Source organism: Quercus suber, unplaced genomic scaffold (assembly GCF_002906115.3).
Source record: "Quercus suber isolate HL8 unplaced genomic scaffold, Cork oak 2.0 scaffold_998, whole genome shotgun sequence".
NCBI lineage: Eukaryota > Viridiplantae > Streptophyta > Magnoliopsida > Fagales > Fagaceae > Quercus > Quercus suber.
The window spans coordinates 67,588-139,158 of NW_027070413.1; the positions used below are offsets into that span (position 1 = coordinate 67,588).

The 71,571-nt window shown below is 35.1% G+C and overlaps 5 protein-coding genes across 6 annotated transcripts; 2 read left to right on the top strand and 3 right to left on the bottom strand.

Annotated features, from left to right (window-relative positions):
- Positions 1–5,337: 5,337 nt before the first annotated feature.
- On the bottom strand, positions 5,338–11,979 carry LOC136065508 (uncharacterized). Its single transcript, XM_065768803.1, has 10 exons — positions 11,793–11,979; positions 10,539–10,631; positions 10,289–10,396; positions 9,832–9,867; positions 9,467–9,577; positions 9,187–9,270; positions 8,995–9,113; positions 8,474–8,575; positions 7,677–7,793; positions 5,338–7,542 (listed from the first exon to the last, which is right to left on the bottom strand). Exons 2-10 carry the CDS (start codon positions 10,596–10,598, stop codon positions 7,473–7,475), a joined length of 807 nt encoding a protein of 268 aa, XP_065624875.1. The 5' UTR covers positions 10,599–10,631; positions 11,793–11,979; the 3' UTR covers positions 5,338–7,472.
- An 8,376-nt stretch (positions 11,980–20,355) lies between these two features.
- Positions 20,356–40,449, top strand: LOC112036164 (uncharacterized). Of its 2 annotated transcripts, none has more exons than XM_065768805.1 (15): positions 20,356–20,376; positions 20,824–20,916; positions 21,059–21,166; positions 21,588–21,623; positions 21,878–21,988; positions 22,185–22,268; positions 22,342–22,460; positions 22,880–22,981; positions 23,662–23,778; positions 23,913–23,978; positions 30,867–30,933; positions 38,863–38,958; positions 39,365–39,391; positions 39,494–39,529; positions 40,058–40,449. In XM_065768805.1, exons 2-15 carry the CDS (start codon positions 20,857–20,859, stop codon positions 40,202–40,204), a joined length of 1,176 nt encoding a protein of 391 aa, XP_065624877.1. In that variant the 5' UTR covers positions 20,356–20,376; positions 20,824–20,856; the 3' UTR covers positions 40,205–40,449. The 2 variants fall into 2 exon arrangements, with proteins under 2 accessions (XP_065624877.1, XP_065624876.1); XM_065768804.1 differs by lacking the exon at positions 20,356–20,376 and adding an exon at positions 38,101–38,154.
- Positions 40,450–41,351: 902 nt separating this feature from the next.
- LOC136065510 (uncharacterized) lies at positions 41,352–45,346 on the bottom strand. Its single transcript, XM_065768806.1, has 4 exons — positions 45,241–45,346; positions 45,094–45,149; positions 42,276–42,626; positions 41,352–42,111 (listed from the first exon to the last, which is right to left on the bottom strand). The coding sequence occupies exons 3-4, from the start codon at positions 42,426–42,428 to the stop codon at positions 41,590–41,592; spliced, it is 675 nt and encodes a 224-aa protein (XP_065624878.1). The 5' UTR covers positions 42,429–42,626; positions 45,094–45,149; positions 45,241–45,346; the 3' UTR covers positions 41,352–41,589.
- Positions 45,347–48,674: 3,328 nt separating this feature from the next.
- LOC112024997 (uncharacterized) lies at positions 48,675–53,645 on the top strand. Its single transcript, XM_024057658.2, has 7 exons — positions 48,675–48,821; positions 48,913–48,974; positions 50,088–50,369; positions 51,734–51,870; positions 52,022–52,118; positions 52,297–52,842; positions 53,221–53,645. Exons 3-7 carry the CDS (start codon positions 50,213–50,215, stop codon positions 53,628–53,630), a joined length of 1,347 nt encoding a protein of 448 aa, XP_023913426.1. The 5' UTR covers positions 48,675–48,821; positions 48,913–48,974; positions 50,088–50,212; the 3' UTR covers positions 53,631–53,645.
- A 10,146-nt stretch (positions 53,646–63,791) lies between these two features.
- Positions 63,792–66,680, bottom strand: LOC112020915 ((-)-germacrene D synthase). The gene is made up of 7 exons (XM_024053487.2): positions 66,477–66,680; positions 65,945–66,224; positions 65,375–65,747; positions 65,048–65,266; positions 64,776–64,911; positions 64,347–64,595; positions 63,792–64,245 (listed from the first exon to the last, which is right to left on the bottom strand). The coding sequence occupies exons 1-7, from the start codon at positions 66,603–66,605 to the stop codon at positions 63,952–63,954; spliced, it is 1,680 nt and encodes a 559-aa protein (XP_023909255.1). The 5' UTR covers positions 66,606–66,680; the 3' UTR covers positions 63,792–63,951.
- Positions 66,681–71,571: the final 4,891 nt, after the last annotated feature.

Sequence of the window (71,571 nt, forward strand, 5' to 3'; positions counted from 1 at the left end):
CTTGAAACATATGAACAAGTATCTCCTAAAACACAACAACACAATAATATCATTGTATGCAGAAAAAACTTGAAAAGCATATGGAGCAATATTAGCATGATCAATCAAAATGGAATAAAAACAATAGACCATGGCAAGATCAAACAAGCAATCACTATACAAAAGTGATCACTATGCTCATTCACATAAGGAATGAACATCCGGACATGCAAGATGATAAGCTCATTTAAAGAGTATCATTTGCAAATGCAACACTCAACCAATGCGAAATACATGAAGTATTTGCATCTAGGAACAATCCTACATGGGCACAAGAGTGTTGTACTTAAGTAAAATGTATGACATTAAACTTCAAGTACACAAGCATAAAGGCTGCATAAACAAGGTACTGCATATGCATGGCTCAAACCATAAAAACCTACAAACATGCATGGAAACAAACCCTAAAAGTTTACAAAAGCAACATAGGTACAAACAAGATATGCTACAAAGCATAGAGAATAACAAAAAATAAACTACTAAAATTATACTAAAATAAAACAGAAGCTTTAAACCAAAAACAGTAGCAGTAAATACTGTAATCATAAAGCAGATAACAAAACAAAAATATAGTAAAATCGTCTTTAACAATCAATAACCAATGAGACTAAGTCTAAGGTTATGCTCCCCCTAACACTGTGCAGGTTCTTCTCTAGCTCCCCCTCAAAATTTTCTCCCCCTTTTTGACTGGAATGGCCAAAGGGCTAGAACTAGTCGGATTCAGAGTCTAATCCATGAGCGGAGGACAAGTCCTGAATTTGTGATGATAATGCGGTGATCTGTCCTTGGAGGTACGTGAACTGATCTGATGTGTGCTGCACATAGGAGTTAAGCACTATAGACATCTTATCCATTTTAGCTAGTAACTAATCAAATTTGCTTAAACCTTGTGGTGGAGCCGAAGATAATGGCTGTGCAGAGTGCTTTGGAGCAGAGGTTTCAATCTATCAATCTCCTTCTCTGTATCTTCCCCTTCATCCTACTGAACCCTTGGTTGTGGAATGGTATGCACACCGGTCTTGGAACCTTTGATGTTGGATGTGCTCCTAGTCAATGTAGTAGCACCAATGGAATAGTCCCTCTGAACCACCGTAAGACCACTTGGGAATTTCAGCTTCGTCTTTGCAATGAATCCCATGATCAGTGAGGGAAAAGGCATTATGGTTCTTGAATTCTGCTTCGTAATGCTTTTCTTTAGAATGTGGAAGATATGGCTGCAGATATCAATCTCCCTATGAGTGAAAAGGTCGTATAGAAACCTCGTCCTTGGAGCTGATAGTGTGGTGAGGTTGGTGACTGGATAAAGGTTATGGATCATCACATAACTTAATGTTCTCATCTCTGGAGAAAACCTGATTGTATCCAGTGATGACTTCTTTGGTGATCCTCCAAGAGTCGTTATCATTTCTTCAGTCGAACCCAACCTTTCATCATATTGAACTGACATAGGCTGAGAAGGAGGACGTATCTCCAACAAGTCTTGAATACTGTTCCTTGTGATCACGAATTCCTTGTGCCTTACCCAGCAAAGTATCTTGTCATCTTCCACTTCAGCATTTGAGAAAAATTCTCTAATAATTTCTGAGTACACAGTCCCAACTGGATTCAACAACTTGGTCCAAGTTCTCTCTTTGAGCGCATTCGGAATGAAGGTGTGCTCAAGAGCCTCTAATTGAACTACCTGTTCCATGACAATGGTTGCACTCTTGTAGCAGTCATTGAACTTCATATCAGTTTCAGCAGACTTGAAGTGATCAAAATCAGTACGTGCTCGCTTTGAGGACGATTTCTTCTTAACTACATGCTTGGTGGATTTCTTCTTAGCTACATGCTTGGTGGGAGACATCTGCAAAATTACACAGGACAGATGGGAAACAAGTGCACAAAACACAAAACATAACACAAAACTTAATTAGATTCAAGTTAGTCCCTAAAAAAAAAAAAAAAAAATTTAAAACAGAGCAAAGTTAACTCTGAGCAACATGCTAAAAACCACAAAGTCAATAAAACACAAACACAATGCATGAAAAATAGTGACTGTGCATGTGTGTGTCTGTGTGCATGTGCTGATGCATGTGTGTGCAGCATGAGATGCATGGGGGTGTGCCTAGAAGGTGCCTAGGTATGTGCATAGAGTGTGCAACATGAGCAAAGTGTATGAAACACAAGATCAACGACCAAACTAAGTGAAACATGGTCAGACAAGTGAAAACTCATAGATTGAAATCACTTGATTCCAATTTGGCACAAAAATGTCACTCGAACATTTTGACAAACACTTAGCATGCACAAATGTACTCTAAGCATGAACATGTGAAAATCTACCCTTAATACATGTTAAAATGCCATAAGGGGCCAACACAGATGCAGAAACAACAAATGGGACACAGCCCAATCAAAAGATTTGACAAATTTTCACCCAATATAGAAAACCAACCCAAAAAATCGAAAATCCCCAATTATCAAAACCCTAACAAGAAAACTGCATAGTCTAAGCAAAAACTTGAAAAGAATTGATTAGAAAACATACCTTGATGATGACAATGCAGAAAATATGCTCGAAATTTGATGAGTTTTGAAAGAAATTGATTTTGGGTTGAAAAAGGTTCGAAGGAGTTTGAGCGAGGGAAGTGTTTGTGATTTGAAAAACTGTCACATCAACAATATAAACTGAAAACACGTGTTTTTTGCGAGTTAGGGAGTAGCGAAACAGTCATGAGACAGTCGCGAGAATGGCCACTGAAGCACAAAACTTTCGCGAGAAGCACTAGGTCGCGAGACAGTCGCGAGACAGCCACGGTAACTTCTGTCTGAATTTGGAAAAATCCAATTTTTTGCCAAACAGCATTTCGTGAGAAGTTGTTTGTCGCGAGACAGTCGCGAGAGTTTCTGTGTGACATGATGAAACAAATTTTTCCCTCAAGCCCTTTTCGCGGGAAGCTCTAAGTCGCGAGCTTCTCACGAAACAACCCCTGAACCAGTTTTTGAAGAAAAACACAAAAAATGCATTTTGAACAAAAACAAAAGACACGAAAGTATAAAATCACTTTCAAAAACAAATAAAACACTCAAAAATATTTTTTGATTAACAAGAACTTGAGCATACACATCACATTTGAACATATACAATCACACAAATGAGATAGGCATTGATTGAATCAAAGTCTTGTGTGTTGTGTGTGAGTATCAAATGTAGAATAGTCTTTAGACCAAAGTGAAGCTTCAATGATCAATTCAATCGAGTCATACACAACTGATATGAAATCAAGTGGACTATCTTTGTAAAGTTGTGATTTACAACTATGTTTTATATTGGCTTTATTCCATGACAAAATGTGTTGTAATTACTTTATTTCATTTCCTTGTATTTTGTGGGATTTAATTGTATTGGGTTTAGTATCAAGTTGGTGAAGACTCAAGCTTTATTGAAGATCAGTGGATCTCGCGGGTGTGTCGCTGGAAGCTAAGCCGCAATGAGGTCTAAGATGACCAAGGGCACCACAATGGTGACAAACAATGTATTTAGGTCCATTATGCTTTTTGGGAATGGATCTAGCAACTTGGGTTTGTTCTCTCTTCAACTTAGAACATTGAGGCCTTATATGACCAATCACACCGCAATGGTGGCAAGTTGGAACAAACTTAGATCCACTCAATTCCCTAGGATTGGACCTAAACAGAGGCTTAGGCTTAAGAGCCTTTCTCTCCACTTTTTGATTTCTTTTATGTGGAGGAATGTACACCGATATGTCCTTTGAGGCAAAACACACATTAGGCACAAAATCGGGTACCACAACATGATTGCAACATATATTTTCATCATTTTTGACAATAGGTTCAGCAATCAAACACTTGGCATGCATCTTAAGAGATTCATTTTCAGATTTAAGATCATCAACAAGTTTGTTAGACAAAACAAGTTTAGCATCCAAGTCCATATTCAAACACTCAAACTCTTTCAACTTTTCAAGAGAATTTTCAGCAAGCTTTTTATATTTTTCAACCAATTTATTGGATTCATTGAGCTTAGCAATCAAATCATCCTTTTCACAAATGAACTTGCTCAAATTCTTTTGAAACTTCTTAGCTTCTTTCTTCAAGAGTTTGTCAACAACACCCATGGATTCATATAACATGGCATCACAATCATGAGGATAAACACTCATAGAGGCATTTTCACAAACACATGGCATGTTACAATCAACAACATCCATACAAGCATGTAAAGCATTATCCATGGCAAAACACACAAGGGGTCAAGGATCACACTTAGGTATTAAAACCACAGCAAGTGTACCCGCTCTGATACCAATTGAAAGCTCGAAAATGTGTTGAAAACACAAGAGCTATTTAGACCCCAATTAAAATTACGGCTCGATAGATTTTACACAAACTTAATAATAAGCGCGGAATAGTGTAAACACAAGCATATAAGCAAAACAACTACTCTAATCCATAATTAAAGCAACACAGCAGTAATAATGAAATGAACAAGAGTAGGGAAGAAGGATGCAAACACAGAAAACACCGAGACGTGTTTTCGAAGAGGAAACCGAAGAACTCGGTGAAAAACCTTTCCGCCGCCCTCCAAGCGGAAATCGATCCACTAGACAATCAGTTAGGATACATGAGTAAGCAAGAGACCCTCCAAGCCTAATCTACCCGATGTACCTAAGCTCTCCAAGCTCCTACTCCAACAAGGCTTCTCGGAACCGTGTCTTGTCTTAGTTCTCCGGATCCCGCAACAAGCTCCATGTTGCATCTGCCATCCTTGGCTTCTTCCAATGCTTCCCAACAACTCCAAAGCACTCTCTACACTCTGAATAGGTGTGGGTTGTGTTTGGGTACGAATCTCCTCTCAAGGTATGATAATGGGAGAGGGATGAAGAAGAGGCTACAATGATTTCTCACTAAGGAGGAGTAGCTCTCTCTCAAAAGAGGGTGTGTGTGTTGTAGAAAACCTATCTAGGGTTTTTCTCTCTGAATAGCCTATCCTACATTTGTGGGTAATGAGGGTATATATAGTATGGGTGAAGGGTAAGAAAGTCACTCTTAAAAAAAACTTCAGGCAGAATGTTTCGCGACTGTCTCGCGGGAAGGCCTTACCCGCGAGACACTCGCGAAAACGACAGCCTGGCATGACTCTTCAGCTTCCAGTCATGTGCTTCTCACATGACTCTTTCGCGGCTTAGCTTCCAGCGACACACCCGCGAGATCCACTGATCTTCAATAAAGCTTGAGTCTTCACCAACTTGATACTAAACCCAATACAATTAAATCCCACAAAANCACAGGCTTGAAAGTTAATATTGGTAAGAGCGAGATTGTTCCAGTGGGGGTGGTAGGGCGTTTGGATACTCTGGCTGGTGTCTTAGGTTGCAATGTTGGTAGGCTACCCATGATTTACTTGGGTATGCCTCTTGGAGCTCATTTTAAGGATCTATCAATTTGGAATCCTATTATAGAAAAAATAGAGAAGAAGCTTTCTAGTTTGAAACATTTATATTTGTCAAAAGGGGGTAGATTAACTTTATTAAAAGGACCCTTTCAAGCCTTCCCACCTATTTCTTATCCTTGTTTACTATCCCTCCAATTGTGGCAGATAAATTAGAAAGGATATAGAGAAATTTCCTGTGGGGGGGAGTTCTGAGGAAGCTTTCAAATATCCATTTGTTGCTTGGAATAAGGTGTGTTGGCCAGTTGAAACAGGAGATTTGGGGATAAGGAGGTTTGGGTTGTTTAATCAAGCCCTGCATGGAAAATGGTTATGGCATTTTGGAAGTGAAACCAATCATTTATGGCATTAGGTTATAGCTACCAAGTATGGAGAGTCGAGTGGAGGTTGGTACACTAGAGTTAGTAGAGGTGCTCAGGGATGTGGAATGTGAAAGAATATTAGGAAAGGTGCTAAGAATTTCTTTGGTCATGTGTTGTATGTGGCAAAAGAGGGTCTTCGTATTCGATTGTAGTATGATCTTTGGTATGGGCACATTCCCTTAAAGGATCTTTACCCTAATCTTTTCTCTCGTGCTATAGGTAAAGAAGCTTGGATTTCTGAGTTGATTAGTATTTCACCAAATGGTGGTAGTAGGAGTTGGAATATTCAATTCCACAAGGCTCCTAATGATTGGGAGGAGGAGAGAGTGTTTGCTTTTTACAAGCTTATTTATTCCAAAATGCCTAGGGGTGAGGGGACTGATAGTTTGTTTTGGAAGTTGACCCCTAATGGTGTTTTTGATGTGTGCTCTTTTTACAATTCATTATCTGCTCCTACCATTCCTTTCCCGTGGAAATGTATCTGGAGTAGTAAGGTACCTAAAAGAGTGTCTTTCTTTTTATGGACTGCAGGTCGAGATAGTATTCTTACTATTGACAACCTTGTAAAAAGGAACTTTTCTTTGGTTAATTGCTGTTACTTGTGCCGTTGCAATGGAGAAACAGTGGATCATCTTTTACTTCATTGCAAGTTCACACACGCCTTATGGAGTGAAGTGTTTTTGATGTTTGGTTTGCAGTGGGTGATGCCAAGGACGGTTGTTTCTCTTCTTTTTGCATGGGAGAATTATTTGGGGTTACACAATTCTTCAGTTTGGAATATGGTTCCAGCCTGTTTGATGTGGCTAATTTGGAGGGAACGAAATACCCACACTTATGAGGACATTGAGAAATCTGTGGATTTTTTGAAGTCTTTGCTAGTTGAGACTTTGTTTGGGTGGTCTCGTACATATTTCCATTTTTGATTTCATGCATTCTATCTCTGTTTGATTTGTTTGTATTTGTTTCTATCACATTCTGTTCATCATCGTGAACATGACGTACTTTTTTTAATGAAGATATCTATTACCTATCAAAAAAAAAAAAAAAACTAAGTGCCTTAATACTGCCTCCAATGACCTCTAAAACATAACTGTAAACTAGGATTGAAAAGTGTTATAATTCTAGTGTCCCACATGGATTCAGTGTACGCTTATCCATGAGTATATAAGCTCCTAAGCACCCTCTCCTTGCAAGCCATTTTTCAAGGGTTAGTTCTACCCATGGGTTTGTATCAATAAGCCCCATTCATTGAACAAGTACTAACCAAATTAATCAATTATTGCATTTCATTTCAACCCAAATTTATCGAACAAGGAGATGTTCAATGTAATCTGAAGTTCCTTTTTTCTGATATAAAAATATAATTACGAGGTACTATGGATATCAACCCTATTTATTACTTCTTTGGTGATGGAAAGGAAAATTAAAATAAATTAACAAATTTCAGATTAAGCAACATGTAGAAAAGATAAATGTACCAGTATGATAACTTACCCAGTGTTCCTAGATTCTTGCAATTTCTGTATTTGATTTGTTGACCCCTTGTACACTCCCTGTGTACTAGGGTGTTCCTTTTTTATATCAATAAAACTTATTACTTACCAAACAAAAAAAACTTACCCTGTGCATGGTGGCCCCTCACTGGCATCTGAACATTTCACACTGCCTCTGCTGTCATAGACTCTCCTGTTACATTACAAGGATTAGGATGTAGATCCCTTTTCTTTATACAGGTTAATTCATTAAAAAAGCTCAGAGGCATAACAATGGATTAGAATGTAGATTCCTATGGATAATTCTTAAAAGATCACACCATTTACCTATGAAACTTCTTTGTCCTAGCACGAATCGTAATTCTATGATGTATATCTGTTGAATTTGGGTCCAAAGCTGGCTGAGATATCTCCAGTCCTTCTCTTTTCACAATATCCAGGTACCTGGAAAATAAAAGCCAAAATCAAATTGTTCTCTATGAAGAGAATATGAGCCTGCCAATAAGTAATAGATAAAGCCTAATTGATTACAACTAGAGACCAAGAATACACACACACACACACACACACAAAACCCTTCTGTGCCACTGCCCAAAGAAAAAATGGTTTACTAAGCAACATTACTTAAACTAATCAACTAGCCCAAGTTATTAACTTATTATCATATGTTTATAGGGTTTAGTAGGAGCAAAATAACTGCAATGAACTGAAAATCATACAGTTGATTTCCTTCCTTGTAGAGTAAAGAGAACTAGAGAAATCGGATGGAAAACAATCAGATACTAAAATTTTTAATTGAAGAAGGTATCTTTCATGGGTTGCAAAAATATATGAGAGAAATTTGGAAGAGGATATAACCAAATATATACTAAACAAGCCTTAGTGTAGTTTTAACTATACATAAGATCAGATCAACTACTGTTGAAAATACCCTTCAGAAAATACCCTCAAACTAAAAGTCCTACCCACCAAGATCTTTACTTTTAACTTGAACCATAATTATGCAGGTCATATACTATCACAATAATAACCATTACACTTAATTTGACTTAATTATCTAAACAACACTTGAATTACAGAGGCATACAACTTCAAAAAATGCCCTACAAGCCCATGTAATGTACCTTTCTGGGTTAAAATGATCAACCCCCAAATCTTCATCCCAAAGAAATATGTAATCATAAATTGACACAACATCTGGATGTAGAAAACGCTTTGCAAACCACCTGAAAGGAGGAGAAAAATAAGAAAAACCAACAAATAAGGCAGGAATAACATTAACACACATTAACTAACGGCAATAGTAGTAGTAGGACTTGCAAATTGATAAGTTCACTTAAGAACCAATTTTTTTTCCTTTTTTTTATAAGTTCACCTAGGAACCAATTTAACCAGTCCCAACTGTTGAGTTGAGGGTTGCATCATCTAGACAGCCAACTGTACAAAACCTGTTGTTTAAACTCCTGCATTGCTCACATGACCTAAAGGATTTATTTTCCCAGAGAAATTATGCGTTAAATTGAATCCTGGCTCGTTAGAAGATCTATAATTAAAATATTTTGTTACAAAATCTCATCCAACAGAAGATAAAAATATCCAATAACTAACAATTAAAGCCACAATATATGTTACAATTCCAGCTTACCACTTTGTTTGATTCTGAGCAACTATGTGTATCGCCTTATTATTCCAGTCAAGATCCCACCACCCATCCAATTTGCCATCATAATGGAATAGAATAATAGTAAAATTCTCTGGAAGAAACTGAATTTAATGAAATTAGGTATAGAATTTCACTGCATAGCAGCATTAATATCAAAAAGAGAAAATGTATTACCTTCTGCACAATAGCATTGACATTACGCTTTTGCTTAATACCAACTGGCATTGCCAGCAAGCTACGACTTCTATAACCATTTTCCTGTCATTCCATGGCCACCACATGTCACTAGAAATAATTATCCGATTCTTTTGCATTAGTAACACATCCTGCAACAAGACTAACAAGTCTACTGATATTCTAATATCATCCAACAGTTTTTCTACAGCCAGAAAAGTACACGCACATTTTAGAAAGAAGTTTGGAAACCAATGTTATCATAGGATAAGAATCTAACCTTTGACCGTGAACTACTTGTTGACCATAGAGGCCTTAACTCCAAATCTGACCTAGCTTGAATTATACCATGAGGCAAGCCACCCAAACTTCTGGATCCCAAATGAGATTCCTAGAAAAGAACATCAAAACACGGTAGAATGATCATCAAGATGCAGAACACATATCCATTTTCCAATATAACTCATCCAACCTATGCAGGTACCAAATCAACTTGGCAATTCCAATAATTTATAAATCAAGGTTGACAAATTAAATGTAATTAACAATAACTACTAAGGTTCCAACTAAAAAGGTTTATGAGCAAACAAGCAAATAAATGAATAACAAACTTGACAAGGTAAATGCTAATACTATAGTACTTACCTTAATGGTGTCAAAAGGAATAAATTTTCCTTCCATCTGATAATGAGAGGAAAAATGTCAGCAGACAAATAATTAGGACAATAACAAAAGATTAACTTTAGAATCACCATAAAGTAAAAAGGGAATGGAGAAATCAAATATAAGAATGAAGATTTTGCAAGCCCTATGTTGATCTACCAACAAAAAGAAGTTATGGACAGCCAACTAGCAACAGATGATAGCTAAACATTAGCACAGTTTGCAAATTGAATATTATGGGTAAAATTCAAACTCAAATTAATAAGTATATAGTTTTGGTTTGTTTATTTCCTCTGCACCACTAGGCATTTTTTCATTGAAGCACTCAAATGCAAGAATGTTATCATGTGAATTAGTGAATAAAAAAAAGTACTAGACAAGCTGAATTTGACCAGGAGAAGGTCAGCGACTAGACATCTAATTGACGGGTTCACAGTACCTCTGTCTGCTGATACTGATAATTTGTGATTCTATACACAATGAACAACGTAACTGTACACACAACTCCCATAAACGGCAGCTGCTTCATCTTGAACCCACATTTTCCCTACACAAGCATCATAACTTTAGGAGCTCTAAAAACATCAATCTTATTCCTAAAACATGAGACAAGTTCTTATAAACCCCTGTCTTCCAAACTACTATCAATTTTTTAATTATAAGAAGCAAAGACAAGAAGAAAGCCATACCCCATCAGACAAGGCATTCCGTTTCTTAAACAGCAATTTCCATGACTTCAATGACTTCATAGACGACCAAGCTTCTACTTAGTTCTCATAAAACTGCAATGAAAGCATGTAACGGAGAGACTAGTATCAGAAATGATCCCAAGAAAATGCCAAAAATAACTCCAGCAAACTCCCATATTTGAAGGAGATAAAACAGATAGAAGAATAAAATAGTCAAATGCCAAACAATCAAACAAAATTCCCACTTGACGATGGCCTTAACCATTCAGCTTGTTGATTTTCCCTCCTTTTTCTTTCTAACCCCAAAACCAAACAACAAAATTAAATAAATAAATAAAAATTCATAATATTATTCCTTACTTTTAGTTTAAGTTTAGTTTTATCAGAAGCCAAACATGACCCAGAAAACTCCACTAAAATCTTACAGAGTGCATGCATAAAATGCAATTGTTGTATCTGTGCACCAACGCGAGTGCAAGAATGTAGAAAAGAGATTCTGTGTTAGTATGAAAACTAGTAAAAGATAAAAACAAAACATACCCAGAATGCTGTTACGCTTCTGATGTGAAATCTAAACCCCATTAATTCCAAAACCAACCAAATTACCAAAGCTTCATATTCTATTAAAAACCCCAAAAAAAAAAAAAAAAAAAAAAACAACACAACAAATAATCTGCACCTAAACCATCCAAAAAACACACACACACAAATAGAAGCCAATCTGGAAAAGAAAATGACGCGAACTACCCCCTGGAATAAAAAAAAAAAATTCCCGCAAAATTTTCTTTTCCCCAGAAAAATGCCAAAAAAAAAAAAAACCTAAAACAAAGAGAAATTTACTCTCTCCTGGAAAAAAGGGGCTGTAACAAATCAGCAGAAAGTGGAAAAAAAAAAAAAAAACAAAACAAAACAAAAAAAAAAAAAAACGAATTTTTTGAGCAATTCCATTAGATCTAATAACTGAAAGTCTGACACTTTCTTTGTCCCGATTTATTAGAAGAAGCAAAATCTATCTAAACAAAACCCAAACCCCACGAAATAACAGCATGGTTGGTATATAATAATAATAATAAAAATAATAAAAATTAAAAGGTTTGAGAGTCCCAGCTACAACATTTCGAATAAATAAAAAAAGGCACGCCCTCTTTAATTTGATTAAACAGGTTCTTGTGGATCTTGTTGCTAATTGTGAGTGAGGCCCAGAACAGAAACAGCTAGAAAATGAGTAGAGAAGATTGACATTAGATCACAAACCTTGAAGATGCTGGCCGTCTGATTAAACAACAAAGAGAGAGAGATAGAGAGATTGAAATTGGAATTGGAAAGGGGGTACGTATAACTGTGTTTTATTTTTTTGCATCGCCGACCACTGTAAAGTTGTAAACAGAGAACCAAAAACGACACACCTCTCTCTATAGGCAATAGGCAAAATGAATATGAATGGCATTATACAAAGACAAACACAGTGCACGTTGTTATTTTATTTTATTTTTTTAAAACAAAAAGAGGGATTAGTTACCTTACACCAGTCCAGGCAGGATGCTCTAGTTAAAACTCATCCTTTTTTTACGCAGCCAATCCTTTTGAACGCCCGTTAACAGATTCTTGTTAGTATCGAGCCTCAAATTAGATGAAGTGTCCGAACTTTACCAACTAAACTAAACCCATTGAAAGTATTGAGAGAAAATAGGTAATTAATTTTTTTTTTCCTAACTATCTAGTTAATTATTAAGGTTTTGAAACTATATCTTTTACTAGCATTTCGAGTCTAAGAAACTCAATTTAGGGTCTATAAATCGAGTTTTTGGACTCGATTTTTATCAGTTGTTCACGTTTGATGTGGCAATTTTTCCACGTGGCATCTACATGGAAATCGAGTTTTTAAGACTCGATTTACAAACCAAAACAAAAAACAAATTAAGTCTCACAGCCATTCCCAAAAATACCAAAAAAAAAAAAAAAAAAAAATCCATGAACAGCACAATCAGATCAGCCAATACAAAACATCCAACCAAATCTACCCAACAACCACCTAAAATCCAGATTTAAAAAAAAAAAAAAACCAAAAACCATCAGATCAGGGAGAGAGAAGACCCAGATCTGCCTGGGTCTGGGCACCGCGGCCTGGGCCGGCGCGGCCTGGGGCGGCTGGCAGCGCTGATCTGCACTCTTCTTCTTCTCTTCTTCTCTCCTCTCTCTCTCTCTCTCTCTCTCTCTCTCTCTCTCTCTCTCTCTTCTCTTCTTTTTCCGCGTTTCTGTATTTTGGGTCTATATTTTGTAATTATTTTTGTTATAAATCGAGTCTTAAAAACTCGATTTCCAGGTAGACGCCACGTGAAAAAAATGCCACATCAGACGTGAACAACTGATAAAAATCGAGTCCTAAAAACTCGATTTATAGGCCCTAAATCGAGTTTCTTAGACTCGGAATGTTAGTAAAAGATATAGTTTCAAAACCTTAACAATTAACTAGATAGTTAGGAAAAAAAAATTAATTACCTATTTTCTCCAAAGTATTGTTATACAGAGTTATTAAAGAGAAAAGTGGGATTCCAATCCTATGTTGTTTTATATGGAGTTATGTTTTATTAGGTGAAACTATCTTATTAGTCTCTCAAGTTTACTCTGTGTACACAATTAGTCCCTTAAGTTTCAAGTGAGTGCAATTAATCTCTTAAGTTTTCAAAATAAGTCCTTCTGTTAACTTCTATTAATAATGTTGCTTATGTGTCTATCAGAATAATAACATGTCTTTTTTTTAATGACATTGTAATTTTTTATTAAAAATTACAAAAATGTATCTACAAGCAAAAAAAATTGACCCGTTCTAATTCAAGTAAAACCCATGATAGCGATATTGAACTGTTCCAAGCCGGTCATTATTTTTCAAAGCAAAGACAAAGAGCTCGATATTGATCATGGAGGAGATGAAGAAGAAGAAGATGAGAACGACTACAGTGTTTGCAACAACCAAACGATACAATTGTTTTTGGTGGCCGGAGACGGAGGAGTTTTCGATGTGGCGGGGTGGTTGGATCTCACTTCGACTTTCGGCAAAGCCGTGAAGCAGAGGTGTGGTGTGGTGGCGCGGCAGTGACTAGATTCTATGGATAGGAATATGGTTCTTGTGCTGTTATGCTGTTATGCTTTTCAGAGACTTTTTGAAGATTGTTAGTGTCAAAAGGCATATGTATGTGTAAGAGAGAAAGTAAGAGTTCAGATATGGAGGCTCGGACACAAAGAAAATGAAGAGAATAAAAGTTGCAGAGAGAAAGAATGTGTTATGTCAAAAGCTATATGTGTTCGTGGCAAAGATCAATGGAAACTCTTGTGTCTTTGAGAAGTTGAGAAGTCAAGGTCTTTGGGATAACGATTGTTGAGTTTGATAGGTTCTTTTGAATGGTATAGGAATATGTTAATTTCTAGTATTGGTTAGATATCTGATTAACTAAGCTGTTTAGATTCAGTTGTTTTGGCAATTTCTACCAATGGTATTGGGGCCATTTTTGCATCTAAACTTTAGTAATACCTTGTCTTGTTCTAATTGTATTTAGACGAAGAGAGTGTAATTATAGGATTGATTGGAATGGGTCAGATTTCTTTTACGTGTAAATTTATTTTTTTAATTTTTTAATAAAAAGAAATGTAATGTCATTAAAAAAATAATAGATCATTATTCCATTAGTCATGTAAGCAACATTACTAACGAAAGTTAACAGAAGGACTTATATAGCTCTTTTTGAAAACTTAAGGAACCAATTGCACTCATTTGAAACTTGAGAGACCAATTGCGCACATAGAATAAACTTGAAAGACCAACAGTGTAGTTTTGCCAAAATTATGCACAGCGGTAAATAACAATAGCCGTGTCGTGTTCAAAAAAAAAAAAAAAAAAAAAACAACAACAACAACAATTGTGCCTATGTCAGTGTCAGTGTGTGCCTCTATGACTATCTGCGTCTCTCTCCAAACTCCAAACTCAGACTTTTTTTTTTTTGCCACATGGCGCTGTCCTTGTGCTGACGCTTTGTTTCTTTCTTCACTTCATTTTTTTTTTTCATATATAATTATTATTGGGTTCGGCTCTCCTCCCTTTGGAATCCTCAAGTTTTCTCCCATTTTATCTAGATGAGTATCACGTGGCAAATGACACATCCAAAAATTAAAAACCACCAATGTCAACTATGATTTTCTCTCAATTTTTTGGTCTCTCTTTCTTAGTTTCTCTTGTTCTTTCTATCTCTCTCTTGGCCCTTTCTCTTAAGTTTTTGCCCTTATCTCTCTAACATCGTCACACTCGCCTGAGAATCAAAGGCACCAAGATCATTACTTTCTGGAATAAAAAAATGACAATAGATGAGAAAATCAACGAAGAATAAATATCTTTCTGCCAAAAGCCAAGGAAGCTCTATTGTGCAAGGTGGGTGTGCAGATTATTGTCCTTTGTTTGTAAAGCCATTTTCATTCTGCGTGTAAAACCATCATCTGTTCTATCTCCATCTTGTTTTAAATTTCTTTAATTTGTTTTATCATTTTTTTCCCTATTGTTTTGAGCAATTGTTTGACCGCATAATTTACTGTATATTTCTTGTTGATTTGGGCTATTGAATACCCAACACGTTATCACCGAATGGCTAAATCTATTCAACATCAAATACATCAATTGATTTTTATTCCTCCGCACTTTGCTTTTCTCAAGTTTAGTTGTATATTGAGATTGAAAAAGAAGTAGACTTGGGTTTTGTCAAAAAAATTCTTGGGTTTTCTCTTAGCATTCAAAATTCACTTTTACTCAAGTTCTGATCTTGATGCCTTGATTTTTAGGTGTTAATGATAATGTTGGAGAGATAGCTAGAAAGAGGCAGACAGAGAGTCGGAAAGAAAGACCAAAAAATTGAGAGAAAAACCATAGTTGACGTGGGTGGTTTTTCACCTTTGGACGTGCCATTTGCCACATGTCACTCATCTAGACAAAAACAGGAGAAAACCTGAGGATTCCAAATGAGAGGGAAGCCGGACCCATTATTATTGACCCTTTTACGATTTTGAAATTTAAGCATGTCACAGGTCACAACTTACAATTCAAAATATTTCTTGTCCTACAGTTTACTCATCTTTGTTATCTTCATCTTTGATTTTTTCCATTGAGAATTAAATTGACTCTTTTCCTCTCCCTTGTGTTTGTTTGTTTTTATAAAAATAAATAAATAAATTATATATAATTTAAATAACCTAAAAGAAAAGTTAAACTAAACAATATGTATAAAGTGGATAATTTTTAAACCTTTTAAGTAACATACTAAAATTGCTTGAATTTTACGCATTGAAATTTAAATTTTACACCATTAAGTTTCTTTGTTAGCAAACACTATTAAGTTCCTTTGAATTTTACACATTAAAATTTGAAAATTTAAATTTTACACTATTAAGTTTCTTTGTTAGCAAACACTATCAAGTTACTTTGTTAGCAAAGTAACCTCGCTGTTAGTAGATTTGCCTATGTGACATGTCAAACATCAATGTGTCACTTAATAGCCACATAGGCTAGGGCACTAATGAAGGGACTGCATTTGCTAATAGAGATAAACGACTAGTCCACTGACAGAGGGGCTACTTTTGCTAATGGAGATAAATTTTAAGGTACAAAATCTAAACAACTCTAAATTTTAGGAGTGTACTTAACAATTTGTCCAACTTTTTTTTTAAGTATATTTCACACTTTCAATACCATAAATTGGAAATATAGAATCCAACCTTTTAATTTTTATTTTATTTAAGATACCAGCTGATTGTATTGTCCTTGAAAATAAATCCATTGAAGAACTTAAAATAATGGATAGAGGATTGCTAAGAGGATAGAAATTTGCTAAACTCGTTTTAGTAAAGAGTACATCACCACACCAAGAGTAATGCTACAGTACAACAATTTCACAATAAAGATTAGGCTTAGGCAGTAAATTATTACTGGTTTTCGTTTGGGCCTACCAATGACATCATTTTTCATCTACTATTAAAAATTTACCGCTTAAACTTTGTTGTAAAAATTGTGTTCTTAACTTTATTCCCACATCAAAATACCAAGTTGTAAAATAAAAATAAATCATAAGGAGATTTTTGTCGGTGTATGTGGCAAACCTTTGGGTTTTTTTTTTTCTTTTTTTATTTTATACTTTTTTTAATAATATAATTGTTATTATCACACTTCGAACCCAACCATAAGATAGGCACGTGACAACAACCACACATTTATGAAGTTTTCACCTTACAAGTGTGCAAGGTCTTCTTAGCAACTAAACATTTATCCTCAAAGAAAATTTTCATCAATAAATCAAATCCTCTCTCTTTTTTTGATAAGTAAGAAGAAATATTATAAATAAAGGAATTGCAAGAAAAATACAAAGAATTCACAGTACCGTGAACAAAGAAAAATAAGGAAACAAAAGACACAAGCAGCCACTAAGCAATTCTAATAGACAAAAGAAAATCCATAAGGTAGAATAATCAGAGAACCCCAACACCGAGACCAATCAAAGAGTGTTCGTTGGCATAAATCTAATAATTGAACACAGTTTTCCCCTCATCCTCAAAAGATTGCCGATTCCTTTCAGTCCAAATAGTCCACATTAAAAAGCCTGGAACCAAATTCCAAATATTAGAACTATGCTTCCCAAGCCAATGATACCAACAAAATAATAAGTCCACAACTAAACCTGGCATGACCCAATTGATCACAAACAACTGAAGCATATACGTCCACAAAGAATGAGCTATCAGACAAAAAGTAACAGGTGATCCATAAATTTTGCATTACAACAACGATTCGCCAAAGACGACCATGAAGCATAAGGTTGTCCAAAGTTAGAATCTGACCATGGGCTGCTGTACACATAAAGAATGCCACCCTTTAGGAACCTTAACTTTCCAAATGCCCTTCCAAGGGAAAGTAGAAGGAGCTGCATTTCGAATCTTATGATAAAAAGATTGAATATCAAACTCCCTACTTCCATTAAGACTCCAACAAAGCCTGTCGCACCCTTCACCCCTAGGAATTCAAGTTTGGATGAAATGAAATAAGGAGTAGGAAGCCGCTAACTTCAAATCATTGAATTCCCTATAAATCTTAAACTCCACACTCTATCATTAACACTCACTGGAGGGCTTAACACTTCAAAAATAAAAGCTTCCTTATTAGCTAAACACAAATAATTGAGGATAGAAAATTTTAAGAGGAACATCCCAGTCCACTTATCATTCCAAAAAGAATACGAGCACCATCCCCACCATAAAAGACAAATGCTTAGCAAAGCTCTCCCACCCTTCACTAATATCCCCATAACTACAACAAGAGCCCTTCTACAAATTTTAGTGAACCAACCCCCTTTTCCCTCCCATATTTCATGGCTATAACCTCTGCCACAGATGAGTGGTTCATGGCCATACCTCCAAAGCCATTTCCCTAATAGGGGCCTGATTAAAGATGCAAAATTCTAAATTCCCAAACCACCCAACCACGTTGTAAGCAAACATTTTCCCAAGCCACCAAGGATATTTGAAACACTCAATTGATGAACCTCACAAGAAATTTCTCTGAATACATTCCAATCTAGTTGCGACAACTTTAGGGATGGTAAAAAGGGAAAGGTAATAAGTCGAAAGGCTTGAAAGGGTACTTTTCAACAAAGTGAGCCTGCCACCCTTTGACAAATAAAGCCACTTCCAACCTGAAAGCTTCTTTTCCATCCTCTCAAGGATCGGATTCCAAATAGAGGCTATTTTATACAAAGTTCTCAATGGCATACCCAAGTAAATCATAGGCAAACTACCCACCCTGCATTGAAGAATATTAGCCAAGGTCTGAATGTTGCTCACCTCCCCAATTGGGACAATTTCACTTTTCCCCACATTCACCTTCAAACCAATAAAAGCTTGAAAACAAGTCAACAAAACTAGCCTATAGAAAAGATCTGCTCTTTAGAAGCATCACAGAAAAGAATGGTATCATCAGTAAATAATAGGTGAGAAATACGGATACCAATATAATTAATAAGACCCACATGAAAACCCTGAATGAGACCACCTTCCTCAGTTTTCTTCAGGATATGACTTAAAACCTCCATGATCAAAATAAAGAGAAGGGGAGACAATAGATCACCTTGTCTTAGACTCTAGAGCTACCAAAGAGCCAGTAAGAGATCCATTAACCAAGACTGAGAAGCGAATGGTAGTGACACAAGTCTTTAGCCATCTCCTTGTAAAGTTTTATTTACAACTATGTATTTTGTTGGCTTTTATTCTCGTGCAAATTTGATTGTAATTATTATCAATCGTTTATACCCTTATCTATTGTGGGATTTGTTGTAAGGGTTGTGTGATAGAGAGGAAGTGTGAAGATCAAGCATTTGAAGATTGAGAATTCTCGGGGTATGTCGCGACCTACTTCCGGAAGTGAAACATGTGCCCCACATACTGGAATGCGAAAGTCAAGCTAGGTGGAGACCTGTGTCTCGCGAGTATCTCGGGGTAAGGCCTTCCGCGAGACACCCGCGAGGCTATCTGTTACTCCAGCCTTACTAATGACTCACACTTTGTGCCTATCCTATATATACCCTTATTACCCACAAATTTGAGGAATCTTCAGAGAGAAAACCCTAGCCAAACAACATTGAAATTAGAATTGTCATCCCCACCTTTCTCTATACACTTGCTTGTGGTATTTCCTCAACTTCTCCTCTCATTTCTATACATTGGAGAGGTTGATAGCCGAAACACTTACCACACCTTTGAGAGTGTTGAGATGACGTTTTGGTGCATTGGGAAGCATTGGAAGAAGCCAAGAATGGCAGATGCAACATGGAGCTTGTTGCGGGATCCGGAGAGCTAAACAAGACACGGTTCCGAGAAGCCTTGTTGAGTAGGAGCTTGAGAGGCTTAGGTACATCGGGTAGATTAGGCTTGGAGGGTCTCTTGCTAACCCATGTATCCCAACTGATTGTCTAGTGGATCGATTTTCGCTTGGAGGGCGGCGGAGAGGTTTTTCCGAGTTCTTCGTTTCCTCTTCGAAAACATGTCTCGGTGTTTTCTGTGTTTGATCTCTTCTTCCCTACTCTTTTATATCATTATACTGCTGTGTTGTTTAGTTTATGGATTAGAGTAGCTTATTTGTTCATCCACTCGCATTTACACTATTCCCATCTTAGTATTAAGTTAGTGTAAAATCTATCGAGCCGTAATTTTAATTGGGGGTCTAAATTGCTCTTGTGTTTTCAACACATTTTCGAGCTTTCAATTGGTATCAGAGCGGGTACACTTGCTGTGGTTTTAATACCTAAGTGTGATCCTTGACCCCTTGTGTGTTTTGCCATGGATAATGCTTTACATGCTGATGGAGGTTGATTGTAACATGCCATGTGTTTGTGAAAATGACTCAATGAGCATATATGAAGACACATTTTAGTAATGCACTCTTAGAGTATTTAAATCAAAGAAACATGCTAGAATTTTTAGACACATGCTGAAATCCTTAGTTCATAGGAACCATGATATACATAACAACCTTCGTGAGACAAAGTCCTTAGTCTATGAATATGAGAAGAAGAAATAGACAGTTATGTGATAAACTTGATCGTTAAAAAGGAAATTTCACCCATCCTTGAATGAAATAAGGAAAAATGATTCTTGCTTTGATGGTCAAGAACGTCTCTCTCATGCATGTCTTTGTTGTTTTTTTTTTTTTTTTTTTTTTTTGGGATTATTAATAGAATATGAAGCTTTGGTAATTTGGTTGGTTTTGGAATTAATGGGGTTTAGATTTCACATCAGAAGCGTAACAGCATTCTGGGTATGTTTTGTTTTTATCTTTTACTAGTTTTCATACTAACACAGAATCTCTTTTCTACATTCTTGCACTCGCGTTGGTGCACAGATACAACAATTGCATTTTATGCATGCACTCTGTAAGATTTTAGTGGAGTTTTCTGGGTCATGTTTGGCTTCTGATAAAACTAAACTTAAACTAAAAGTAAGGAATAATATTATGAATTTTTATTTATTTATTTAATTTTGTTGTTTGGTTTTGGGGTTAGAAAGAAAAAGGAGGGAAAATCAACAAGCTGAATGGTTAAGGCCATCGTCAAGTGGGAATTTTGTTTGATTGTTTGGCATTTGACTATTTTATTCTTCTATCTGTTTTATCTCCTTCAAATATGGGAGTTTGCTGGAGTTATTTTTGGCATTTTCTTGGGATCATTTCTGATACTAGTCTCTCCGTTACATGCTTTCATTGCAGTTTTATGAGAACTAAGTAGAAGCTTGGTCGTCTATGAAGTCATTGAAGTCATGGAAATTGCTGTTTAAGAAACGGAATGCCTTGTCTGATGGGGTATGGCTTTCTTCTTGTCTTTGCTTCTTATAATTAAAAAATTGATAGTAGTTTGGAAGACAGGGGTTTATAAGAACTTGTCTCATGTTTTAGGAATAAGATTGATGTTTTTAGAGCTCCTAAAGTTATGATGCTTGTGTAGGGAAAATGTGGGTTCAAGATGAAGCAGCTGCCGTTTATGGGAGTTGTGTGTACAGTTACGTTGTTCATTGTGTATAGAATCACAAATTATCAGTATCAGCAGACAGAGGTACTGTGAACCCGTCAATTAGATGTCTAGTCGCTGACCTTCTCCTGGTCAAATTCAGCTTGTCTAGTACTTTTTTTTATTCACTAATTCACATGATAACATTCTTGCATTTGAGTGCTTCAATGAAAAAATGCCTAGTGGTGCAGAGGAAATAAACAAACCAAAACTATATACTTATTAATTTGAGTTTGAATTTTACCCATAATATTCAATTTGCAAACTGTGCTAATGTTTAGCTATCATCTGTTGCTAGTTGGCTGTCCATAACTTCTTTTTGTTGGTAGATCAACATAGGGCTTGCAAAATCTTCATTCTTATATTTGATTTCTCCATTCCCTTTTTACTTTATGGTGATTCTAAAGTTAATCTTTTGTTATTGTCCTAATTATTTGTCTGCTGACATTTTTCCTCTCATTATCAGATGGAAGGAAAATTTATTCCTTTTGACACCATTAAGGTAAGTACTATAGTATTAGCATTTACCTTGTCAAGTTTGTTATTCATTTATTTGCTTGTTTGCTCATAAACCTTTTTAGTTGGAACCTTAGTAGTTATTGTTAATTACATTTAATTTGTCAACCTTGATTTATAAATTATTGGAATTGCCAAGTTGATTTGGTACCTGCATAGGTTGGATGAGTTATATTGGAAAATGGATATGTGTTCTGCATCTTGATGATCATTCTACCGTGTTTTGATGTTCTTTTCTAGGAATCTCATTTGGGATCCAGAAGTTTGGGTGGCTTGCCTCATGGTATAATTCAAGCTAGGTCAGATTTGGAGTTAAGGCCTCTATGGTCAACAAGTAGTTCACGGTCAAAGGTTAGATTCTTATCCTATGATAACATTGGTTTCCAAACTTCTTTCTAAAATGTGCGTGTACTTTTCTGGCTGTAGAAAAACTGTTGGATGATATTAGAATATCAGTAGACTTGTTAGTCTTGTTGCAGGATGTGTTACTAATGCAAAAGAATCGGATAATTATTTCTAGTGACATGTGGTGGCCATGGAATGACAGGAAAATGGTTATAGAAGTCGTAGCTTGCTGGCAATGCCAGTTGGTATTAAGCAAAAGCGTAATGTCAATGCTATTGTGCAGAAGGTAATACATTTTCTCTTTTTGATATTAATGCTGCTATGCAGTGAAATTCTATACCTAATTTCATTAAATTCAGTTTCTTCCAGAGAATTTTACTATTATTCTATTCCATTATGATGGCAAATTGGATGGGTGGTGGGATCTTGACTGGAATAATAAGGCGATACACATAGTTGCTCAGAATCAAACAAAGTGGTAAGCTGGAATTGTAACATATATTGTGGCTTTAATTGTTAGTTATTGGATATTTTTATCTTCTGTTGGATGAGATTTTGTAACAAAATATTTTAATTATAGATCTTCTAACGAGCCAGGATTCAATTTAACGCATAATTTCTCTGGGAAAATAAATCCTTTAGGTCATGTGAGCAATGCAGGAGTTTAAACAACAGGTTTTGTACAGTTGGCTGTCTAGATGATGCAACCCTCAACTCAACAGTTGGGACTGGTTAAATTGGTTCCTAGGTGAACTTATAAAAAAAAGGAAAAAAAATTGGTTCTTAAGTGAACTTATCAATTTGCAAGTCCTACTACTACTATTGCCGTTAGTTAATGTGTGTTAATGTTATTCCTGCCTTATTTGTTGGTTTTTCTTATTTTTCTCCTCCTTTCAGGTGGTTTGCAAAGCGTTTTCTACATCCAGATGTTGTGTCAATTTATGATTACATATTTCTTTGGGATGAAGATTTGGGGGTTGATCATTTTAACCCAGAAAGGTACATTACATGGGCTTGTAGGGCATTTTTTGAAGTTGTATGCCTCTGTAATTCAAGTGTTGTTTAGATAATTAAGTCAAATTAAGTGTAATGGTTATTATTGTGATAGTATATGACCTGCATAATTATGGTTCAAGTTAAAAGTAAAGATCTTGGTGGGTAGGACTTTTAGTTTGAGGGTATTTTCTGAAGGGTATTTTCAACAGTAGTTGATCTGATCTTATGTATAGTTAAAACTACACTAAGGCTTGTTTAGTATATATTTGGTTATATCCTCTTCCAAATTTCTCTCATATATTTTTGCAACCCATGAAAGATACCTTCTTCAATTAAAAATTTTAGTATCTGATTGTTTTCCATCCGATTTCTCTAGTTCTCTTTACTCTACAAGGAAGGAAATCAACTGTATGATTTTCAGTTCATTGCAGTTATTTTGCTCCTACTAAACCCTATAAACATATGATAATAAGTTAATAACTTGGGCTAGTTGATTAGTTTAAGTAATGTTGCTTAGTAAACCATTTTTTCTTTGGGCAGTGGCACAGAAGGGTTTTGTGTGTGTGTGTGTGTGTGTGTATTCTTGGTCTCTAGTTGTAATCAATTAGGCTTTATCTATTACTTATTGGCAGGCTCATATTCTCTTCATAGAGAACAATTTGATTTTGGCTTTTATTTTCCAGGTACCTGGATATTGTGAAAAGAGAAGGACTGGAGATATCTCAGCCAGCTTTGGACCCAAATTCAACAGATATACATCATAGAATTACGATTCGTGCTAGGACAAAGAAGTTTCATAGGTAAATGGTGTGATCTTTTAAGAATTATCCATAGGAATCTACATTCTAATCCATTGTTATGCCTCTGAGCTTTTTTAATGAATTAACCTGTATAAAGAAAAGGGATCTACATCCTAATCCTTGTAATGTAACAGGAGAGTCTATGACAGCAGAGGCAGTGTGAAATGTTCAGATGCCAGTGAGGGGCCACCATGCACAGGGTAAGTTTTTTTTGTTTGGTAAGTAATAAGTTTTATTGATATAAAAAAGGAACACCCTAGTACACAGGGAGTGTACAAGGGGTCAACAAATCAAATACAGAAATTGCAAGAATCTAGGAACACTGGGTAAGTTATCATACTGGTACATTTATCTTTTCTACATGTTGCTTAATCTGAAATTTGTTAATTTATTTTAATTTTCCTTTCCATCACCAAAGAAGTAATAAATAGGGTTGATATCCATAGTACCTCGTAATTATATTTTTATATCAGAAAAAAGGAACTTCAGATTACATTGAACATCTCCTTGTTCGATAAATTTGGGTTGAAATGAAATGCAATAATTGATTAATTTGGTTAGTACTTGTTCAATGAATGGGGCTTATTGATACAAACCCATGGGTAGAACTAACCCTTGAAAAATGGCTTGCAAGGAGAGGGTGCTTAGGAGCTTATATACTCATGGATAAGCGTACACTGAATCCATGTGGGACACTAGAATTATAACACTTTTCAATCCTAGTTTACAGTTATGTTTTAGAGGTCATTGGAGGCAGTATTAAGGCACTTAGTTTTTTTTTTTTTTTTGATAGGTAATAGATATCTTCATTAAAAAAAGTACGTCATGTTCACGATGATGAACAGAATGTGATAGAAACAAATACAAACAAATCAAACAGAGATAGAATGCATGAAATCAAAAATGGAAATATGTACGAGACCACCCAAACAAAGTCTCAACTAGCAAAGACTTCAAAAAATCCACAGATTTCTCAATGTCCTCATAAGTGTGGGTATTTCGTTCCCTCCAAATTAGCCACATCAAACAGGCTGGAACCATATTCCAAACTGAAGAATTGTGTAACCCCAAATAATTCTCCCATGCAAAAAGAAGAGAAACAACCGTCCTTGGCATCACCCACTGCAAACCAAACATCAAAAACACTTCACTCCATAAGGCGTGTGTGAACTTGCAATGAAGTAAAAGATGATCCACTGTTTCTCCATTGCAACGGCACAAGTAACAGCAATTAACCAAAGAAAAGTTCCTTTTTACAAGGTTGTCAATAGTAAGAATACTATCTCGACCTGCAGTCCATAAAAAGAAAGACACTCTTTTAGGTACCTTACTACTCCAGATACATTTCCACGGGAAAGGAATGGTAGGAGCAGATAATGAATTGTAAAAAGAGCACACATCAAAAACACCATTAGGGGTCAACTTCCAAAACAAACTATCAGTCCCCTCACCCCTAGGCATTTTGGAATAAATAAGCTTGTAAAAAGCAAACACTCTCTCCTCCTCCCAATCATTAGGAGCCTTGTGGAATTGAATATTCCAACTCCTACTACCACCATTTGGTGAAATACTAATCAACTCAGAAATCCAAGCTTCTTTACCTATAGCACGAGAGAAAAGATTAGGGTAAAGATCCTTTAAGGGAATGTGCCCATACCAAAGATCATACTACAATCGAATACGAAGACCCTCTTTTGCCACATACAACACATGACCAAAGAAATTCTTAGCACCTTTCCTAATATTCTTTCACATTCCACATCCCTGAGCACCTCTACTAACTCTAGTGTACCAACCTCCACTCGACTCTCCATACTTGGTAGCTATAACCTAATGCCATAAATGATTGGTTTCACTTCCAAAATGCCATAACCATTTTCCATGCAGGGCTTGATTAAACAACCCAAACCTCCTTATCCCCAAATCTCCTGTTTCAACTGGCCAACACACCTTATTCCAAGCAACAAATGGATATTTGAAAGCTTCCTCAGAACTCCCCCCCACAGGAAATTTCTCTATATCCTTTCTAATTTATCTGCCACAATTGGAGGGATAGTAAACAAGGATAAGAAATAGGTGGGAAGGCTTGAAAGGGTCCTTTTAATAAAGTTAATCTACCCCCTTTTGACAAATATAAATGTTTCAAACTAGAAAGCTTCTTCTCTATTTTTTCTATAATAGGATTCCAAATTGATAGATCCTTAAAATGAGCTCCAAGAGGCATACCCAAGTAAATCATGGGTAGCCTACCAACATTGCAACCTAAGACACCAGCCAGAGTATCCAAACGCCCTACCACCCCCACTGGAACAATCTCGCTCTTACCAATATTAACTTTCAAGCCTGTGATAGTCTTAAAGAAAATCATCACCATTCGAATATATAAAATTTGTTCCTTAGTTGCATCACAAAAAAGGATGGTGTCATCGGCAAAAAGAAGATGAGAAATACGCAAACCTCCTTGTGAATGAGAATTCGCTTGAAAACCCCTAATAAGGCCTCACTCTTCTATTCTTTTCAATAGCCTACTCAAAACTTACATCACCAACAGGAAAAGAAGAGGAGACAAAGAGTCCCCTTGGTGAAGGCCTCGAGTACTACCAAAAAAACCCACTGGAGAGCCATTAACAAGAACTGAAAATTGGATTGTAGAAACACAAAACTTCATCCACCTCCCCCACTTCTCTCCAAAACCCATCCTCTCCATGAGATAAAACAAAACATCCCAATTCACATAATCATAAGCCTTCTCAATATCCAACTTGACAATCACACCTGGAATACCACTCTTCATTCTACTATCCAAACATTCATTAGCAATGAGAATGGAATCAAGAATCTGTTTTCTCCCAACAAAAGAATTCTGAGAATTAGATATAAGTTTATCCAAAACATAACGAAGCCTATGTGCCAACACTTTTGATAGTAGCTTATACAAACAACCCACAAGGCTAATAGGACGAAAGTCCTTAATGTTAATAGCATTGATCTTCTTAGGAATCAGACATAAGAAAGTGGCATTAAGGGATTTTTCAAAGATGAAAGTTCTATGAAAATCCACAAAAAAAGCCATTCACAACATCTTCTTCTACCACACTCAACATTTTTGGAAAAAACCCATAGTAAAACCATTTGGCCCAGGTGCCTTATCACATTTAGCCTCCTTTAAAACTGCAAGAATCTCCTCCTTATCAAACTCCCTCTCTAAAGATAGTCTCTCAAATTCATCCAAGCAAGCAAATTCTAGGCCAACAATGGTAGGTCTCCAAGATTCAGGCTCTTGATATAGATTCTTATAAAATTCCACCACCTGAGCTTGAACCTCCTTATCATCCTCATAAAGCACAACTTCAACCTCAACTCTCCTAATTTGATTGGTTCGCCTGTGTGAGTTAGCCAACCTATGGAAAAACCGAGTATTATTATCCCCCTCTTTTATGAAAAAGGCCTTGGATTTTTTTGCCTCCAAGAAATTTCCTCCAAAGAAGCTAAATGCTCGATATCAGTTTTGATCACAGTTCTTCTAGATCTATCTTCTAGAAACAAAACTTGCAGCTTTTCTCTCATATCAAGCTCCAACAGCTCAGTCAAAAGACATTTCTTTCTAAAAGCCACATCCCCAAACACATGCTTATTCCAATGCTTCAAATCACCTTTCAAAGCCTTTAATTTACAAGCTAAAACATAACTTGGAGGCCCCACAAAGTGATAACTTTGTGGTCACTCCTCCATCACTGCCGAACTCGATCCACAAAACCCTCCACTTTCAGCCACATATTTTCAAATTTAAAAGCACTCTTCCCCCTCAACGTACCTCCTGCCTCCACTAAAATATGACAATGATCCCCGACGAAGAGACTTCTATGTCATATCCAAAAAATGATCCTCCCAGTCAACTGAAATCAAAGCCCTATCAATTCTGGACATGGAAGGATTATTAGAATCACGAAACCAGGTGTAATCACCTCCTTCCAAAGGCAGATCAACTAGATTGTGTTTCTCAATAAAGTCAAAGAATTTAAACATGGCTAAGCTAAAAGAGTTACAACCAAGCCTCTCTATCGGATATCTGATGATGTTAAAATCACCAATCAAACACCAAGCTGAACTCCATCGCAATCTTATAGAATCAAGTTCCACCCACATATCATTCCTAGCAATGTCATCAGATGGACCGTACACCCCCGAACGCACCCATTCAAAACCGTCTACCACTCCCTTCAACAAAACAGAAACAGAAAATCTTCCTACAAAATGATCAACTTTCTCAAACAACCTCCTATCCCATGCCAACCAAATACCCCCAGCAGTGTGAATTGCATCCAAAACTGCCCAATCTACAAATGGGCTGCCCCATAAACTTTTCACAACGGTAGAGTTTGTACTGTCCAATTTGGTTTCCTGTAAACAAATAACATCACCCTTCCACTCCTTAAGCAAAATTTTCACACTAACCCCTCTTATGAAAATTATTTAAACACCACATTCCAAGATAGGATTTTTAAATTCATGGATACTGATCTGAGCCAAACCCAATGGATTTCAAACTACCTTTAGAGTTTGTACCAGCCTTCTTATCATAATTAATGGAAGAGACTAAACTCCTTAATTCCCTCATACGTTTTCTTACTTTTGTTCCCTGTCCTACTAGAATTGACAACTGCAATTTTTTCTTCCCAAACTTTCTCCAGTTTTGTGAAAAAAACAATGCACTGACTCTCACAAGAGTCAATAGAAAAACCCACATACTTGCCAAAACCCTTGATCATCCTTTTCACCCAAACCGATGGGTCTAAAACCTCCTCCAGAAAACCATCATCTGTTGCACACTCCTCTGCAAAAAAAACCAAAGCTTTATTAAATTATTGCATCAAAGCTTGTCAACCAACTCCTCACCCACCGATTTTGCCGGAGAAACAACATCAACGCTTGGATTATCTTCAGACGGAGAGGGAACTTTAAGCTCAATTTGCCTTTTGACATCGGAAACCAGACCAGAGGCTGCATTGGCCCTCGGTGGCCCCTCCGAAACCATACCCACAAGATTCCCGACACTTGGTGTCACCTCTTGAACCAAAACCAGACCCTTACCATTACTAGCGCTTGTTGGCTTACTTGAAGGCAGATCCACAAGCTTATCGGCACATGTAGACCCCTTCAAACCCACGCCCAAGGCTGTCCCTGCACTCAGAAAGCCCTTCGACACCTTTGCCTGATCACTTGACCCTTCACCCACCTCCCACAAGTTAGACTTGAACCCATTGGACCCCAAAACCTCATCCACTTGATGAGCTATTGAAAAAAAGCTCACGGGTTGGGCTTGAAACTCTGGGATAGGCCCACTCAAAATGACAGGACTCATGGGTTGTGGGCTTACTATTTCTTGTTCCACTCTGGGCCTGACTTTCTCAGCCCAAACCACTTTACACTTTTCAGCACCTGCCAAATCAGCTGACATTTTTAAAGAAAAATGGGCTTGAGTCCATTTAACTTTAAAAGCACGTGAAGGCTGGCCAGAGTTAAAAAGAGCATATTCATTTGACTTTTTTGTAAAATTAGATCCCCCAAATCTCTCCTTCTGTTTGAAATTACCGGTTAATTTTGGAAACTGCTTCTCAAAATTTAAACCTCTTCCTGATTCTGTGTTTTGCTCATTAATATTTTGCCAACCTTTAGGCCTTAGATTGCCGGTGGAATTAAAGCTCACTCCACCACCAGCCACCGCCTCTTTCCCCGGCCTAGAAGTAGTTTTTCCCAAGAAATACTCATGTAAATGCAAATGAAGAAGAGCCCAACCAGCCTTCTTAACACCCTCCGAAACTCACAAGCAGCCCTGTCTTGTTCCATTACAATATTCAGAGATTTCTACAAACAAGCCACCCTTATTTGTTCTACTGGTAATCTCCAAATTCTTAGAGCTCTCCCTAAAAATGTTTTTTTCCCTAAAATCCCAATGGCTTAATTCAGATAAGCATGCAATAATCCAGTCCAAGCCCAAACCACCCATATGAATAGAACCATGAAAGATAACCCGGCGTTCAGTAATGGAAAAAGAATCAAATCTGCCACCATCAAAAACCGAAGAAAAGGTTTTTGAATCTATCCGAAAAACATGTGATTTCCCCTCAAGCACCTCAGGTTTAGGAAAAGGCTTGGCGGCAAGGGGTAGAGAATGAGTAGGAAGCTTTGTAGATAGGGGCGATGAGTGGTTCGATACGGAGGGATTGGTGGGGGTTGGTGGCGGGTTAGTGTCTGAAAGGTGGTGAATGTTTGTAACAGTTGTGGAGATAGGACATGGTTGTTGGGATTGGCCAAATGGATTCAGCCAAAAGAAAGGGGCATAAGGAAATTAGGATGGCAAGGCTGGGAAGGAGAAGGGCTGGTAAGGTGGGAATGAAATGGATGAGGCAGTGATGGTGGCCCCTCCCTCTCCACCCACCCCCTAGGTGGGGGGGTCTTCTTTTATACAGAATGCATGAAATCAAGGCACTTAGTTATTCTTTACCTTTAGCAAAATATATAAGGTTCTTAATATGGATCTTACATACGCAACATTTGCATAAAGCCTAAGATCAATGTCAATTTTGGCAATCTGATTATCTCAATCTACTTTCATAAAAATGAATGTGTGTGTGTGTGTGTGAGAGAGAGAGAGAGAGAGAGAGAGATAGATAGAGAGAGGTCCATTGTTCCAAATGTTTTGAGTAGAGAGACTGAGTGTCCCTATTAGATTTTCCAGATTCGTTGAGCTAGATAAATACAATTGCTAAAGGGGTTTGATGGTGTTAGACAATAATAGATTTTCCACATGTCAATCTTTTATTAGTGGTTCCTATATACAATTTTTCAAAATAAATAAGTTTTTCCTCAATGCCTTTTTTATAATTTACCTAATTTAAGTACATCTCTCGAGATTCAGAAAGGAGAAATCTAATCTGCTGTGTCATAGTTATGGACAACATGTTTAAGCTTAGAAGCTATCTTTGGGTTCAAGTCTGTTAAAAATCTCAAACCAGCTTATAGATATCTTCTGTTTAACTTAATGGGATGAGAAGAGCTCTTATTTTGATTGTCTATATTCACTTTAGATTTGTTGAAGGCATGGCTCCAGTGTTTTCAAGATCTGCTTGGCATTGCACGTGGCATCTTATACAGGTAGCATATACTAATCTATGCAGAAATACTATAACTTAAGCTTAACATCTTTGAAAAATTATTCAAGAAAATGCGGTTTGTGTTTCAGGCTTTCAGCATGTAATGTAGGAAAGATTTGATTTTAGGTCTTTAGTTTAACACCAAGAGGTTTTAGCAACTAAACCTGCTATTGTATTTCCTTAATTGTATACAATTTAATCTATCAAACTATCATTTATTAAAAAAAGAAAAAGAAAAAGAAAAAGGGATCAATCCATCAAACTGCATTTAGTTGAAAGCGTCCCATGTGTTAAGGCATTTTTATTAGAAATTTGAATACTTGGATGAGGTAAATAGCTAAATGGCAGTCCAACAGACTTTTAGTAAGTCTTTTTCAGGTGGTGTGGGCTCTAGCAAGTTAGCAGCCCAACAGACTCTTAGTAAGTCTAATTCAGGCCCAACACCTTAAGCCCAAATACCTTTGAGCCTGGGGAGTGCTCTTATAAGCCTGTGGAGCCTATACCTTCAGCCGATATTTATGAGAAGAGTAGGGAATGCCCACCAGTGACTCCGAAGTGCTCTGGGTTGCCAATGCAGGTGGCTGGAGGCTCGGTGAGGTCACAGCTGGACTGCGTTTTGGCCAAGATGGGCGGAAAGAGCTTCTCGGTGCCTCCGAGGAGCTCTCACAGCCTCACGGTGACTGGGAGAGACCCAGACAGTCCTGCGATGGATGGGTTGGTGATTGGGACCAGCATCGATGGTCCTGCGGAGGCTCCTTTGGAGTTTGAGGGATTTATCTCTGCTGGGTTTAACTCCGATGGACCCGAGGTGGTTCAGATGAAGAATATTTTGGAGCCTCTGAGGAGCTCTGTCAGTCTCACGGTGACTGGGTTAGACCCCGACAGTCCTGCGATGGCTGGGTTGGAGATTGGGACCAGCTTCAACGGTCCTGTAGAGGCTCTGATGGAGTTTAAGGACACTCTCACTGCTGGGTCTAACTCCGATGGACCCGCAGCGGCTCAGTTGGAATTTTTTGGGGTCAATTGTGTGGATAAAGCTGGAAGTGTGAGAGTAGTGAGCTTTTGATTCAAGGGACGGATAATGAGGGAACCAGGCAGATAGATGTTGGTGAGATGGGTCAGCCCAATTTGGGTGTCTTGATGGTGGAGGAATTGGCTCTCTCATAAGCGGTTTTGGGTGAGGAGGAGAATTTGGCAATTTGTAACCCTTTGATTACTATTATCCCCCCGGGGCTAGCTTTGACGATGGAAATGCACAATGATTCTGAGGTGTTAAATGCTGGAAACACGCTGGATGTCTCTAGGTGGGTGAAAAACAGAATCCCAAGCTTTTGCAAAGTGATTGGGCTTTCTGCGAATCAACATGAAAAGTTGTGTATTGCTTACCTTCAAAAACTAGAAAGGGAGATGACAGTTATTAACCAGCAGCGGAAGAAAGCTCATGCCAACCAAAAAGCAGTATCCTCCACGGGTAAAGGAAAAAGAGAGTTGAGGAACCTAATCTCAACGGTTAACTATGATGGGAGATAGTGTGTTGGTTGTGAGGTAGAGACAGTTGTGGGGTCTTAATAGTCTTTATGAAGCTGAAGATGATTTCTTGGAATGTTCGAGGATTGAATGACCCTCAGAAACGTTTGGTAGTGAGGAATCTGTTACGTAAGTGGAAGTGCGACATTGTTTGCCTTCAGGAAACCAAGCTGGCTGGCTTAGATAGACAGCTGGTTTGCAGTATATGGGGCTGTCCGTATATGGATTGGGTGGCTTTAGATGCCGATCAGACAGCTGGTGGGGTCTTGATTATGTGGGATAGGAGGGTTGTAGAAAAGTTGGAAGTTTTGGTGGGCTTGTTTTCGGAGTCGGTTCGGTGGAAAGGTGTGGTGGACGGGTTTATATGGGCATGTTCAAGGGTGTATGGCCCAAATGATAATCGGTTGAGAGGTGCTTTGTGGGATGAGTTGGTTGGTATTCATCAATTTTGGAATGTTCCTTGGTGTTGTTTTGGGGGTTTTAATGTTGTTCGCTTTCATAGTGAATGGAGGGGAGGGTCTAGGCTCACTCTGGCTATGGAAAAATTTTCTGAATTTATTGATGAATTAAACTTGATAGATCTACCGTTGGAGGGAGGGCGTTATACTTGGTCTAGTGGCACTGACCAACCTTTTATGTCTAGGATTGATAGGGCTCTAGTGTCACATGAATGGGAGCATCACTTTCCGAATGTGATCCAACGTATTCTTCCACAAACTGTTTCTGATCATTTTCCAATTCTCTTGGAGGCAGGGGGTATGGCTAGGGGGAAAAGTCCTTTCCGGTTTGAGAATATGTGGTTGAAGACGGATGGGTTTGTTGATAGGGTTGAATCATGGTGGAATCGCCATTCTTTTTCGGGCACTCCTAGTTATGTGTTTGCTAAAAAATTGAAAGCGTTGAAAGATGACATTATTCAATGGAATCGTCAAGAGTTTGGCAATGTTGGGCGAAGGAAGAAAGAATTATTGGGGGTTCTAGAGGTTTTAGATGCTAAGGAAGGGGTTCTTGGACTCACTGAGACGGAGAGAGAAGAGAGAAATGAAGCAAGATCGCAAGTAGAGCATCTTCTCTCTCTAGAGGAGATCTCGTGGAGACAAAAATCAAGAATGTTGTGCATTAAGGAGGGAGATAATAATACTAAGTTCTTTCATAAGATGGCTAATTCTCATAGAAGGCTTAACCACCTTAGTTTCTTAGAAGTGGATGGGGTGATTTATGAGGACGGAGTAGAAGTTGCTGCTCAGGTTGTTCTATTCTATAAAACTCTGTATCAAGAGTCTGAGGAGTGGAGACCTTTTGTGGAAGGTTTGGAGTTTGATCAAATAGGAGAGTCGGAGTGGGGCTGGTTGGAGAGGAGGTTCGAGAAAGATAAGATTCTATCAGTGGTTAGAGATTTGGAAGGGGATAAAGCCCCAGGTTCAGATGGCTTTTCTATAGCCTTTTTCCATCATTGTTGGAGGGTAGTTGAAAAAGACGTTTTGGCAGTCTTTGAAGAATTCCATCAGCATTGTAAGTTTGAGAAATCTCTTAATGCTACATTTATAGCTTTGATTCCTAAGAAGAATGAGGCCTCCAACATTCGTGACTTCAGACCTATTAGTTTGGTGGGGAGTCTATATAAAATCTTGGCCAAGGTTTTGGCAAATAAACTGAAAGTGGTTTTAGATCAACTGATATCTGAATCTCAGAATAGCTTTGTGGGAGGTAGGCAAATCCTTGATTCAGTTCTCATTGCCAATAAGTGTGTTGATAGTAGATTGAAGAGTAAGATTCCGGGAGTAATTTGTAAGTTAGATATTGAGAAAGCCTATGACAATGTGAATTGGGAGGCACTTTTGAAGTTGTTGAAGAAAATGGGTTTTGGGGAGAAATGGTGTAGCTGGATTCGAACCTGTATCTCTACAGTGCAGTTTTCTGTGTTGGTTAATGGGACCCCAGCAGATTTCTTTGGTAGCTCCAGAGGTTTGAGACAAGGGGATCCATTGTCTCCCTTATTATTTTTAGTTTTGATGGAGGTGTTTAGTAGGATGGTGAAGAGAATGGAGGGGGCAGGTTTACTTAGTGGTTTTAGGGCGGGCAGTAGGAGGGGCAGAGGGGAAAGTGTTTCTCATTTGCTGTTTGCGGATGATACTATTTTGTTTTGTGATGCAGAGATGGAGCAAGTCCTTCATGTTCGATTGCTGTTACTTTGTTTTCAGGTTGTGACTAGCTTAAAGGTTAATGTAGCTAAAAGCGAAATGGTTCCTATAGGGGAGGTAATTAATTTGCATGCTTTGGCAGAGATATTGGGTTGTAGGGTTGGGGCTTTGCCAATGACTTATCTTGGTATGCCGTTGGGGGCGTCCCATAAGTCCCCCTCTATTTGGAACCCTATTTTGGAAAAAATCGAACGGAAGCTAGCTGGGTGGAAGAAGTTGTATTTGTCGAAAGGAGGTAGGATGACTTTGCTAAAAAGCACACTATCCAACCTTCCCACATATTTTTTATCTCTTTTCACCATCCCTACACGTGGCAAACAAAATTGAGAAGCTCCAAAGGGATTTCCTGTGGGGAGACCCTAAGAATCATTTATTGGGATGGGATAAAGTGTGCTTACCTATTGCTAATGGTGGCTTGGGTATTAGGAAATTGACTACTTTCAATAAAGCCTTGCTATGTAAGTGGCTTTGGCGTTTTGGGATGGAGGAGAATAGGCTTTGGAGGAGGGTGATAGCTTTGAAATTTGGGGAAGAATTGGGGGGGTGGACCTCTAAGTTGGGTAGGGGAACTCATGGTTGTGGTTTGTGGAGAAGTGTCCGGAAGGGTTGGGAAGTTTTCAACCAATATGTCCAGTATAAGGTTGGGGTGGGGGATAGAGTGAAATTTTGGACAGACAGGTGGTGTGGAGATCTTTCTCTCCAATTGGCTTTCCCAGTCTTATACAATTTTGCTGCAAACAGAGAGGCTTCAGTAGAATCATCTTTGATAAGTCAAGGAGTAGGGGATGGGAGAACTTGGAATGTTCGTTTTAATCGAGGTCCTAATGATTGGGAGGCTGCTGTGGTCAGTGTAGTCAAAGGCGTTTCAGGCGAGGCGAGGCGGCGTAAAAGCGCCTCAAGGTCACTGAGGCGAGGCGCCTTTAGTGAGGCGAGCGCCTCTGTCGACTAGTCGCTCGCCTTGAACCTTTTTTCCAGGCGTTAGGTGAGAGCCTCTGTCGCCTCTGTTTTCTTTCCGTCAGTTTTGTTTTCTTTCTGGTGCAGAGGACCTTTTTTTTTCCGAGGAACAAGGTGCAGAGGACTTGGTTACGTTAAAAAGATGGCTGGCTTTTTTTTTAATTTATAACTCAATTTTGTCTGTTAGTAACATTAGTGGGGTTTGAGTTGGCAACCATTAATGTTTCAGACTTCAGCTTTTGAGAATCACAAATAAATAATAAAATAATATATAAGTACAAGAACTTTCCAGCAACTACAAATAAATAATAAAATAATATATAAGTATCTGAACTTTCCAGCCACTACAGCAGTCGCCCAACAGTATCCTACCTCAACAGGTTTTATTTCTACTTTCAAATTTTAGAATATTATTTTATTCCTATTTCCTACATGTAATTTTAATTTAAAAAACTCTCTTTTTTACTATTACTTCTCATTCTCCAGACCTCTTTTCTCTCTTTCCTTTTTTGTTTTTGTCTTTCTTCTTTTTTTTCTACTCTTTTCTTACTCAGAGCAGCTCGCTCTGTTCTTTTCTTTCCTCTTAGCTCCCCTTTTGTCAGTTTTTTCCCCCCCTCTAGTCTCTAATACCAACTCTCCTCTTTTTATTTTTATTCCTATAATCTCTCTTCTTCTCTTTTTGGGCTCTATTGGATGCAATACAAAAACTGGTTTTATAAACTAATTCCTATGCATTAGGAACAAAGTAAGAGAGGCTTGATTATAATTTTCAGTGCATTAATATATTTGATTTAAGCTCTATCTATGTTAAAAAAAAACTATATTTAATATTTAGCGCCTTGCTTCACTCGGGCTAGCGCCTTTTTGGCGCCTCGTCGCCTTAGGCGATACAAGGCCTTAGCGCCTCAAGGTCGCCTAACGCCTTTGACTACCTTGGCTGTGGTGGTTGATTTCTTCCGATTCTTGGCAGCCAATTTACCTTCAGGGACTGTTGGTGATCGGTTGAGATGGAAGTTGACCAAAAACGGGGATTTTACTATCCGTTCATTTTATCATAAGTTACATGGCCCTTCTTCTGTTATTTTTCCTTGAAAATGTATTTGGAAAGTTAAGGCTCCTCGGCACGTTTCTTTCTTTGTTTGGACAGCCGCATGGGATAGGATCCTCACGGGTGATAACTTGCGGCTTAGAGGCTTTGATTTTGTTGACTGGTGTATTATGTGTCGTTGCTGTAGTGAGACAGTGGATCATTTGTTGTTACATTGTGGAAAGGCTTATCGACTATGGTGCTTTGTCGTTAAGATTTTTGGGATTTCTTGGGTTTCCTCATTTACGGTGTCAGATTTTCTTTTTAATTGGTGGAATTGGTTGGGGAAGCATTCATCTTACATTTGGAACTTAGTCCCATTGTGTTTGATGTGGTGTATTTAGAAGGAACGCAATCAACGGACATTTGAGGATTTGGATAGATCTGAGGACCAAATGCATGCTTTCTTTTCTGGTTCTCTGTTTGATTGGGCTAGGGCTTGGGGACTCACATCTAGTGACTCTCTTCCTCTTTTCCTTAGCTCTCTTTCTTTGTAATTTAAGTTTTTTATGTCTTTGCTTTTTCTTCCTTTTTGTAATTTGCCCTGCTGGTGCTTTTTTTTGCATCTAGCAGTTTTTTAATATAATTTTTCTTACCTATCAAAAAAAAAAATAAATAGCAGTGATAATGCTTGAGTGCTTATTAATGGGTAATTGGTACAGAACAAGTGTACCTTGCACATGCACATTAATCCTCAAATTATGGCATAATAGTTGAATTTCTATGCTGATCAGCATTCTTAATTTTGGGGATATATACACTGTTTGTTTGTAAAGTTTCACCAATATGTAATTTCTTCTCTAGAGTATGTCATTTAGTAGATTCTAGGGTTCTGGACTGAAGGCTTCAGATTTTATTTGGAGTTTTATTAAGCCTTGTGCTACATCATTTTGCTTCTCCTTGTTGAATATTGTATACTTTCACATTCAAACTGACTACTATCATATGTTCATGAATGATGGTACTTATTTCCATGTCATATTTGTTTTGCATATATTAGTTAGTTTGTCAGATGCTTTATAGCCATTTGAATTTGTCAATGTGGATACTTGTAGCACATTGACTTGGTCTTGGAGGTGATGTGATTGTGAAAGATCTCACAGCCTCATCCTCTTGAGAGAAGATGACCTTTGTTAATTGGTAATATAGGTTGACATTAAATTACAGTTTGTTTGTTTGTTTTTTATTTTTATTTTTAAGCTTTAGGTTTTCATTTGCTGTTTAATAAAGTGAATCTATTTGTTGTTGATTTAAAAAAATAAATAAAAAATTTAATTTATGCCTTTCGGAGTGGTCATCTATATTGTGAGAGCAGCACTACCACAGAAAGTTCCAGTTTTTTCGGTATAATTATAATAAACTGATCACAGAGTTGCATTTTTTTTCTTTTCTTTTTCAGAATGATCTTGTCCATGGATGGGGAATGGACATGAAACTTGGGTATTGTGCGCAGGTGAGAGTAACTTATATTCTGTGTGTGCAAAGTTTAAGACCTCTGATATGATGAATTTTTCCCCATTAATTTCCTCGATTTCAAACTGTAATCAATTACTTATATTCTGTTAGCTAAAATTCAGCAGTTTTAGTGTCTTAGTCTGTTTTTCACTACTAGTGATTGCTATTATTAGGTTACTTCATACTCCAAATCCATGTATGAAGAACAAATGCCTTTTTTTTTTTCCCCAGAAATCTCCATCCACCTTTAATAGGTATCTTACTATCTTGCATTAACCACTGCTATAAAGCCTGATGATGATACAGTTGACTGTTGTATGTATGTTTCTTGCTTTTTAGAAGCATGTGAGAAAAACCTTATGGTAATAAAATTGTGGTCAATATGGAAGAGATTTATTATTATTATTATTATTATTATTATTAAAAGAAAAATGAATAAACATACCAGTGTCTGCCTCTCCCCTTTTCTCTTTCATCTTTGAGTTGAGAGTCAGTTTTCTGTTTGCTGATGTTATCTGAATGATATATGTGAAGAGGTTTAACCAGCTGGTGTCAAGCCTATTTTACATATGTGCTCAATGACTTATTATCCTTTTTTGTTTCTTTTTTTCCCCTTCTCCCTCTACCATGCTAGGGACATTAAAATTGTTCACTACATAACATGTTGCATTAGCCATGGATAATGTGTAAATATGGCATTTTACAGGGGGACCGCACTAGGAAAGTGGGAGTTGTTGATAGTGAATACATTGTTCATAAGGGCATACAAACTTTGGGTGGGAGTGGACTGCCTGCGAAAAAGGTGTTGCTTTGCCTTTTCTCCCATTTTCTTGTTGCTAGTTCTTTACTTTTGAAACATAAAATTTAAAGTATTTCTGTTTCCAAAAAAGAAAGACAACAGCTTGTCTAAAAATTTGCAAGTTGGTTTGTTAAGTTTTTTCATTCAATGGGCTGGCACATGACTAGAATGGAAGTTTTCGGTAATTGGCTATTAGATGAACTAAATCTGTTTACAGGCTTTAAACGATAAATGAGTATCATGGGGGTGTAACTGTTTTCAGCGTGGTCTTGTAAACTTGTGCATATTTATTTTTCCCAAGTAATTAAATTTGTTTAATGACAGAAAATTATCATATTTTTTTCTATTATTGTTGTAGTAGTCGTGCTCTTCTTCTTTCATCATTATAAACACTTCTTTCCTTTTTCAGCCCTCGAACCCTGAGGAGTTGACTAAGGTAAGGTTTATTTCCTTAAAAGCAACTCATCACTTCCCTTCATCCATATATTTAGACTTAAATTTTTTCCTTTTTGTGCTGATTATTCATCTTGATTTTCAGAGACATGGAGCTACAGCTTTTGATGTGCGAACAGAGGTGAGAATTGTGGAACTAAAATCTACTTACATACAAACACGGCCATAAGTTACCTCCCTGCCTTGCATATGTATCCAGTTTGCAGCCAGAACAACAAAAATAATTGACTTGACTGATGGCCGAGGCATAATCTGGACTTGGATTCTATTCCCATAATTTAATGTGATTAGTTTATTTGCCATGACCTTCCTGTTTTTATCTTCACTATAATCATAATCTAACTTTGCAAGTCATGAATAAGAAATAATGAGATATGAGGTTTCAACATGGTGCATGTCACTTGGATTATCAAAATATTATCTTATACTTTGGTAACAAGTATGCTTGTGTGTGTGTGTGTGTGTGTGTGTGTGTGATAGGGGGAGAGAAAATGTGCTACTTGTTTAAATTTGAAGTCCAAAAGTATGTTCATCAAGCGTGTGGTTTGCATTTGGATATTATTTAATCTAAATGACATTAGGAAGCATTTCTTTTTCTACTGTAATTAAATGAACTTATTGATTTTCACATTCATGATGGATTAAGCAGATTAGGAGGCAATCAACGTGGGAGCTTCAAATGTTTAAAGAGCGATGGAATCAAGCTGTTGAGGAGGATAAGAACTGGGTGGATCCATTTAAACAAGATAAAAAACGCCACAGAAGAAAACGCCAACACCGAGTTTTTAATTTCTAACCTTTACCAAGACGCTGGGATATCTTTAGCTTGGCTTAGTTAACGCGCATCCACTCTCATCTATACATCTATACATCGTAATTTAGTTCGTCTAGCATTTATTGAATTCTCATATTTGTTTCATTATTTAAGGAACCACAATATTTGCTCTTACAGTTCAGATTTTGTCTCTACTAAGTAGGTGGGTCTTTTTTGTTTTCAGTATTCAAAGATTTGGCATAAATGTAGAGTTTGGCTTACTTCTAGTACTTTTTTAACTGGAATCTCTTTTTGTTTTAATGAGAAATTGTCACATTATTAATTAACTAAATAAAAGGTGAAAATTAAGATCCAATACTACTTGTCATTATGTATTTAAAACAAAAAGAGATCTTCAGTTAAAAAAATACTAGAAAGCGATCCCAAAGGTAAAATACCCATCCCCTTGCATATAAAAAAATATCCATCCCTTTACATATAAATCAACAGCCAGTCAAACTCTCACATCTTTTGATGGTTATGTTGAAACTGACGTCCAAGCAGCTTATTTACAATTTTTTTTAATAAAAATTATAGTGATATTACAGCTACTGTATTTTTTTATTTTTTATTTATTTATTTTTATGTTTAAAAAAAGTGTAGTAGCTGTAAATTTTAGTATATAAGCTTTACAAAATGATGCATCTTTTAAACACAACAAAAAATGTAATTAAGAAAATTATATATTGTTTTGATGTAATATCAATTACATTTTACGCTCTGTTTGTTTCAGCAATAATATTTTCTGGAAAATGTGTCATTTTTCAAAGAACATTTTTAGAAAAACTATCTCATTTTTCAAAGAATATTTTTTGAAAAATTATCTCATTTTCTAGTGTTTGGTAACGACCTTGAAAATGGGCTTGAGAATGTTTTCCAGTGTTTGGTATGTACAAACATTTTTTTGGAAAACTATCTCATTTTTTTAGAAAACTATCTCATTGCAGCTATACCACCACAATTTTTTGTGGCTCTAGAATTCTAAGCATCAATACCAAGGAAGCAGAAATATGCATAGTGGCAAGAAGTGTTTAAGTTTTACCATCACATACCTTTATAGCAGCTTCTTGTCATGATTGAGCATGACACTTACACTATTAACCACCAAAAGTATGCAATCAATATCCACTAGTAACAAAGGCAAACCAATCATTCCATATTAAAATAATTTTTAGCCAACAAAAGGACTAAAAGCTGCTTTCAAATCCACATGCCCATGAAACAAAAGGACTAAAAGTTGCAAACCAATTACCCATTAAAATGATCTCAAAACATACAAACTAGACACCAAATAGTTTGATAAATACCAAAATGCCAAATTGTCCAAATAGAAAAGCATAAATTCTAACAAAAATGCACCTACATAATCAAAATTGGCTTAAATAGTTGTCAAAGAAGTTCTGCAGCCATTGTCTACGGAGCTTGTCATTTTTCAACATGAATGACTTTGCTCGTTTTTTATCCCCATTCAAATGGTCAAATGCAGACACTAGCATATTTTCTTCAAACTCATCCATCTTCATAACTTCTTCATAAAGACGACCAAAATTTAGCTGATTTTCAGAAATCTTTTCTATTACAGAAGCAACCTTACCAAATTGTATGGACAAATCTTGGCAAGCAGCATCTTCAATCATAGTAGCATGACCTCGTTTCCTGTGAGACCTTGTTTCATTTGAGGCCACATGTGAGGGATCAACTTGCTTCTTTTTGGATATGTCATCAACATCAGCATCAACAAGCGGAGGTGAGTCATCCAATGCTTCTACACCTATATAACCTACTCCCTTGGAAAAACCTGCTGTAGCCATATCCTTACCCACAACCAAAGCCATCTCATCAAACATCTCAATTTTCTTGTTTAGAAATTGTGCATGATTTGGATGTGCCTATGTAAAGAAAGGAAAAGAAACAATTAAAAAAAAAAGAAAAGAAAGGAAAAGAGACAAAAACTAATATGAGAGCAGTAAGAATAATGAAAAAATTTAAACTTTACAATTATACAAACTCAAAAGTTTCTACCTATAAAATAAAAATAATAAAATTTTCTTACCTCAACTTCTTCATCATACATTGTCCTATCACAGGTGATTATTTTCAAATCATCATTCCATCCAAACCCGCTTTTCTTATTACGAAGTAATGCAATTATATTCCAATTGGTTTTGAGTGTTTTAAAGCGATGTTCCACATGCTTGGAATACATTCAGTCATAAATTTCTCAGTAATTGCTTCAGCTACTTTAGCATATGATGCATGTTTAAATGTGTTGGATTGCTTATTTCCACGAAGTGCCTCATCTGCAAGTATCTCAAGTAATAAATTCTGCATTGGTTATAACCACCTGAAGTTGGTCTTGGTGTCCTTGACCTTCTGAGTATCCTTTTTATTTCCCATTGCAATTCTATTACAATGAAATTTACAAGAAAAATGAGACAAAATGAAAGAAGAATATAAAAAATATTCAATACAAAATATGAACTGGGGGTGTCCATGACAAACAAAAATAATTGTAACATAAAAGTCTTGATAATATGAAACCAAAAAAATCCATTACACAACCAACTAATATAAAGAGTATGAAATCACTCCATAGCATTATAATCCTCCCACATTTTTCGACAAATATCATCCCCTTTTTGAACCCATTCTCTATTTTCTTCTTGGACTTCCCTTTGTGATTGTTGGACTCTTCTACTTGTACTGTCATCTATAAGTGGACTACCACGAAGCCCATTGCTCATAATTGAGTCTAAAGGGTCAAGTCCTCTTATATGATTGTGAATTATGCAACAAGCTAAGACTACATCCACTTGTGTTGGGAATGACCAAAAAGGTTCTGCATCTAACACATGGAAACGTTTCTTCAAAACCCCAAAACAATGCTTAATGCTAGTGCGTAAAGAAGAATGGCGAAGATTGAATAATTCTTTGTCATTTCTTGGTGGGTTATCACTAAACTCTTTCAAATGGTAACGAACACCACAATAATTCCTTATATAAATCCTTTCCGAACTCCATAACCAGCATCACCAAGATAATATTTACCTACACGTTCATAGTCAAAAGGAAAAGAAATCACTCCAAAAGCTATTATCCATAATAAAATCACTTTCTATTCCTATAATACCTTCAGGAATTTTTAATCCCCTTGGCCTAGAGAGTGCGTCATTTAAGACATGTGAATCCCAACCAGCTAATACATAAGTGAATTTTAAGTCGAAGGTAGTAGCAGCGAGGACATTTTGTGTTGTTCCATCCTTTCGGCCGCGAAACCTTCCTTGTATTTGAATTGAAACAAATGCACGAACATGAGTTCCATCAATAGCTCCCACACAATCCTAATTACGACCAATATAAGTTACATTTATCTTATATCTTTATATGTATAAAAAAAGAGGAAAATGAAAGCCTTTGGAATTTACCTTAAAATTGGAGTTAAACCTGCTACTATTTCTTATCTCCAAGGGTGTATCTTTGTCAGGCTCTCTAATCATGTGTTTGTATAATTGCAAAACTGCTCTAAGTACATGCCTAAAGTATCGGTGCACTGTCTCGACTGATCTATAAAACCTCCCACCAACAACTCGAAACCTCACATCATGCCCAATAGTGTGTAAAAAAATTAATACTTGTTCTTTAATGGACATATGAATGGTCTCTTGAAGTAGATTATTCTCGCTCAAAATTTTACATAGCATAAAAAGCAATGGGTCTCATCCTTATATGATGGAGACAACGCTTATCACCTCTACAAAGAATATCATTCATATATGTCTCTCTTTCATACTTTCAATTGACATGAGGTTCTCTAGGCATAACTCTCCTAGATCTTAGTCCTTTCAAAAGAACAACACCCAAAGCAATAACAGATGTAGCTGCCCCCATTATGGCAGCAGGAAGTGATGGGCTATCCATCTATATTTCCGAAAAAAAAAAAAAAAATTGATGAGTTTGAATTAAATGTGTACTTAAATAAAGCATTCATATATATAGGTACCTAAAGAAAACACTTCATAAAAAAATGACCACTTTAAGTTTGATGAGACTAAACTATAAGGTAACAACATCATCACTCCATAAGTTTGATGAGACTATGCTGTTTCAGATATAGCTTTATCTAGCAAACTAATTATGCTAGAGATGTTCTACCTGAGATACTAAACAAGTATTACCTTAATTTGACATGCCCAAGTCAGTTCACTCCTCAATTTCCAATTGGAAAATAAGGAACTTTCTTAATACAAGAAGGACAACAACAACAACTTTAAATAGAAAAACAACTCTTTAATAATTTTAACTCCCTAGACATTGAGAGAGGATTCTAATATTACTAATAGAGCATTACACAATCTGCATAATTCACAATGATAAAAAAGCAAAAGCAAGCTCAAAATTCTGCAGTAGTCCAAACAGGAATCCATCAAACCGAGAAGAATTAAATCAAGTATACTGAAACACACACGAACAAGGACCAGCCATGCAAATCTTAGGAGACTAAATTGTGAATAGAGTAGGTAGAACAACAAATTGTATCATGGAAAACAGTAATAACAATAATTAGAACTATGGATGTCTGAGCATGCCCACATGCTTGACTGTCAAAATCATCAAACACAAACATCAAAAACCATATAAAACACCTAAACTATAGTCTATTTGTTCTCATACAAATTTTCAACTCAAACTACCCCTCGCCCCACAACAAATGCCAAAGGTTATAAAATTTAATATTAAAAAACACCAAACATGGGAATACTGTAATTGAAATCAAGAAACTAATAAAAACATTAAATTACTATATATATCGTTAGCAACACAGAAAGCAAACTATAAAATTGGGGTTTTTGTAGAGAATAATGAAATATTACCAGTGCAAGGAAGAGTTGTTGACTGTGAGAGACAGATAGAGAGAGATCTGTGAAAACTGAAAAGAGGAGAGAGACCAAAGGGGGAGAGACAGTGAAAATATGAGAGGAGAGAAAAAGCAAAGAGACTGGAGAAAACTGAGAGCTTACCGTGAGACTGTGAGACAGAGTAGGCGCCAAAATAAGTTGTTTCCCACGACTACAGAGGGTAAACAAAAAGATAATATTTATAGGAGATGTGATGTATGAAAGAGAGAGAGATTGTTTTCCCAAAAAAAAAAAATTGGAAAACATCCCATAGAAAATAAGCCTTATTTTTATTAGGGTTTTTTGTTGACTAAAAATAGTTTTTCATTGACTAATTTTTTTTTTTTGTGCTACCAAACACCGAAAAATGTGGAAAACTATCTATATAGATAGTTTTCCAACGAAACAAACAGAGCATTATAGTATAAGCGTTATAGTATAGTTTGTAGTAGTTTTAGCATCTTACATAATTAGATGGGTTAAAGAGTTGACATTTATGGGATGATTCAAACAAGACATTTTGTGGTCTTTTCATTGTCGCACAATGCTATATAATTGCAATCAGATTAGTGCTATATAATCGCAATTAGATCAAAATAAGATTTGGCAATATGGTAATGAGTTTTAGAGAGATTGGCTCGCAGGCATTAAACTTAAAAATTGTCATGTTATAATTCTCAATGAAATAAATTTCTTGTGAGTGCATTGATTCATGAAATTTCAAAAACGACCTCAAATTGTGGTCAATAAATTTCGTGTGTGTAGGGACAGGTTTTTGGCTCCTGATAGGTCAAGAATTTATTGACCTCTTATGATAAATTAACAAATTAATTAATTAATTAATTCAATTAGCATACAATATGCATGATAGTACAAACAAGTCACCAATTAACTAAATGCAACGGAAAATAAATTGACATAGTGATTTGTTTACGAATAAGGAAAATTTACATGGCAAAAACCCCACCTGGTGATTTTAAAGTTACTACTCCTGAGAGTTCACTATTATCACAACAAACGATTATAAATAAAGGAATTTCAGTACCTTATACCAACCTACAGTTGAACCCTTACCCCAATACACAATTGGACTTGTTCTGTAGTAACAATCTCTCATTTTCAATGCACGGCTTCCAGTACTTGGCTAACCAATTCAATGCATGGATTTCAATACGCGGCTTACTCACCAACTTGTGAAAGATGTTGACTCCAAAGTTCTTCAATTCATCACATGATGAAGATCACAAAACCCATTGGTTACAAAACCCTACAGTGTACAAACACAGTAGTTTCTTAAAGAGAAAGATGAACTAGGGCAAATTCTGTCTCTGGTCATAATTTGCATGAACACAACTTTGCTTCACACTCATGCAACTTTTGATGGCTCTTAAAACAATCCTTATATATGTTTAGGGTTGTGGAAAAGAAAGCCTAAACATATACCTACGGATTGGATGAAAATCAGAGCAAAAAATCTATTTTTCATAAATCTCGATAGATAGCTTATCTATCGAGAAGCTGTCGAGCACCGGGCTAGAACAGCTTTTCAAGCCTCGATATATACTAGCTGTCGAGGTTTAAAATCCAACACTTCTTCACTTGTTTCTTGGACAGACTTGCATGACTTTAACACTTAATCTTGAAATAAGTAAAGTGTATTTTGTCAAAAGATTAGCTAGTTCTATATTGACATATGTTCCTAATATTGATTCGCATATGTCCTAATAATCTCCCATTTTGGCAATTCATGACAAAATCACAACAAACAAATAAACATATGAGAGAAGTCATAAATCATTCAACTTATACTCACTTGTTGAATATAATAAAATTTATCATAACACAAACTCTTGAAAAACTTTGCAAAAAGAGAGTTTATGGCAAGAAGACTTTGACAACTTGTATTTCTGAAACACTTTAAACAAAACTCATCACGGCATCTTAGTGTGAAACAGAAATTATAGATTGTGAACAATTTTAGACCCCTTAGAACAATCAGATTGGTTAGCCTAGATTAATTAGCCAAGTTGTTACTTCGTCAAATTATGCAATTCTAGGTTAAAGCAATCAAATAATCATATCAAAATAATAAAGCAGCGGAATAATAAAAGACACAATGATATGATCACCTAGGAAACCACACGGTAAAAACCTGGGGAGGATTTAACCCACCGATCCTCAAGGCAAACCTGAATCCACTATGAAAGAATCGAAGTTCATACAAAAGGACTACAAGCTCCCCGCTCGACTTCCTAATGCTACCCACCAGTAGAACTTACTGACACGACCACGTGCAAGCTCCGAATCTACGGACTCCTTCTTTCTTGAATTCTTCAATCAGCTACAAGCACCCATGCTTGATATTCTTTAAGCTTCAATGGTAGCAACCAAGTTAATCATCAAGATGTTGATACTATCTCTAACTTGAAAACCCTAAGCTTTGTGTAAAGGAAAGCTCCTCTAGATCTCACAAGAGATTTACACAAAACAGCAATCTATGAGCAACAATACAACTGGAGCAACTCTAAAAACGTGGCTAGGGTTTTGCCTTATATACCTAGGGCAAAAACATAAAACCCTAAACGTTTAATGAGTTAGGGCTGAGTTAGAAATTCTACAGAAAACGCAATCTGGTTGACTTTTGATCGATCGAATCTATTCTTCGATCGATCGAGCCAGACCGAAATGCCCCAATGCATCTACAATCTCTCGATTCCAACTTTACAATAATTAAACAACTTTGAGCACACTATAACAAGACTAAACATATCGTTTTGATCATGGTTTGCCAATATTACAAATTAGAGTTCTAAATACATAAATTCCTAAACCTTTAAAACCTAACAAACTCCCCCTTTGGCAATCTGTGACAAAACCCTAATTAAAAACTCAATGTTTTACAAGTAAAAAGCCCTTTACAAAGATAATGCTCATAAACTCAAATTCAACCCTAACTACTATCCATCGGTTGCAAGTGTAGACAGCAGCTTAGTTGAATCAACTTGTATATTCCTGAAATACTCAAAAAACGCATAAACGCATGTGTGACAGAAAAGAGTAAAACAACAGGTATAACATTCTTGTAAGATTCACATAACACAAAATAAAGACATATATGAATGAACAACTCATAAATATAAATCAATAAATTTTTTTTTTTTTTTTTCCGGAAAAGTGAACAGTAAAATCACATGATTTTACTGTTCAGAGACAAAAACACTGTTCATGCACTGTTTTGGCACTGTTCACGCACTAAAAAATATTAAAAATGGGTCCCACGGTACTATTTACACATTTAAAAATTATTTTGCTACAGTATTTTCAGTTTTCAGTTTTCAGTTTTCAGTTTCAGCAACAATAAGTTCAATCCAAACTCACCCGTTATCTTTAATCCACATTCCACACCTTTGCATAATCGTTTTGCTAAGTACAACACGTGGCCACTAGAAAGAGCGAGTAAATATCTATGCGAGTACGTAATTGCTTACAGGCCCGTTAGTAAGAAACTTTTTCAAATCAAGGAAAACAAAATTCTTCTTAGAAAATAATTTCCCGTAATATATTATTTTATCCTGGAATCCTCTGTTTTTTTTTTTTTTCAGACAAAAATAATTTTCGATCCCTCATAATTTTCCCTCTCATTTTCCCAACCTTTGGAGGGAAAAACCTCCCAACACTCCAAAGCGAAGTCCCTGCTCACACAGGTAAACAAAATCTAGGGTTTTAGTTCTTCAAGTTTCACTTCTCTCATTTCCCTGTGAACCAATTTACCGTTCTATTTTGTTCTTATCACAGGAAAAAAAGTTACTGTGATCTCAGCTTTTTATGCTCTTCATTACCATTTGATTCTGTATCAGGTACCAATTCTTGACTTTTAGTTGCTTTTAGCTCAAGTTGTAGCTCTAGTTGTTGTTTTCTGGACTCGATTTTGTGTTTCATGAAGTTTTTTTACTTTTAGGGTTTTGCTCAGTTATTGTGCACAGTTTGGTTGTGATTTTATGATTCTTCATTGTATTGGTTTCTCGAATTTGATGCTGATTTGGGGTTTTGTGGTTATGAGTTCCGTTAATTTGTTGGTGGGTTTGTTGTTTTGATTCTATCTGAGCTAGTGATTTTGAAAGTGTTGTGATTTTTAGGGTTTTGGGTTTAAGCTTTTAGTTTATGGTTACTGATTAATGATCATGTGACTGTTAATTTTAAGCTTTGTTTTCATAAGAAGTTGATTTTAAAGCTCTAGGTTCTGGTTAATGGGTCTATATTATAAGCCTGGTAAAATTAGAGAGCTGTGTGTTTCTGAATTCATGAATGGATTTAACAAATTCTGGACAAGCCGAATGGTTTCCTTGTTTCAGAATCGAGCGCATATTACTTGAAATTGAATCTGGTCTATATGTCATTATGTGCTTGTAAAGTTATAGAAGGGCTATCTCTATTCTTGTCAATTGTTTTTACCCAGTAAGGGATACTGCTGAAATCTATTTATCAAGAGACCATATGTAGTATTGTCAAATGAATATGGAAAATCTGTTGTAGAGATCATAAAGATTCGAGCTTTAGCTAATGTCATGCTGCTAATGAAAATGAATTTATGAAAATTTTTATTTATATATATATATATTTTAAAAATTTTTCTAAGCCATAGCTATTGGGATATTAATGTGCATTATACCATGGTGTTGATCACTCTTACTCAATAAATTTTCATTTCTTTACAAGTGTGTGCATGGTGTGCTATGTGCGGCACATGCTAATCTTTATTGATAATGAGAGCTGGTGGATTATATTTTTCCACCCTACCTTTGATCTGATGAATTTTTGCATATATAGAATGTGATTTTTGCCATTCAGCATGTCTGGAGAATCCCTAGCATTTTTCTTTAATTTTGTTATTGTAAATATTTGAACCATACTCTGTTTAATCTCACACATATTTGGTGGGTTTACTATCCTTGGCTGCTGTTGTCTGGCAGATGTTATCACAAAAAAAGAGGAGAATCTGTTGAGGAACTGTATTTTCAATTGTTCTGCACTTCTACTTAAACCAAGTTGGTATCAATAACTTTCTCAAGATTGAGGAGTTGTTCCCAACATAGAAATGCAAACAAAGAAAAAAAATCCTGGAAGGAGTGCTGCTCGAGAGAATGTCAGTTCTAGGGTTACAAGAGCTCAGCAGAAGGTCTCTGAAAAAGTTCAAGCCGTAGAAGTAAAAGTTAAGGACTTGATTACATCTTCAGCTAGAAAGCAGAAACAAGGTAAGTTGTTATCTTCCTACTTGTTCATTACAACCTTGGGAAAAAATTATGCATGTTTGTATGTCTGGAAAAGCTTATTACAATAATAGTTTATGTAGCTTTCTTAAGTTTTTATAGTAGGAGGTCAAAAGTTTCACAAATGGTTCATTATGAGCTGTCCTTCACTTCATACACCGAGTATTGAAATGCTCTAACTTATGCTGGTCCTACTGGAGCAGTATTCCAAGTATCATATCATGTATCAATACTGGTTTTCTTATATGTATTTTATTTTTTATTTTTTTTCATGTCATGTATTGTTAGGTTAAGTTGAATTTTCTCTTTGAAATTAATTGGTTTTTACTTTTAGTTTCATAAATTAGTACCTAAAATGTTTGTGGGTATTCATGATCGCATGTGAATAGTGTTACAAGATGGTTGTACATATTTATCCTATATGACATCAAAGTTCAAATGATAACAACTACCCACTCCTCCCTAGAAAAATAATGTGATGTTTGGTGTTGTCAGTCGTTGTAATAACAAGAAACTGTGATAAACCACCTGCTTTTACATGTAAAAGTACAATTACATTTTTAGAATTTCACTGTCATTGGCAAATATCCATTATATGACAAACTTTTGAAATGTCTATATTTATGTTGTTTTATTTGCTCATCTGTCGTATAAATTATCCTGTTTGGACCATTCTTGTATCGTTTATCTAAGATAATCAAAGAAAAGGGCCCTTCTCAACTAGAACCTCCTACCCTTATAAGTTCTAGGGGGATGGTGAGATTGTGGGTTCAACACCCATTGGGTGCGTGTGTAACTTACCATTAAAAAGAAAAGAAAAGAAAAGAAAAGAGAAGGGCGAAAAAAAAGGGAAAGACTACCATTTTTTAAAAGTTGTTATAGAATTATAATCCAAGGTTAGGCCTTGGTGTGTTGGCAAGTACCTTCCCCCGAAAGCGATAGGTCGTGTTAAAGTTTGGAAACCAACCTCTCCAAAAATAATGGGTGTTAAATTTTTGGTAGCAAACTGTTTAATATAAAACATAGAATTTACACACAGTGAGACTTAGTAAAATTAAACATATTATTTTTCCTGTAATATGTTCCATCTGGAGTTTGTACTTTGTACAATAGTAACAACCACAATGCAATATATTAGTTGGTAAATATACTATTCTGCACAATTAGGGAATTTTGATGATGTTTAGCTATCTAATCAAGTTCAGTAGAACTGATTTAGATGACTATATCAGCATAAGTTTGAGATGATGGTATCTTTTATTTCAGTGCACCTTTTAAAAAAATTTTAAAAGAAAAAATATTTCCCTTATGAAGTAAGTGTAATTGTCATTTTCCTTCCATAACTTCAGCTGGAGCTCTTCCCAAGAAGAAGAGGGAGCCTGTTGTGGAAACAAATTTGAATGCTAAGTATGAGTTGTTGCATAATGAGGCTTCCGATGTTTGTTTGGGGCATGATGTGATTAATGATGCTTCTATGGAATGTAAGGTAATTATTCAGCCATACCATGTGTGTTTGCATGGGCATGTCTTGGTGTTTGATGGCATGCTCTCTTTTAAAAACATAATGGGATGATTAATGTGAGTGCTTCATGAAATATCTAAGATTCTCTTGCAACACTTCTTAAAACATACTGCAGAGTGGCAACGATGAAACTGCTCATCGCATGATGGGAACCATATTTTCTCCATCGTTTCAGATTTCTAAACATGCTGGAGGGGAAATCACCAATGGAGGTAGATTATTAGAATTGGTTCTTTAATTTTTTAAAATGTAATTGTGCTTCTTTGCTTCCCTTAAATAATTGCTAAGAGACTTGTCAAAAAATAAAGCTACACAGATCTAAGTGTATATTCTTTCAGTTTGAGCTGTGTGTTCACTATACATTATTAACTTTTTTTTTTCCCTTTCTAGTTGATTTTGTGAAATACTTTGGGAGTGGAGACCAGAAATATCATCAAGATCATGAAATAGAATACTCCCAGGATAATGTGTTGAATGTTCATATTGGTCAAGAAATTTCTAAACCCATTGTTGGGGAAGGGAAGAATTACACTGACAATGCAGTAACTTCAGTAACATTCCCTGATGATATGGATATAGATACAAAAAATTTTAATTCGCAGAGCCTTGATCAGATACATACTGTAGGTAGAAATGCTGTAGATTCTTGTTGTAATGCGGATTTGGAGGGAGCAAATCTCTCATCTGAAGTTTCAGCTATATATCTTGCCATGAAAAATTCTAAGCTTGAATGCATTGATGAGCACGGTCAAGATTCTATGTCAGCTGATGTTTATGTGGAGGATGATCAATATGAGGAATTTGATGACTTTGATCCTTATTTTTTCATAAAAAACTTACCAGACTTGTCAGCAGTTGTCCCAACTTTTCGGCCCATGCTGCTACCAAAACAAACGCGGAGTTGCCCTCCTACTACGCTTGTTTTGGACTTGGATGGTAAGAAGATTGAAATAGTTATATATAATATGTCACTTTCATTATTAGTGGTGTGTATTTTTAGTTTTCATTATTTTTAGGTTTCTGCCATTTATCTCCCATTAATTGATGGATGGAACATCAATAAGCAGCAACTGCTTCTAGTTTCCTGCAATATGATGTTTGATCAGGTTGATGTTTAGAAGTGAACTAGGGTAGCCAATCAGCCTTATTTTCACAACCCTCCTTGTTATTTTTGGGGCCAAATGTCAATGTTTCTATATTATTTTTTAAAATGTAGATATTTTACCCTGTTCTTGAACTGATTTTGCTTGTTGAGGGTATTGCATGAACTTTGGAAATCTGTGCTTGTATGCTGAAAGTGGCCTTGATTTGCAGAAACTTTGGTGCACTCCACACTAGAACCTTGTGATGATGCAGACTTCACTTTTCCTGTAAATTTTAACCTCCAGGAGCATACAGTTTATGTTCGATGCCGTCCTCATCTCAGAGATTTCTTGGAGAGAGTTTCCTGCGTTTTTGAGATTATTATATTTACAGCTAGTCAAAGTATTTATGCAGAGCAGCTACTCAATGTACTTGATCCAAAGAGGAAGGTATTCCGTCATCGTGTTTACCGTGACTCCTGTGTTTATGTGGATGGGAATTACCTCAAAGATTTGACAATTCTTGGTCGTGATTTGGCACGTGTTATCATAATTGACAATTCTCCACAGGTACTGTTTTGGCTCTCTCTTCTGCATGAAATAAATGAATATGAAGAGTGCCTGCTTCAGCATAGCAGATAAACTTGAAACCTGTTACTTTATATGGATAATACTCCAAGAAGTGAATATCATCAACTTAGAATGATTCTCCTCCAACCTACTTTTTCTCTAGGTTTTTCAAAGTTATTAACCTTAATGGGATCATTCTTCCTAAAGTTTCTAGGTTCAGCAGTGTTTGTACTTCTTGCCTTTCTATTTGTATTTCTCAGAAAGTTTCTAAAATTCTTGGCAAGGTAAGCTATCTCTGTGGCAGAGAGCTCATCATCAAATCTACCAGCCTCAACATCATCAACAGACTTAAGAGCCATTAATTTGGATTTGTTTGTTTTGGGTAAGTCAAACTTATAGGACTGAAGAGATCCTACAAGCTCATCAACAGGGATGGAGTCCACATCCTTGCTCTCAGTAATGGCAATCACTTTGGGTCTAAAGTCTTCAGTTAACGATCTAAGTATCTTCCTAACAATTTTAGGTTGATCATAGATTTCACCCAAATTAAAAGTAGAATTAACAATATCATTCAGTTTGGCATAAAATTCATCAAAGGATTCATCATCAGACATCCTAATGCTCTTAAACCTAGAAGTTAATTGCTGCAGTTTGTTTATCTTAACTGCCTTTGCGCCTTCATGCACAGTTTGGAGGATTTTCCAAGCAGTATGAGCAACCTCAGCATTAGAGATCCTCTTAAATTCCTCCATAGAAACAGCATTGAAGATGGAATTCATAGCTTTGCTATTGAAGCTAGCTGCTTCTTTTCAGAAGTTTGCCACTCACTCACAGGAGTAGTGGGCTTCTCCCATCCGTACTCAACGGAATTCCAAACTTTCTCTTCAATGGATTTCAGGAATGCTTTCATCCTTACTTTTTAATAAGCATAGTTATTCCCATCAAAGTGAGGAGGAACAACAAGAGAGTGTCCATGCTCCATGACAACAGGGGTCAAGGATCAGCTCAGAGATCAAAAAAACTCAAACTAAAGAGCTACCTGCTCTGATACCACTTGATGGAAATTTATACTCCTTAACACACAACCAGATTAAGTAGCCTAGTTAATTAGCCAAGTTGTTACTTAGTCAAATTATGCAATTCTAGGTTAAAACAATCGAACAATCATATCAAGAAAATATAGCAGCGGAATAATAAATAACACAAGATATGATCACCCAGGAAAACCAAACCGGCAAAAAACCTGGGAGGATTTTACCCACCAATCCTCAAGGCAAAACTGAATTCACTATGAAAGAATTGAAGTTCATACAAAAGGACTTACAAGCTCCCCGCTCGACTTCCTAATGCTACTTACCAGTAGAACTTACTGACACGACCCCGTGCAAGCTCCGAATCCACGGACTCCTTCTTTCTTAAATTCTTAAATCAGCTACAAGCACCCACGCTTGATATTCTTTAAGCTTCAATGGTAGCAAACAAGTTGATCATCAAGATGTTAAAGTAATCTCAATCTTGAAAACCCTAAGCTTTGTGTAAAGGAAAGCTCATTTAGATCTCATAAGAGATTTACACAAAACAGCAATGTATGAGCAACAATACAACTGGAGCAACTCTAAAAACATGGCTAGGGTTTTTCCTTATATACTTAGGGCAAAAACATAAAACCCTAAACGTTTAATGAGTTAGGGCTAAGTTAGAAAACTACAGAAAAACGCAATTTGATCGATTTTCGATCGATCGAATATATTCTTCGATCGATCGAGCCAGAATGCATTTACAATCTCTCGATTCCAACTTTACAATAATTAAACAACTTTGAGCACACTTTAACAAGACTTAACATATTATTGTGATCATGGTTTACCAATATTACAAATTAGAGTTCTAAATACATAAATTCCTAAACTTTTAGAACCTAGCACTTGCTTCATTAATATATGGGTTTTCATGACTTAAAACTCTCAATAAAAATCCATCCCACCATGAAAGATTATACTATTTTCTAATGGCAAGTATATACTTCGGTGAAAGATTACAATGCTCTTGGCTGAGAATTTGCTAATTGGTTCAATACCAATACATTGACCAATAATCACAAATTACAGAAAAGCTAAAACTTTCATGTAAAAATCACATATTTATGAACCAAAGTTTTCAGAAACTTGGGCAGAAAAAATCCTCTATTATTTCTATTCAATGCTCCATTTGGTTGCTGTGTAAATGTAAGGAAGATAGAAAAAAAAATCACCTTCCATTTTATGATAAAAGTTTCAAATTTTCATTTTTCCTTTCTTTTCTCTTACTTTCTTAGAGACCAAACAGTGCAAAGTGGTGAATAGAAAGAAAGAAAAAAGATTGAAATTTGAAAATTACCATATGGGCTTTCTAAGGAGATGAAGATCTAAGAGAAATGAAGAAAATCTAAGGAATCTCTGAAGCTGTTGGGTTTCCGACTAAAATGTGATTGGAGGCCGAGAAAATGAAGGAAAATAAAAACCCTCGTGAAATACTGAAACGTTTGAGGGCTGGGGTTTTTTTTTTTTTTTTTTTAACATAAAACCCTAAACGTTTAATGAAGTAGGGCTGAGTTGGAAATTCTGCAGAAAATTCAACCTGTGCGATTTTCGATCGATCGAGTCTATTCTTCGATCGATCGAGCCAGGCCGAAAGTCCCAAGTACTTCTGCAGCCACTCGATTCCAACTTTACAATATTAAACCAACTTTGAGCAAGTCTAAATAAGACTAAATACAATGTTTTGATCATGGTTTGCCAACATTACAAATTAGAGTTCTAAATACATAAAATTCTAAGACCTTAGAACCTAACATATTTGTTTAAATAGTAGGGTTTTAGAATATGAAAAATTTACAATTCAACCCTTATCAATGTGAGGTGAGGTGGGGCAGGGATGGGATGGGACGAGGCAAAATTACCATCCCTAGTTGATGTTGATACTCTAACAAATCCTAACGGTACAAAAAAGATAACAATAAAATGGAACCTCAACATTACAATAACTCATAAAGATTTACTCCCTCTGTTCCAATTTGTTTGTCTAGTTTGAAAAGTCAAACTTTTTAAGGGAACATTATTTATTACTTTGTCTACCTTATAAAAATGTATAAGATTACAAAATTACCTTTAAATAAATTTATCTGCTTTTAAAAAAAAAAAAAATAGTTGTTCTTAATGAGGCAACTAAAAGGTGCCCCAATTAAATTGATTTTTTTAAATATTTGTTAATTTTCTTTTCAAATAATTTTGAAAATAAAGTAAGGGTATAATAGGAACATTAGTAAATTAATAACTTTTATTTTTAAAAGAACAAAGTTTCTCTCCAAACTAGTTTGGAGATAAACTCTTCAAACTTCTCATATATATATATATATATATATTGTGAATTTTAAAAATCTAACCATTGAATTTCATGTTCCTTATGCTCTTAATATATGTATCAAATTTCATTCAAATTGGATGTTATTTACTATTTTATCAATTAACTTATTTATATACAACTTTAGATCGCAAAAACTTGAAATTATAACATTTATTTGATGACATAACAATTGATCTTTGATCTTCTTGAAATTTTGTAAGTATTAGAAATGTAATAAGAACATGCAATCTAACTGTTAGATTTTCAAAATTCACACTTAATATAAAGATATATGATAAGTTTGTAGGGTTTCTCTCCAAACTAGTTTGGAGAGAAACTTTGTTCTTTTTAGAAACAGGATAATATTTTGGGACATCTCAAAATGGAATAGAGGATAAACAAACTGGAATGGAGGAAGTATTTAATAGTACTTAACAAATTCTCATTTTATATAATTATATATAATAGCAATTGCGTTGGATGTGCTAATGGCTAAATTTTAGCATTTTGGCATAGGAAATAGCAAAATGCATGCACTATTAGAGCATCCACATCCGGATGCTATATCTCATCTTATTTTACCATTCCCAAAAGCTACTTTATCAATTATACCATACCATTTTACAATACACCCAACATCCTAAAACTCTATTATTTTACCATCTTATTAAAATATTATTTTTTTAATCTTTCTTTATTATTTCTTTTCCAACCGTCATTTTTTTTGTTTCAAATTCAACTATTCTGGCCTTTTCAAATTCATCTATTCCAACGGTCATCCTCAACAACCTGCCAGTTTTTTTTTTTAGAAAGAACCTGCCAAATATCAATGTACTCAAATTTACCAACTTTAAAAATCCACATACATATGTATTCCATCAAACCTGTCAAATATTAATGTAAAATCTACATATATATTTATAGATGCATCTTGTCAAATATTAATGTATTCAACCTGCCAATTTTAATGATCCACACACACACACACATATAGAACCTGCCAATTTTTCGTTTTTTTTTTAGAAAGAACTTGCCAAATATCAATTTACTCAAACTTGCTAACTTTAAAAATCCACATACATACATGTAAATGCAACCTGCCAATATCAATGTACTCAACCTACCAACTTAAAAAATCTACATACAGTTTCTCAAAAAAAAAATCTACATACATATATATACATACAACCTGCCGCCAATATACCGACGATGTTTATGTTGTGATGTTGAACCCTTAAGAACTCGCCTCATTATCTCATCCTCGTCTGAGTCGTCAAGAAGCAATTTGCGAAGCTTAGAGCGACCCATAGAGACAACCTTGAAGATAACAGTGTTAGGAAATTATCACAATTATTGCAAAGCAAGCAAAGATTACATTATGGAAAGGGAACAAGTAGATATATTATTCAATAAACAAAGCTTAAAATCTGTCAAAGCAAAAGTCCCCTGGTAAAGATTGATAAGAAATAGAGGAGTTGTAAGGCTGAGAGGGAAGAGGAGAGGAAGGAAATTGAGAGTCCAATGGGATTGAATTTGAGAGATAGGTAACAGTCTCAAGGTATATTAATATTAACATTTGTTTGTTTGTTTTGTTGTTTTGTTGTTGTTGTTGTTTTTTTTTTTTTTTTTTTTTTTTTTTTTTTTTTTTCCCCTTTTTTAAATATATTTTAAGTGGGAAGAGGAATTCTAATCCTGTTGGGAAACACTAGAAGTAATATTAGCATTTGTTGTTTTATCTATGTGTATGCATTTAATTGGGTGGAATTGGACTAATTTTTCTTTCAAAGGTTGTTTGACTAGGTGTTCTGTTTGCTCTGAGAATTGGTGTTTGCAATTGTTGTAGGGGATATTCTTTAGGTTTTCACAAGTACACCAATATTATGATGATCTTTTTTTTTCAATGGGTGGTTTTTCTTAAAATGTGCTTTCTAAGATTGTTTTAGGTAGGAGAGACATATTTTGATGCTTGATGCTTGTTCATTGAACTGCAATATTATGTCTCTCCTACCTAAAATTGTAATTTATCAAGCCAAAAATCTTATCCAAATACAGGAGGGATCTAGAGATATGGCATGAGCATGCTTCAGCAAGCACCTGGCTACATAACACAGGACTTATGTGGGTGTACACTCTGCTACCATTCACTATTTCATCTAGAAAACCAAGAAAAATACTCTGAGATGAAACTAATGCTAAAAGTATGAAATTTAGGCTAAAGGGATCATAGTTATGTTCCAAATATTCCAATACGTAAAAAATTAAATGCAGCCAGTCAACCCTCAATAGAAGAATGATGAACCAGCATTATTACCAGAATGTTATTACTTATTATCTAAGAAGAAGAAAACATCATGACCAGAAAAGGTTGATGTATATAATAAAATAATGTAATAGCTAAGCACTGTAAAGAAGCATATAAAAATGGATATAAAAAAATTAAAATAAAACTAGACAAGGATTTGATCTTCCTACCTTAGATTGAGAAGTTAAGGCCTCATCATATTGTTTCAGGAGTTCGGGTGGAACAAAATTGTCAATCTCAGCTCCTAGTACTGCAATGGGAACCTTAACACCTGAAATCAATCCCCAAATAACAGTCAACTATGACACAAAATTGTTAATTTTTTTTTCTTCCTTGTACTTGTACTCTTACTAGAAAATAGATAAATTTAGCAAGTCCTGGTCTGCAAGCAACTTGAAGGTAGAAAAAAAAAAATTGGAACAAGAATTGATTTCCAACATCCAGGGAAATGCAAAATTATGACAGAGAAGGAGTTAAGTAAGATTAAATCATTGTAAATCTGCATGCTAAAAGCAAACAAATATCCTTTGACCTCAAGAGAAAGGAAAGAAGGAAACTTATAAAGTCAAGTAATTGTGATTACTAGTTACTTCCAATATTTTAATTGCTAGAGTATAATAAGATCAACATACCATATTCACCCCTGCAAACAAATTTTATATAAGATCAACAGGGTATGTATGCATTCGAAACTTAAAAGGCTTGGTTGATCCATTAGAGATGCTTCCGCAAGATAAGTGCCTTTAGGTTCTATTGGAGTAAACTTTGGAACCAGCAAGCATGAATACAATTAACTTCCACTAAATCAATAAAAAATGATAATGATATTGTTTCTATTCAATGAGAGAAAAGAAATAATCTTTTTTGGAAGGCTTACTTAATCCATGAGACGACAGTTGCTGGAGCTTGTAGAGCAAACAAGGGAACAAGAAAGGATTTCTGCATGGCAGTTCCCTTGGTAAAAATTAACACCCTAAAAAAGAATTTGAAAATTTATCAGAGAACACCATCCGATTGATTCTCTAAACAAAGGCAAGTGACTGAAATGCACATATTTCCATATATATGCTCAAGTACAAAACTCTTTTAACATTTAATTTAAGAAAATAACAACATGATCATAATTTCATCGCAATCTACTTTTCACAAGCAAAGAGAAGCAGCCTATAAAGAGCATGTGTTTGCCAGTTGTTTGAATAATCTTGATATCCCAGCCATACACCTTGATTCAGTGTTTAAAACAAGCCCACTCGACAACCCACATTACACGGTCAACTTGCAAGGTCTCAAATCAAGCATTGTAGTAATATATTGGCACAAATTGTTGAAGTAAAGTGAAATAGTTAAGACATGTTCGACAATTGATGTTGTCAACGCTACTTTGACAGGAGTGAAAATTAGATTGAAATCTATAGTGGTAATGCATAGCCAGTATGGAGTGGATACCGTGGATTCAAAATCCTAAAGTTTGTAGCAAAAATCTTAGACTACAATTTTCTACTATGACATATATTTATTTTAAAAATACATTTATGGTTCCATAAATTGAATAAGATGTTTGAAATATTTACAACCTATTGCCTAGGGAAAAATCATAGAATGTTTGAAACCATCCTCATAACTTTTAAGCTGATCAAGTTCACATAACCAGCTGTGGATGCTCTAACACCCAGTTTGGGAATTCTCCTTAAAAACAAAAACAACAAAAGAAGAAAGACTCGAAATGGTCTTCAAGCAAGATTCTAAAATCTTCCCTATCAAGTTCACATAATCAATTATCAATGGAGCAAAAGAATACACATGCAAACCCACTTTTATGTAAATTCCATTACGAGCTACAAAAAAATAATGCATAAATCAACAAGTATTTTACAAAATCCGAATTGTACAACAAAATTTTCATGTTCACAATACGAATTTAGAACAAAGACATGGATGATATCAAAATGTGGAAGAAAGAAGGGATCTGAGATGAGAAGGGATTTGGGTTTGGGTTCCGTACCTTTCTTTTGAGGACCCAAATTTGAAGCAAAGCAAAGTGAGAGAGAGAGAGAGAGAGTGAATGAGAACCAAATGCAAAGCAAAGCAACCAAGCACAGTATTGTGTGTTGATCAAACAGGTTCACTAATTCCACCTCTGCAAACATCAACAGCAATTATTTGATCAAAACCAAAACACAAACACAAGCTGAATCCCCCTTTTTCTTGCAGAAAGAGAAAAGAAACATAAACACAAAAACTCAAATACATTGATCAAAACCCACCTAGTAAATTGCTTTGATTTTGATTTTGATTTGATTCGAGAGACCGACGGAGTTTCGTGAAGAGATTTTGCAAACAAAATCTTAATCCAAACCCACAAACCCTTGAGATGAGTGAATCGGTAAAAAGGGATGAGTGAATCAGTGAATCCAAACCCACAAATCTTAATGAAGTGAAAAGTTAAATGGGTATCTAGATTGTTGGAGTTATGAGATAAGTAAATCGATAAAGGGATCGGAGCACAGATGCCTCGTCGGAATCACTATCGAAGAGAGAGGGTCATCGGAGAGAGAGAAGCATCTAACTTATCGGAGAGAGAGGGGCATCGGAGAGAGAGCATTGGGTCTAAAGAGAGCACAGAGCAGAGGAGAAAGAGTAAACGAAGAGAGAGAAAAGATGAGAAATAACGAGAGAGGAGAGAGAAATTCCCGGGTTAAAAATCCCCTCAAGCATTAAAATTTTTTTTTTTTTTATCCCATTCAACTACAGTACAATCTTACATTTGAGATGGTCCTGTAGCTATATCTCAAAAAATTTTAGCCTTTTACAACATGGCCTTCTCGTTGTTGGTGAATTTTGGCCTTTAATGGTATATCATCTCAAGATTTAGGATATGCAAGGTGGGCTGCGGATGCTCTTAGATGTATTAAACTTAAAAACTTGTCAGAAGGGACGTATACATTTTTTGGTATAGATTGTTTCCTAGGGCGTACCTACCTTCTTGGATGCAATCACAACTCACCACTTAACTAATGAAAATTTGGAAGAGATTTTACAGATAGAAGAGAAAATCTTTTCAGTCTTGGTCCTCTTGGATAGAGTCACAACTCACAACATAAACACCGGTGAAAATTTGGGTAAAGTCACAACCACAAAAACATATCGTACTCTAGTTTTACATTTGTAAACAAATTATTTAACAAAAAAACCTATTCAAAAACAAAAAAAAAATTAAAATTTATAAAAACTGATCAAATCAGTAACTTGTTCAACCCATTACATAAATTGATCTCTGATTTAGTTTATTCTAAAAAAACAATATCAAGAGAAATATTGTGTTTGTGATGTCAATATATTCAAGTTTTTTTTTTTTATTGAATTTTGTATAATTTAAATTTCTTAGTCACTATCTAAGAAAAAACTCCCTAGAGTTGCCATTAGTTGCCAAAACTAGCTTGTTAAGAGATAACATTGTGTTGATAGTGCCAACGAACAAGGACAAGATTTGTATTTTTTATTTATCCGTGAAGTGATTAGTGCTTAGTGGCCTATAGGAAATATTGTACTAAAATTTGGCCGATATATAAATCTTATTCTTTTTTTTTTTTTTTTGAGTAAGTTATTCATATGTGAACGGTCAAAAAAACATATATATATATATATATCAATAATTTTTTGTTATTAGCTCAACGTTTTGCTACGATACTAGCATATAAAATCAATATTTTGATGCATTGTCATTAGTTTGACAGATGCCTACCAATGCATAGGTCTAGAGTACACCTATAATTGTCTTCGTAGTTCGTAAGGGAGATACCATATATTCATTTTTTGAGTAAGTTATTCATATGTGAACGGTCAAAAAAACATATATATATATATATATATCAATAATTTTTTGTTATTAGCTCAACGTTTTGCTACTAGCATATAAAATCAATATTTTGATGCATTGTCATTAGTTTGACAGATGCCTACCAATGCATAGGTCTAGAGTACACCTATAATTGTCTTCGTAGTTCGTAAGGGAGATACCATATATTCGCAAATGGACCACCTTCGCAAATCAACAAATGTTTTACATTATTTTTTGAATTATTTTAGACCACAGCTTTTTTTTTTTTTTTTTTGAGAAAGTTTTAGACCACAGCTTAGTCCATCAGAACTCTTGATTTTCTTCGGCATGTGACGTGTCGTTTTCTTGGTTTGGACTGATCATGCCGAGTCTACGCAATAAAAATTCATAATAATTTCAGTTTATTTAAAGGAAAATTTTTAGTTTATATTTTATTATCAATATAAGATTTATATTATCATCAAATAAATATGTACAATATTATTCACTTTTATGTAAATATGTATAATATTGTACATATTTTGCAATGTGTATATATAATGTTGCACACTTTTATTTAGACTATAATGTAAATTCTAAATTGATAGTACAATTTAAACATATAATTTTATTTTTTTTTCAATGCTAATTTGAAATTGTTGTGAATTTTTGTTGAATTTTTAGCATGACTCATTTATGGATAAATAAGAGAATTCTAGAGATAACTCAAGAGTTGATCCTACCAACACTTCATCTTGAAATATAATGAACATACATTAAAGATAATAACCCAGAGGAATGAAGGGTTTATCTTCTTACTTCTAGACTTATAATTATTTTCCTACAACCTTATCATCAAATGGTTGCTATTGCAATATTGCATGGGTCCATGCTTAAAATGGCACAGGATCAATAAGCATCGAAGTTATGAAATCTTTGAGCACAATTCCAGCATGTGTGTAGCCATCTTCATCCTTGTATACGACATCAATCACACGTGCAAGATTGAGAATTCGCATTAGAATTGGCATGGGAACAGTAGTTGGGTAGAGGCACTCTTTGTTGATGTCCTTCCATGCATCTGTAACTTGTTTGCAAAACTCATTGATTGCTTCTTCTTCTGTACCACCATGTTCTGCCATGTAACATTCAACAGCCGACACAACGTGCCCTCTCTTTTGCTCAAACTACAAAAGTATTGAATCATTACGTTAGAATGAAAAACATTGAAATAATTGAATTAGGCTTTCAATTATAGCTATCATCATACACAAATAACATATTACACCTTATGTGAGACTATGTCATCCATGAGTCTGCAAACCACTGCAGAAGCTCTGACCATTTTAGGATCGCTGAAAAACCACTCGAATGAATCTTTTGTAACAATGTCTCCCATTCCAACCAACGATGTTGTTGCTAACATTGAATATGCAGAGGTAACAAGTGCAATGCGCATATATTCATCCATTGTTGGTATATGTTTTTGGTGGAACCATTTGGCTTCATGAAAGTAAGCTCTAACTTGATTCTTCATCTGAGACAACAAGCAGTTTGCAATTAGGCTAACTAAATTTTCTACATAGTCATCAACATTTTTTTTTTTTTTTTTTTTTTTTGTTTCTATTTCCTTAGTGGCATTTTTTTTTTCTTTCATTGTTGTGAGGGTTTCGTCTAATGTATCATAATATTCTAAATTTATATGTATGTTGCTTACTGCTTCAATTGCATATTTGACGCGGTATGATTTTGCTTCACCTATTTTTTCTTCCATTTCATAATAAACGTCTAGGAGTGCCTGGTAACACACTTTCATGTACTCTGGAAGTTGACCAATGGCATTAATGTCCCACCTGTTATGTTGGTAGACTATCTATGTCAATCAATTTAACAAAATAATGTAAACCATAAGAAAAATAAAGCAATTACAATAAATTATGAATACAACTTAGATAGCTAAAATGAGAAGGAGTGTGAATTAATTTCAACCTCTCGACTGCTTCAGTAAAGAGCTCAACCTCTTCAATTGTGCCATAAACATCATAGATGTCGTCGATAGTTGAGGTCATGGCTATCACTTTGGTCAATATTCTCCTAGCAAAGCAATATTCTGGCTCAAAGTACACTCCCAATATCCAAAAGTAGCACTCAATCACTCTATCTCTAATAAAGGGTAGCTTCTTCGAAAAGTTCAAGTCCTTCCACCACCTAATACAAATACAATTTAATAGAATCATGCATGTTGTAAACATACAGTGATGTTCAAACTTAATTATAACTATTAACTTGCTACTCTATCATATCTTAATCACTAACCTTGCAATGTCAGCAAGTTCTTTTTGGTGTTGTTTCTGTAATAAGTTGAAATCTAACTTTGCAAAGGTTAGAAGAAATTTATCATGTGAATGGTCTTCTTGGTAGATAGAAAAATATTGTCTTGCCTCTAATCTTGGTAGTCCTTTGCGGATAGGCTGCTTTAAGGCATGTCTTACTTCTGCTGCAAGGGGAGGGCTCAAGCGGGATGCTACAGACTCAAGTTGTGGGGCAGTGAACAAAAGAGCTTCATCTAGTAAATCTTCACCGTGGACCCTAAGATGTGTGGCTTCATACAAGCTTAACATTCCACGCACATCACTAGTAAGTGATTCCTTGAAATTTCTATTGGTATCCATGAACTTGGAGAACTTGTCTGCCATATGATCCATCGCATAAAATGAGTGGAATGATATAAAATTTATGTGGTTGATATGCTTGATCTCATTTAAGGGTATGTTCAACGTTAAATGTGAAGATTGAGTCTCCTTATAAATGGGAAAATTGTACAAACAAAACAAGGCAAGCAATCACTTTCATCAGGAAAAAAAAAAAAAAAAAAAAAACCCTTACCACATGAAATGTAGTAACCTTGTTGTCTAAATAATCGAAATTGGAGTGCAACATTATAAAGGTCATCTGCATTTTCTTGGTCATCACGATCATAAAGTGTCCTATGTAATTGTTGCAAAGTTTTTTCAATCTCATTTTCATAATGGTAAGACACACCCAAGCGCTGGAGTAAATCAATCAATTTTAGTTTTTGTGAGGGCTCCTCAACTGGAGACGTTAGCCTTCTCCTTACCTCTTCCTTCATTTCCTGAACTTGTAGCTTCCAATTGTCCTCAATTTCCTACACGAACAATTAAATCAATGAATAACATATGCATTTGTATCATCAGTTGAAGATGATATGCTCAAAGAAAAATTAGACGTTTTGTTATGAATGGATCTTTTGCGCCCAATTTTAAGTGATGTTAAGGCTTAATTGAGTTGGTTTTGAGGTTGCGTAATTGAAACAATGAAAATATGCGCTACTGTACATTTGCACAGGTATGAAAACATGCAGGCTGTGTACATGCACACACTCGGAGGGGCAGCTTACCAAGAACTCGGAAGCATATGTGAGGAAACGGTCACCCCAAATGCTGGGATGAAAATTGGCTGATCGACGATTAATTTCTGGCATATCAGTTTTGGTTGCGGCAGCTACTGCAGAAACTTGAGCATACATTTTCTCTCTACCAAATATTCTAAGGGACCTTGCTAGCTAGCGTCAAAATGTGACACCTTTAGTGTGCTTCAAGGCAAGTATGAGAGAAAGAGGTTCTGTGCTTACATATTTATAGCTATAATTAATAGCTTATGCGTTAGAATCTCCCACCTCATGAATCACATTGTGAAAACAAGAAGTTTGGCAGTACTTGTCGGCAGTGGCTAGGCCACACATCCATATTTCATTTTTCAATTTTCATTTTCATCCTTCCAGAAATTATATCTATAAAAATTTAATCATTTTAAGTTTCTGGAGGGTAAATGAACATGAATATCTTGGAGTCATGTCCTTCGAAAAAAATCATACTGATCTATTTGACCATAATGCTCTTTCAAATTAGCATCGTCTGAGAGCTCCTTGTAATACCCTACGAATTTCTTGCTTTTCAATTATTTTATTTTATTTAAAGTACTCTTATTTATTAATCTAGTGGATAACCTCATACATATACATGGATACAATTAAAAGAATCAAACTTACATAATTCAAATTATATATATATTTTTTAGAAAATGTTCAAATTATATATTTTATGAGCTTACACTTTTTTTTTTAAACTATACATTTCTATAATATGTAATAAATTCATATATATATATATATATGATTTTGTATTCAATTGGTTTTAAACTCTTTGATTTTTGCACCAAATAAATCACTTACCACAAAAATTTAAAAATTAGATGGACACGCAGCACAAAATTGAACTCCAATTGAAATCTAATTTAAAATCTAATTATATTTGGACTCTTTAATTTTTATACTCAATAATTCACTTAGCACAAAAATTAAAAATTAGATGAGACACGTGATGCAAAATTGATAATTCAATTGAAATCTAATTGAATTTTCTCTGAGGTTTGGCTTTTAATATATACTAGTTTGTAACCTCATGTATATACATAAATACACTTAAAGATATACAATAAGATGCATAATATAATTCCTATATATATATATATATATAATTTAAATACTATTAATAGTTATTTTGTTAACTCTTTAAAAAGTTTGTAAGGATATTATTAGGTATAAAATATAAATTGTCCATTTTAAAAAAAAAAATTTATTATGAAGCACTTTTTTTTTTTTTTTTACGATTCATTTATTCTAGACTCTTTGGTTTTTGTACTTAACTCATTTAGATATATATTTATGATGTGGTCTCACATTTGATTCTAAAATTAAGAAATAAAACTCTTTAAGAATAAATAATTTAGGACACATGGCGCAAAAGTATTTCCTAAATTGACGTACTAAGAAAATGGAGAACCATGTTTAAAATGAAGAAAAATACGTGTCAGGAATCTTGCTAGACATGGATGGAGGACCTACTGTTTCCTCGCATGTGTGTGGAATATAGCTTGGATATACGTGTGAAAAAAAATGGTGAATTTTGTGGAGGGATTAAATGGAAGTCTGAGAAAGCTTTTTGTCTTATGGGACAAAACACAAACATGGGTGAAAATGACCTAATACTACTATTTGACAAAATATTTAGCAATATACAATTGATTGTGAAATATTTAGTAATGTACCAAAGTTTTGAAACTCAAATTCAAGAAACTCAAGTCTTACATATCACTCAAGTTCTCAAAAATTGAGTTACTTAAAAATGTGACACAGTGGTACACACTGATCTAGCGGCCAGCTGTCAACAATTTTCGTCATCAGTAAATTTTGTTTTTTTTTTTTTTTTTTTGTGAAAATTTCCATAATTTTTTGTTACTCTATATTTTAATTTTGGCAAAAATATAGTACAAAGAGCATTTTACATTTTCAAGTTTTTGCATCACCCAATGTAAAAGTTTTTACGGTTTTAACATTAAGCAACTTTTGAAAAAAAAATTTCTTATACATTTTTTGTTTTAAGGGTCCAGTTAATAGGTAACCTTAAGACATTTGTTAATAAATCATTTTAGAAAAGTTCTGATACTACTTTTATGGAAAAAAAAAATATATATATATATATATATATTAAAAAATTGTCAAAAAAAATCAGCTACTTTTTTCTTTCTCACGAAAAATTTATAAAAATATTTAATAAAGAAATGCCCTATGGCATTCATTAANAAACTCTAATTTGAAATTCTAATTTGAGTTTCTCTCAACTTCACCTCTTATTATATATATAGACTAGCTTGTAACTTCATGCATATACATGAATACACTTAAAGATATACAATAAGATACATAATATAATTCATATATATATATATATATAGAGAGAGAGAGAGAGAGAGAGAGAGAGAGAGAGGAGAGAGAGAGAGAGATTTAATTCTATTGATAGCCATTCTAATATTTTGTTAACTCTTTAAAAAGTTTTGTAAGAATATTATTACATATAAAATGTAAAATTGTCAATGTTTATTTATTTATTTTTATTTTTTATTACTTCTTAATATTTGTTATTGTGAAACATTTTTTTTATGTTCATTTATTCTAAACTCTTTGGTTTTTTAATTCAGTTACTCACTTGGATGAATATTTATGATGTGGTCATATATTTGATTTTAGAATTAGGAAATAAAGCTCTATGTAAAATTAAATAATTTAGGACACGTGACACAAAATTGTAGTCTAATTTGAATTCTAATTGGACTTTTTCTTAGCTTTGCTTATTAATATAGATATATATATATATATATATATAGACTAGTTTAAGTCTCGTACGTTACACGGTTTTAGAATAAAACTTATGGACTATTCTATTAAAGAAATATATATATATATATATATATATATATATATTTCTAAGTTATTTTATCAACTTAAAAATTATAGGCAAAAAAGATAAGAAAAAAAAATTATATAGATATATATATATATATAATCTAAATCTAAAAAGTGTATTATATTGTTTTTTTTTTTAATTAAGGATTTTTTTTTTATAAAGGATTAGATGACGAATTTAGATTGTAATCAAATTAAAATTTTTATTAACTTAGAAATTATAGGAGAAGAAAAATTATATCTATTTAAAAAAATTTCTGCAATTTGGTAAAGTCACTTGACGCAATCACAACTTTTAAACCTAACTTTTATTATATAGTCTATGATGATATGATATTATACAGATGAATTTTGGATTAATGGATTATATTTACGAATGGAAAAAAAAAAAAATATATATATATATATATATATATATTAAAAAATTGTCAAAAAAAATCAGCTACTTTTTTCTTTCTCACGAAAAATTTATAAAAATATTTAATAAAGAAATGCCCTATGGCATTCATTAACTTTTCATTTATTTTAATTCAAACTTCAATATTGAGTGGGCAAGTCGCTTGTTTTTTATTTTAGTGCATGCTTCTCTTAATTCAACCCACACTAGGTAATACTTTTGTTGCTTTTTTACCCATCCATTTTAGAAAATCGTTTAATCTATATATGTACGAGTTTTATCTTAATTTAATAAATTTTATTATAAATTTATGATAATTCAAATTTTATTAAAATTAATTTGTTGTGTTTTTTAAAAGCAATCATATTATTTTGTAAAGTTGAAATTATATATAAAAAGAAGTTCTGTTGTAAAGTTGCAATTGTGATTTTGATAAATCCAGTTTTAGTATCCTATACTTGAAATTTTAGTTTGTTCTAGTTAATTTATAATTTTTCTATTATAGATCGTGCTTGTTAGGACATATGTGGTTCACTTATTAAAAACATATGTTATTCTTTTATGTAATTAGCTTATCCTTTGAAAAAATGCATTTTACTTGTAATTGGGTAGTTCCAGGTGTTTTTAATATTTCAAGAAACAAGGTTTCAAGATTAAGTGTTGAAGTCATCAAATCTGTCTAAGAAACAAGCTGAGAAAGTGCAAATTCATTAAAACTCGATAGCTAGCATGTGTCGAGGTTTAGAGAGTTGTTCAGCTAGTGTGCTCGACACCTACTCGACATCTGCTCGACAGCTCCTATCTGTCGAGGTTTATGAAATTCAGAATTCTGATATGATTTTCTTGGAATTCGTGAATGTGTCTTTGAGTTTTCTTTTCTCCTAACCCTAGACATATAAAAGAACTATTTTAAGGGTCGTCAAAGTGTACCCAAGTTGCACAAGCATTGAGCAAAGTCTGTTCAAGCAATTTGTGACTGGAGACAAAATTTTGTCCTAGTTCATCATTTGTTAGGAACAGAGTAATTGAATAGTTGAATTAGAGGTCAACCAATCCTCCAAGAACAGAGAAGAAAGATGAATATAGAAATAGAGAGAATATTAGAGAGAAGAATTGAGAATAGAATTGAAGAATTGGAATTAAGAATCAAGTTCTGATTATAGCTCCTCTCTTCCTAGCCTTTTAATACTCTCTCCTAACCTTGCTCTCTAACTGCCTAACTGCCAAGCCAGCTGTCAACCAGCTGCCAACATTTTAACAACTAACCGTATTCAACTAACTCTTATTTGGGTACAATCATCAGCCTTCCACACACTCACCTCACTAGCACTCCACATGCAGCCTCACACGTTTCCTCAAGCAGCAACATACACATAGCTAACCATCACCCCTCACCATCCATCAATCACATACTCACACTACATAATCACCCATTCTAACATCATTCTTGAAGAAGTTGCTATGTATGTGCACCTTTGAGTTTTGTGACCAAGCATCTTCTTGATCTTCATCATTCGGATGAACTGAAGAACTTTGTAGCCAAAAACCTTCTACAGTTGGTGATTGAAGTTGCGTACTGGGATCCACGTAATTGGTTAGTCACGTACTTGGAAGCCATGCATCAAAAGGGGAAATTGTCACTACCGAACAAATCCAATTGGGTATTGGAGTAGGGGTTTAACTGTAGGTTAGTATAAGGTACTGGGATTCCTTTACTTGTAACCGCTTATTACGATAATAATGGAATTTTAGGAGTGGTAACCTAAAAATCACCTGGTGGGGTTTTTGCCGTTA

Excerpts from the sequence above, each read along its gene's own strand:
- LOC112036164 (XM_065768804.1), top strand. The coding sequence starts at position 20,857 with ATGAAGTCATTGAAGTCATGGAAATTGCTGTTTAAGAAACGGAATGCC. Across the intron at positions 30,934-38,100 it reads GCACGTGGCATCTTATACAG|AATGATCTTGTCCATGGATG; the intron begins GTAGCATATACT and ends TTTCTTTTTCAG. Across the intron at positions 38,959-39,364 it reads GTGGACTGCCTGCGAAAAAG|CCCTCGAACCCTGAGGAGTT; the intron begins GTGTTGCTTTGC and ends TTCCTTTTTCAG.
- LOC136065508 (XM_065768803.1), bottom strand. The coding sequence starts at position 10,598 with ATGAAGTCATTGAAGTCATGGAAATTGCTGTTTAAGAAACGGAATGCC. Across the intron at positions 7,794-8,473 it reads GATCATTTTAACCCAGAAAG|GTACCTGGATATTGTGAAAA; the intron begins GTACATTACATG and ends TTTATTTTCCAG. Across the intron at positions 7,543-7,676 it reads AGGACAAAGAAGTTTCATAG|GAGAGTCTATGACAGCAGAG; the intron begins GTAAATGGTGTG and ends GTAATGTAACAG.
- LOC112024997 (XM_024057658.2), top strand. The coding sequence starts at position 50,213 with ATGCAAACAAAGAAAAAAAATCCTGGAAGGAGTGCTGCTCGAGAGAAT. Across the intron at positions 51,871-52,021 it reads ATGCTTCTATGGAATGTAAG|AGTGGCAACGATGAAACTGC; the intron begins GTAATTATTCAG and ends AACATACTGCAG. Across the intron at positions 52,119-52,296 it reads AGGGGAAATCACCAATGGAG|TTGATTTTGTGAAATACTTT; the intron begins GTAGATTATTAG and ends TTCCCTTTCTAG.
- LOC136065510 (XM_065768806.1), bottom strand. The coding sequence starts at position 42,428 with ATGTATTCCAAGCATGTGGAACATCGCTTTAAAACACTCAAAACCAAT. Across the intron at positions 42,112-42,275 it reads TGTATGATGAAGAAGTTGAG|GCACATCCAAATCATGCACA; the intron begins GTAAGAAAATTT and ends TTCTTTACATAG.
- LOC112020915 (XM_024053487.2), bottom strand. The coding sequence starts at position 66,605 with ATGTATGCTCAAGTTTCTGCAGTAGCTGCCGCAACCAAAACTGATATG. Across the intron at positions 65,748-65,944 it reads AGGTTACTACATTTCATGTG|ACAAGTTCTCCAAGTTCATG; the intron begins GTAAGGGTTTTT and ends ATCATATGGCAG. Across the intron at positions 64,912-65,047 it reads TTTACTGAAGCAGTCGAGAG|GTGGGACATTAATGCCATTG; the intron begins GTTGAAATTAAT and ends CCAACATAACAG.